Source organism: Perognathus longimembris, chromosome 1 (assembly GCF_023159225.1).
Source record: "Perognathus longimembris pacificus isolate PPM17 chromosome 1, ASM2315922v1, whole genome shotgun sequence".
NCBI lineage: Eukaryota > Metazoa > Chordata > Mammalia > Rodentia > Heteromyidae > Perognathus > Perognathus longimembris.
The window spans coordinates 123,121,591-123,193,679 of NC_063161.1; positions in this window are offsets into that span (position 1 = coordinate 123,121,591).

A 72,089-nucleotide genomic window follows, 5' to 3' on the forward strand; every position below is an offset into this window, starting at 1 on the left:
CAGGAGGTGTGTGTGTGTGTGTGTGTGTGTGTGTGTGTGTGTGTGTGTGTGTACAAGTGCATGTATTTAAGTATTTAAAATTCCTTTCACATTTCCTCCTGTTTATTTCTCTAGATTTTTTGTGGTTGCCATGGAATTATATTTAACATCCTGGATTTATAGTTCTCTGATTTGTATTTATATCAGTTCAACTTCAATAATTTACAAAAACAATGTTCTTTTGTAGCTCTTTCCCCACCCTCTCAGATCCTGTTGCCAACAAAAATTCACCTTTACACATAGTGTGACCCAAACATGGGATAGTAATTCTCCTATAAATGCATCAGTCTTTTAAATAATAAATACAGAATGTGAGCTAACAAACTTCCCTTGCCAAAAATTCCCATAGCTTTGAGTAATAAATATTTTTGGAGAGTATTAGCCTTCTCAATAATGTAGAAAATGGAGATTCAATCCTTGTTACCACAATAGCTTTCATAATTTCCAAAGAATTTGCTTTACTGAGATTTTAATTTCTTTATATGATTTTATTTTACTGACTATTATGCTTAATTTTTCCCTGAATGATTCTCTAAGAGATTTTTCATTTTGCTGGGAAGGTTTAGTGCTAACATACTAATCCAGCTTTTGTCCAGTTAAGGAGTATTAATTTCTCCCTTACATTGGATTAACATGTTTTATTTCTTTGAGTAATTTGGAAATATGTGCTCATTTCTGGGGAGAAATATACTAATAATCTTATAATACTCCCTTTTATATGATGAAGCATTTGTCTCTTGTGCTCTCAGAATTCAGTCTTTGTCAAGTTTGAGATAATGTATAACAAGTTTATACTGTATCCTGATATTAATATTTTTGAACTCATTCGTACTTGGAGTTCATTCCAGTTTTTATATTTTTTGGATGTTGATATTCATATCTTTGGTTAGCTTTGGTAAGTTCTTTGCCATTATCCACTCCTATATTCTCTCTATCCCTTTTCCCTCTTCTTTGGGCTCTAACAGCAGCTATGTTCACCTATTTGGTGCTCTTCCACAGTTATCTTAGATTTTGCTTACCTTTGTTCAATCTTTTCTTTTTCTGTTGCTCAGACATAAAAATTTTCTTTGTACTGTCTTTAGGGATACTGATTATTTCTTGAGTTTCCTAATCTCTGCCTGTGTATCTCTCAAGTAAAGTTTTCATTCCTGTTATTGTGTTTTTCAGCTTTAAGAATTATTTTTTTTCACTTGAATCAACATAATTTCCTGTTTCTTTAAAAAATTTTTATTATTAAGTAGCTGGATAATAGTTTCCATTCAACAAAGCAGATTATGAATACCACACATCTTGATCGTCAAACCTTTCAACATTCTCACCCATTCCTGCCAACCTACCCCTTCCCTCACTTCTTTTAATTTTGGAGTACATGCATTGCATTTTGACTGTAATCTCTACTCCTCCCTTTTTATTTTTATATTTCCTTTAAAAAACACTGGGCATTTGAATGGTAATGTGATAAATTTGGAAAGAAGATATTCTTTCTGCCTATTTGCAGCCTTTTATTATGATTGTGATAGATTATCTTGGTGACAAGGATGAACCTCAGTTATAAGGTCTTCTGATATTTTTTCTGTGTCTTTGCCTGGCCTGTAAAGTCACATTCTAATTATATTCACAAATACAGTTTTTAAATGTCTTCTTAGTTTTCCCAAAAGGAAAAAGAATGAGGAAGAGAGAGAGAGAGAGAGAGAGAGAGAGAGAGAGAGAGAGAGAGAGAGAGAGAGGAAGGGAGAGATAGAAAGAACAAGGGAGAGAGAGGGAGAAAGAGAGAGAGAGGGAGAGATAGGAAGACCAAAGTACAAAGAGGGAGAAGGAAGGAGAGGTCAGGAGAGGGAGAAAGAGACTGAGAAAGACAGAGAACAGTACTTTATATTCCTAGTTAGGCATTTGGGATAGAGACACAACAGTAGAGTAACAGCAACAATGGACACACACAGTTCTGTCCCTATGTGTTCAGAACAGTGGATCTGCAACCTGAGTTCTGTATCTTGACATTTTGGGGACACCTTTGCACCACAAACAAATTTCATGCTACTCAAGGAACATGCTGTATTGTGAGCTAGCATATCTAAGTAGCACAATACACAGAACACCACAGTTCTTGTTTGATTTCATACTTTTCAAGTTGTTACAACTTGAAGTGCATCATATCTGTGTGTCCATTCATTGGTTTTATCCTTGCTACTTTTCAGTTACCTAAGACTCTCTGGACATGGCTGCAGTAGTGTATACCTATAATTCCAGCAATTGAGTAGCTGAGGAAGGAGGATCATGAGCTTGAGGATACTTTGACTTTAAAGGATATTCAAGGCCAGGATAGTGAAACCTTTTACAAAGCAAAGCAAACAAACAAACTGAAAGCACATTCAGTTTCAGTGAGCAACAATCTTTGTTTTAACCCACAAGCAGTCCAGAAATGGGGTTTGCAGAAATTCACTCTTTATGAATGGCAATTTACATTGACAAATAGAATTCATGTCAATGAATATTTTACATATTTTTTCCTCATAGAAAATATGTGTATCTGACTTTGTAATTGAGACATTATGGCCCCAACAACAAAAGATGTTTATTTCTTCCACAATGGCAAATGGAAGTTTCTCCCTTCAATGATATAGCCCATTATCCTTTTAAATATCATTTTTAAAGTGTCTGCCAAAAGCTCAGTTTAGGATGCATTCTAAAGATCTTGCCAGATATTTAATGTGCCTGAAACATGTTTAAAACATGGATCTCAAATTGGTAGATTTTTAAAAAATAATGATTACTTTCTTATTTTCAAAGTGATGTACAGAGGGGTTACAGTTTCACATGTAAGGCAGTGGGTACATTTCTTATAATATTTGTTACCTCCTCCTTCATTCACCCCTCCCCCTCCCCCTTTCCCTCTCCCTCCATGAGGTGGTCAGTTGGTTTACACTAAATGCTTTTGCAAGTACTGCTTTTGGAGTCACTTGTCTTTTTATCCTTTGTCTCTTGATTTTGATATTCCCTTTCACTTCCCTAGTTCTAATACCAGTATATACAGTATCCAGGTACTAAGATGAGATGCAGTGATAGCACAGGTACAACCACAGGAAGGGGATACAAGAGGATCATCAAGAAAAGAAGCTACTGTTTCACATGGCATGTTGAAAGTAATTACAACAGTGATGTAATAGTCATTTCCATAACATGGAGTTCATTTCTCTTAGCATCATCTGTGTTTATACGGGCACAGCTATTGGGCTCTTGTGATCCACTGCTGCGACTAGCCTAAACCTGTGCTAATTATTCCCTATGAGGGAGACCATAGAGTCCATGTTTCTTTGGGTCTGGCTCACTTCACTTAGTATAATTTTTTCCAAGTTCTTCCATTCCCTTACAAATGGGACAATGTAATTCTTTCTGATAGATACATAAAATTCCATTGTGTGTATGTACCACATTTTCCTAATCCATTCATCTACTGAGGGGCATCTGGGTTGGTTCCATATTTTAGCTATGACAAACATGGCTGCGATGAACATTGTTGTGCTGGTGGCTTTAGTGTGTTCTTGTTTGTAGTCATTTGGATAGATGCCCAAAAGTGGGGCTGCTGGGTTATAGGGGAGCTCTATGTTTAGCCTTCTGACGAATCTCTGCTCTTTCTTCTCCTCTTCAACATAGTACTAGAATTCCTAGCCAGAGCAATTAGGCAAGAAGAAAACATAAAGGGGATCAAAATAGGAAAACATGAAGTTGAACTTTCTCTCTTCACAGATGACATGATCCTATGACTAAAGAACCCCATAGACTCTACTCCCAAGCAACTAGAGCTGATCCAAAACTTTGGCAAAGTAGCAGGATATAAAATAAATCCTCAAAAATCAATGGCTTTTCTATATGCCAATGACCCGAAGACTGAGGCTGAAATCAGGAAAGCAATTCCTTTTGCAATAGCCTCCAAAAACATAAAATACCTAGGAATAACCTTAACCAAAGAAGTGAAAGACCTCTATGATGAGAACTTTAAAAACATGAAAAATGAAATTAAGTCAGAATTAAGGAAATGGAAAAACCTCCCATGCTCCTGGATTGGGAGGATTAATATAGGCAAAATGGCAATATTGCCAAAGGCTAGCTGCAAATTCAATGCATTAATATCCCAACACCTGTTCTTAATGAAATAGAGGAAGCAATCCAGAAATTTATGTGGAACAATAAAAGACCCAGAATAGCAAAAACAATCATAAGCAGAAAGAACAGTGCTGGAGGAACTACAATATCAAACATCAAGCTGTATTACAAAGCTCTAGTAATAAAAAAAGCTTGGTATTGGCTCAGGAACAGATCTGAAGACCAAATTAGTAGATTTTAAGAGGTGCTAAGAGATGCAGAGTTTTGTTATATGGGAAGATACAGCATACTTGTACCTAGATCAAATGTGCAAACCTAGGAATCATATATCTTTTCACGAAAAATGCTAATCTATGATATTTCAAATTCTACAAATGGACAAGTATAGCATATTTTACTATTTGTTCAAGTAACTACATTTACATTCTAAATTGTATTGTTATGCCTCTCGATTGTCATCTCTCCTAAAGTGTGTTCTGTTAATTTATTAAAAATTGGCATCTGGTGTGAGATGAATTTGTCTTGAAATTTCCAATAACTTTATTTAGAAAATTGACTTCATTTGGCTTCCAGCATATCTTCAGAACAATTAACTGTACCCATAAATCTTTATCATGTGACTTTATTAAAAATATATTGCCTAGAGGCTGAGAATGTGGCTTAGTGTTAGACTGTTTGCCTAGCATGCATGAAACTCTGGTTTGATCCCTGAGTACCACATACACAGAAAAAGCCAAAAGTGGGCATTGTGGCTCAAGTGGTAGAGTGCTAGCCTTGAGCAAAAAGAAGCCAAGGTCAGTGCGCAGGCCGAATCCAAGCCCCAGGACTGGAAAATTATATATGACATAATGAGAATCCATTTTGTTAAAAGTGTCAAGTTAGAGTAAAGAGAGGAAAATAAAGTGGGGGGAGAAGGGAAAAATGCTACCATAATCACTGATGGGCCAGTGAAGAAAAAAAAAATGAAAAATACAAACAGGAATTTGTAAACATTATTTAAAATTATATACTAGTATTTAGAGTTGATAAGTAAAAGTTTCCAATCATGAAGCAGCATGCATGCACCTGCTTCAAACTTCCACCTTTTATTTATTTTTATTGTCAAGGTGATGTACAGAAGGGTTAGAGTTACATATGTAAGGTAGTAAGTACATTTCTTTTCAAATTCCTCCCTCATTTTCTCCCTTTTAATGTTCATTCATTCACTTATTCATTCATTGATTACTTCATTTATCTACCAGATGAAAATACTAAAGAAAAAAATCATTTAAATTTAATTAAATTTAAATTTTAAAAATTATTATAAAATTAAAATCAATCAATCAATTAACTACCATCTTTTTATTATAGTAAAATTTGTGTATATGGAGAGTAATCATAATGAATCACACTATTGTAGGAAAGATCTAATGCCTCACATAAAATATCTTTATAACCCAATTTATTTGATAGATATCTGATACAAATTAAGTTGTGTTGGTAAAATTAGAACATACATAAGAGTTCAAAGTTAAAAAACAATTATAAAAAAGAATAACTTAAAGTAGATTATTTTATATACTTAACTAGCATTTATTTTGTATGTATTTAAATTAGAAATATGATTAAAACAAATATAAAACCAATGAATCTGAATACAGGTCCATGTAAACATAAATATATATATATAACATATATGTATACATACTTACATAAATGTATGTATACATATATATGTATATATGCATATGTAGATATAGATATGTGTTTGTGCTTGTGTAGTACATTGCATAGGTTCCATTTCCAGTTACCGCAAAAGTGAAAGTCCTAATAACACAAAATAGGGAAAATAATGTCTTTAATAAATAGAGTTAGAGAAAAATGAATACCTACATACACAAATAATGAAATTGTACCTTTCTTAGACCATACACAAAAGACAATTCCAAGTGGATAAAAGACTTGGATATTGTAGCTGAAATTATAAACCCCCAGGTTAAAACATAGGGGAACATTTCCAGACATTGGCTTTGACAATGATTTCTTTGGAATGATACCAAAAGCATAGATAATGAATATAATAATCGGCAAGCAAGATGATACCAAAGTAAAAAGTTTCCATGAATCAAAGAAAATTTATCAAAATAAAAAAAATTAATGTATACAATAGGAGGAAATATTTGCGAACTGTGAATCTTATAGAGTTTAATATTCATAATACATTAGAAACTTTTTAAATGTCACTTTCGGAAACAAATAATAATTCTCCTAAAAATTGAAGCTAAAGACATTTCTCCAAGAAGAAATACAGAGGACTAAAACATACAAAAAGATGCTCAACTTAGTAATCATCAAGGAAATGAAATTTAAGATTTTCATTTGTGTGATACTACTTACACATTGATGATCAAAGAGTCCAACTCACAAAAGCAGCCAGTTCAGTGGTTGCTTTAAGGAATGGGAGAAAGAGAACACCTGTAGTTATAAATTGGAGGAAAAAAGAGTTTGATTCGCTTTAGATGATAAGTATTAGAAATCTGCAAAATGCCATGTCTATAGTAAAGAACTTTGCATTGTGGAGCTAAAAGGTTTTTAGAAGGGCAGGTACATCTTATATTTACTTTCATTACTAATCATCCTAAAAAACATAATTTCATCATAAATATAAAACAGCAAGAGGATAATCTGGATATGATGGATGGATTTATGGCTTTGATTGAAGTAATGGTTTCGTAGCTGTAAACTTATTTCCAAAAACATCCAGCCATATATATTAATTATATGAACTTTTTATATATCAGAAGAAAATGAAGCTGGGTGCTGATGGCTCCTGCCTGTAATCCTAACTACTAGAGGCAGAGATCTGAGGATTGTCATTTGAAGGCAGCTCAGGCAGGAAAGTCTATGATACTACAATTAACTACCAAAAGAGTTGGAATAGATGGAATTAAACTAAATATTTATAACATGGATATTTTATATTTATTTGTAATATAAATGTAATCCAAAGTCTGACCTAGAATCTTATTTCTTATAGATTTTGTCAGCCATTTTAAGTTATCTTTCCTGATAATTTAATTGACCTAATGGATATTTTCTTTCATATTCACTACATCTCTCTTTCCTTGTGTCATGCTTCTGACATATCTCAAGTGTCTGAGAATTCCTCCATTTATGTTTGGTACTGAGGATCTATTGAATAGCGGTGATTCTACAGTTGGATTTCTGCTCCTAGTGCTAGCTTACTAATAGTTTTACATTCATTTCATCCACAGGTTGTGCAATATCTTCCTCAAAAAGTCCCTCTTACTCCACCTGTGTTGAATGTTGATACTTACCTAAATTTTGTAGACATTCAGAATGCACAATATTTAAAAATGAAAACTAATCTCAGTGTTCAGAAAATAATCCCAAACAAACAAAACCTCCAACCAAGTAGCTTTAACATGGAACAAATATTCAAATAAATACTGTAGGGATTTGTTAGTATCATTCAGGAACTCTTATTATGTTTGAAATGAAGTAGTATCCTGCACTACTAACATGAAAAAAGCTGACATTTGGATAAAGAGGATTTAGTGAATATAAATTTAAATATTAAAGGATAATGAGGTTATAAATATATGAAAAATTGTTTTATCACATGCCCAGTAAGAATATTCATTGACTTGAAATTATGCAACTTTTATTCACTGTGACTTTGAAATATTACAGTAGTTTATCTGACATTTGTATAATTTGGCAGAAAAACTGGACATTCAATTTACTTTTCTATATATTGAAATCTTTACTTATTATTTAAAATGTCTTTCATACATTAATACAAAAACCTGGTATAAAATCCTAATCATATTGCTAATTCAAAAAATATAAGCTACTACTGGGAATATGGCCTAGTAGTAGAGTGCTTGCCTCACATACAGGAAGCCCTGGGTTCAATTCCCCAGCACTACATATATAGAAAAAGCCAGATGTGGCACTGTGGCTCAAGTGGTAGAGTGCTAGCCTTGAGCAACAAAAGAAGCCAGGGACAGGCCCTGATTTCAAACCCCAGGACAGGCAAATACATATGTGTGTGTGTGTGTGTGTGTGTGTGTGTGTGTGTGTGTGTGAATTATTAGTAAACATGAATTTGTGAGGGTCTATGAAATGCTCAGAAATATTAAGATGTTACCCTTTACTTATGTATTTTTGATTGAAACAGATTAATGGATTGCAAAGGACAACGTGATCTATCTATACAAGGAAGTAGTAATTCAACCATTAACAAGGATGAAGCTATGTTATTTGTAGGAATGTGGGTGAAAATGGAGATTTTAATTTTAAGTGAAAGAAGGCAGATTCAGAAGGACAAACATCATAGCCTTCATCTCATACATGGTTATTAAAAAATAAACCATGAAAGCAGAATAGGAACTATCAGGGAATATAAAGGGGGCCAGTAAGAGAGGGAATGGGGTTAATATAGATAATGGAGGAATACAATCCAAGTACCTTGTATACATGTATGAAAATGTCATTGTTTTGTGCAATCCATATGCACTAATACAAAATGAAACACTTAAAAGATCCCACTTTTTAAAAATAATAATTATTTATTTATTGTCAAAGTGATGTACAGAGGGGTTACAGTTTCACACATTAGGCCATGGGTACATTTCTTGTACTATTTGTTACCTCCTCCCTCATTCCCCCCTCCCCCTTCCCCATTTCCCTCTCCCTCCATGAGTTGTTCAGTTGGTTTACACCGAATGGTTTTGCAAGTATTGCTTTTGGAGTCGTTTGTCTTTTTATCCTTTGTCTCTTGATTTTGATATTCCCTTTCACTTCCCTAGTTGTAATACCAGTATATACAGTATCCAGGGTACTCAGATGAGGTGCAGTGATAGCGTAAGTACAACCACAGGAAGGGGATACAAGAGGAAAAAAGATCCCACTTTTAAATCACTTACATTTAGACTATACATTAGATGTGCCATATAGTCCATGCAATAGATTATAATGTATGCTATGGCATTATTGTCATAATTTTTATTTCTATGTCATATAGTTATGAAATTTTAAAAATTAAAGTTTTTATAAAAAATGTTTAAATTCAAATTTAGTCTAAAGACTTGGTTATGTATGTTTATACTGAAAAACAAGTATTTATAGTATGGTCTTTTTTTCCTATGATAGTAGTTTATTAGAACTAAGTTTGGGAATAGGTATATTTACATTTCCCCTATCTTTTATTTTGAAAAAAAAATAGAAATGTTAAGTATCTGTTATATACAAGGTATCTTTCCTATTGCTTATTAGAAACACTGAATTTCTTGGTTTTGTTGCGGGTATGTAAGAAAATGTTCTTGGTTTGGAGAGTGATGTAAAACAAGGTCAAGAGCTTGTTCTTTTACTTGTTTTGGAAGAAAATAACTTTTAACTCTATCATATCATTTGCTGGAAAATGGAGAACTGAAAATAATTATGTTGAGAGAGTTATACCAAGCTCATAAAACTAAATATCCAGCCAGCCATTGGTGGCTCACACCTATAATTTTAGCTACTCAAGAGGCTAATAGATGAGGATTTTGGTTCAAAGTCAGCCCTAGCAGGAAAACCTGTGAGACTCTTATCTCCAATTAACCACCAGAAAACTAGTAGGGCTGTGGCTTAAAAGTGGTAGAGCGCAAGCCTTGAGCAAAATTGCTCAGGGACAACACCCAGGCCCTGAGTTCCAGCCCCATGACAACAACAGCAACACCGCCACCACCCCCAATCCAAAATATCCTATGTTTTCACTCATTTGTGAAAGTTAGACATAAAGGACAGGAACATGTATATGAACCTGCACAAATGCTTGTACATATAATACACTTGTGCATGCACCTACACATATGCACATATTGTATGTGTACACACATATGTATATACACATATGTGCATATGCATACATATACATATGCAGATAGAGTTTTACACCAATTTTTATGAGACCATGCAAAGTAATTCTGTGTACACAATCATTTCTCTCTTTAGGTTTCACTGCTGTATTCAATGCTATGATTGACAGAATACTGGTCACTTTGTGCTTGGTTGAAAAATGCTATTTCTTTATAAAAAAAAAGGCCATTTCTACTTTGTCTACAAATCTGTTTAGAATAACAACTTACTTTGTGGTTTTGTTTAGGAGGCACATGGAATTAAGAAATTTAGCTGCCCAATTTTATTCAGCTATCCAACAAGTAAGAACAAATGACATTCTCACTAGTACAAACTTTGGAAGGTTAGGAGAGTATACATTATTTGTTACCTCTAGCCTCAAAATGCTGTTTATTTTTTCTTAAAGATTTTTCTAACGTTCCAGAATAGTGAAAGACCTCTTGTGAAATTTATGTGAAAACTCTGTTTACATTATGCATTTTTTCTTTTTTTAGTTTCAGACTACTGACAATTGGTTTGCTCTTTAGCAATTTGGCACAAAAGAAAACCCTTACTCAAATTATTTAGTCCAAGTGTTTCTGACCAAAGAAAATTGTTCAACAATATTTATACAGTAAGTTTTAAGAAATTGTTGACATTAACAACGTACATATTTTTCATGCCAAGTGTTTATAAAATAAGTCTTTGCATTATTACCTCTTAAGAATATCAGGTACCGCATACAGTCCCTCCCCCCACCCCCGTATTTGTGATAGCATCCCAATAGCATTTCAGATGAAAGTAGTCTTATATGCAAAAACAGTCCAATCTCTATTGTATTAGTGTATAATTTAAAGAAATCTTAAGTTTTTGAAAAACAATAGTCTGTTGATAATTTATAGAAAGTGTCACTTTGTGTTATTTAAATTATCTCCTTTTAAAATATGCCAGACACACAAATAGTCAGGTTAAAGGAGGATACTTTTGGTGGAGGGACCCAAATGTGTAATTCCTCTGAACACTAAAGATATTTATCAAAACAAACTCCAGAAGATAGAAACATGGATTTTTGTCTTGTTATTGTCATTGATGTTGTTGTTGTTGGTAGTGGTGGTGGTGATCACTTTTGGTTTCTTTTTTGGGGAGTGGGCAAAGGGGCAATGCAGAAAGGAAGGGAGGAACAGTGAACAAATGCAATTGTGCTATTCAGTGTACACTATATTGAAAATGACCTATGTAACTTGTGAGCAAGGACAGGAGGGCAAAGACTGAGAAAAAGCGAAAGAAGGGGTAACATTGTCCAAATAAAGAAACATCCTTGTAACCTGACTTATGAAATATCTTAAGAATACAATACCTTAAGAATAAAATAAAATTATATTTTAAAAGAATAAAATAAAACAAAATATACAAGAATGTGTAAAATTCTGCACAAAGAAAAATATTAAATTTTGGGATGATCAAAAAGTAAATAAGTGCAATGAAATGTCCTTGATTTTGGATATTGTATGACAGACCAAGATCTTGTTCTCTTCTTGGTTCAGGAAGAGATAGATTTTAATACTACATACTTGTAAATGGTTTAGAAAGCAGAAAAAAGTCTCCCACTTGGTAGTTCTGTGAATTTCAACAAATTTGATTCAACTTTTTGGGCAGTTTCTCCAATGTAAACTGGAGGCACTAATACTTTTAGATTTAAAGATTAAAACTTGGAGCCAATTATAGGCTCGTGGTTTCTTTATTCATTTCATGAGTTACAATCTGTCATTATTTTTGCAGCATAAAATGGTCTCATTTGCTGGTGGAAGCCCCCTCCAATTACAAGTCCTGAGTATCTTCACAATGCTATTTAAATCTTGTGTTGTAAGTATCTTTCCATTTTGTTAGTATATTACATTGCAGGAATGTAAAGTTCAGGTAAGAATTTATTCAGGCCTCCCAGGATTAAAAATTCCAACAGTGGTTGGCAGTGACACACTATTACAAACTCCTGAAAAACCTCCTTGTTGCAGAGGAAGTGGCACCTGTGGGAGGTGTCAGTGACAGCAGGCGCTGGAGCAGTAACCTAAAGTGTTGTTTTCTCTATTCCTAGGGAGACAGGGGTAACCCTTTTTATTTAAATAAAGAAATACATGAAGTTTCCTTACTTGTTTCCAAAATTTTTTAATCTCACCAAAAGGAAAGAGCACGGGTCAGAAAACAGAATTCCCAAGTTTTTAATTCAGATACTTGGGAACTTTAAGAAATGCCATTATCAGAAGGAGAGAAGGGAGGGATATTGCTCCTTGCTTTCCTTTTTCACATTTAGACAAAAGCAGACAAATCCCAAGTATTCCAGAAACATGATGTTAAGTCTGGGTTTAAAGACTTTTAGAAGTTCCAAAATTCATAGCCTGTTCAATAATCCATTTCAATATCTAATAATTCTTCCCATCTGATATTTTGTCTCTAACTTGATTGCAATGTGCTGCTGCTGTAAGATTAAGTCCTCTATTATTGTTTTGTACTGAAGCAATATGAATATTCTAGTCATATTTCCTTCAAAGTGTCTGTGATAGAGTAGTTTTCAAATATGTAGTTACCATGTTCATGTCCAGTTTCCAAGGGGAAGGGATTTATATTTTCTGTATTTCTACTCTCTGGCAAAGGTGTAATTTCACTAACTTATTATGAGCCAACAACTCCAATAGGTACTTTATATGTTTGAAAGTGAACCTTGTTGGGTTGCTATAACTACCATCTGTGTTTGTCTTCTAATAAGTCTATAGAATCTAGGTTACTTCTCTGAAATTGCAGAGGTTGTTGTGCTCCAAATAGTCTATGCCATAGGGTGCCCAGATAAATGGGTGTGACTAGAATGATATTTCGAGATGAGATTGATATTTCAGTGGGTAGACTTTGCAAAGGACATTAACTTCCTTACATAGCTGGGATTAATCTAATTTATAGAAATCAAGAATTGAGTAAGAGTTTGAACAAGGGAGAAGGTGTCCTCTCTGGCTGACTTTGCTGGGACTTGGATCTTATCTTCAGACTGCAATTTATACCATCAGTTCTCCTACATCTAGACATCTGTTTCCAGAATTTTGTGATTGTATATACCAAGTTCTTAAAATTTCCCCTTCCTTACTCTGTTTATCTCTTTCACACACACACTCTTACTGTGTGTGTGCACACACTACAGATATAATACATGTGTTTTTCTTTTATTTCTCTGAAGAACCTAACACCATTGGGAAGAGATAGAGCTTCGAGTCTTGGTAATCTGATAGTGTTTTTACTCTAATCAAGAAGCTCTGCTTCCTCTGAGCTGACAAACATTATATAATCTCCACTACTTGGCACATCTTCCATGTTACAGATGAGGACCATTAAGGAAAGGATCACACCTATTAGAGTGACTGGAGAAGAGCGCCATTTGTCAGGTGTATCATACTATAACTGCTCAAACTAGATCTTAAGAAAGGCTGTAATTTTTTTTTTTTTTTTGGCTTGGACTCAGGGCCTGAGCACTGTCCCTGGCTTCTTTTTGCTCAAGGCTAGCACTCTGCCACTTGAGCCACAGCGCCACTTCTGGCCATTTTCTGTATATGTGGTGCTGGGGAATCGAACCCAGGGCCTCATGTATATGAGGCAGGCACTCTTGCCACTAGGCCATATCCCCAGCCCCGTAAATTTTTTTTTAAAGAAATACAGAAGTGTCTATGTTTCTTTAGGTCTGGTTTACTTCCCTTAATGTAATTTTTCCAAGTCTTTCCATTTTCTTATGAATGGGGCATGCTATTCTTTTTGATGGAAGAATAGAATTCCATGGATCCATTCCTCCAATGGGGGGCTACTGGGCTCATCCCATATCTTGGATATGGTAAAAAAAAAAAAAAAAAAGGCTACAATGAATATGGTCATGCTGGTGGCTTTAGTGTAGCCTGGTTAGTGGTCAATTGGATAGGTGCCCAGGAGAAGGATAGCTGGGTCATAGGGAAGCTGTAGGTTTCCCTCATTTGTAGTAATTCAATGTGCCTATAAATCTACAAGTGAACTCAATGGATAATAAAAGACAGACAATTATACATGGGCATGATTAATTAAACAGCAGTCTAATTATTAATACAGTGAGAACAAAGAAGCATATTCATAAGAGAGAATTGAAAAGGCTCAATGGCTATGTGCATAGGATCATATAAAATAATATTTATCAAAATGAGCTCCAAGGAATAGAAGAAAGAGGATTTTTTTGTAAATTGTACTGTTTGTGATTCTTTTTTTGTTTATTCCTTTCTGTTGATGTTTTTTATTTCTATATTTTTTGTTTCATATATAATTTTATCTGATTTGGGGAGGGGAAGGGGAAGCACAGAAATGGGAAAAATGGTGAACCAATTCACCAATGAAGCCCATTAGACACTTTGTTGGAAATGAATTATATAACCTGATGGGGAGTGAAGTTGGGTGAGGAAGAACAGGGAATGAGGGAGGGTGTAGCATTTTCCAAAAGGAAATGAACTCATTACTATATTTATATGAACATAGCCTATCTTTACATCATCTTTACAATTCATTAAAATGTTTACTATGTATTGAACACCATTTGTAACTATAATATTTTTTAATCTTCAACATAAAACTTTAAGGTAGTTTGTTTCCTTAGGTTGTGTTTCCAAGAAACAGACCCAAAGATTCAAATTCAAGTGTTTTGTATGAAAATATTTTCAGGAGAAATTGGTAAGAGTGAGAAAAGGAAAAGAAGAAGTCATTCAGTGATAAGAATTGGGTCAGGGACTCAAGAAAAGTTCTTAGAGGCTGATGCACCTCAGGGATCTTCAACAGCATAGGAGGTTAATCACATGAAATATTTACCATGGATGCGGAAGCTGGGATTTTACAACACTATTTTACAACAGTGATAAGGGCTGTTCCAGAATCCGGGAAGAGGGGATACATTCTTATGAATTTAGAAGACTGTGCTGAGGGCGAGATGCTCCAGAAGCCTGTGGGAAGCCACAGGAATAAGATTCGAGTGCATTGAAAAGTTATAGAGAAAATGTCAACATCAGATCTAAAAAAAATGGAAATAGAAATAGTACAGAAATCTGAGTAGAGAGAAGTGTCATGATGCCATGTGGGCAGACATAAGATAGAGATCCCTCTGCCACCAACATTTATCTACTCTATTTACTTCCCCACTTAGCTTCATCTTTTTACTCTTGAAATAGTCTGTCTTACTATAATATGAGCCACAGATGTAAGGACATCTTGGGCAATGATAGACTCAGTGGAAGCAGTTAATTTTCTACAAGGTTCAGTGGCATGTGAAGTCTGTAACCCCAGATTTAGGGGTTTAGGAAAATAATTATCTATTTATCTATCTATCTATCTATTAATTATAGAATATATTATATACATATTATATAATAAAATATAAAATATATCTGATTAAAAACACATATTATATTTTATATAGCTATATAGTATATAGAGAGAAGGATAGAAATACATATATGTGTATTTATATATGTATTTATTTACACACATATTTATCTCTAAAATATAATGGAAAACAGAGCCTCTTACAAAGTACTCAGAGAAACACATCTATGTGTTGCTTTTTCTGGTATTCACTGCAAAGAATCTAATCTACATTACTTGGGCTCCTGATAGTATCTCCTAGAAAAGTAAGCAACCTATAGCCATAGAGATAGAATACTGTACAGATTTTTGACAGGTGAATTCACAAGGCATCATAGGTGGGGGCTTTGTATTATTTTTTCCTGAAAATTTTCCTTAAGGTTTTTTTTTTTGTGACAAATGAGATTTTTTTACTTCTTTAAACTTAAATTATGTAAAACTGTATGGTCTTGTGTAGACTGCAACATGACAAACAGAGATAAAAGCACCAAGCAAAGGTGTGAAGAAGAATTTTAAGTTTTTATAGCATTTTTCACAACCATTGTATCCTGAAGCACTTCTCAGGAAGTCACAGCAGCTTTTCCTATAGATTCTGTTGGGGTGTGAATTCTGAAACCCAATTGTGATCTTATGAAGTTTTTTATTTTTTTGAGGGTGTGAGAGATGAAAAAAGGCATATTTCAGACTTTTTCTTTTCTTTTAGACATGTCTGAATTTCTTTGATGTCTTTCTACATCTCTCTAAATAAATATACAAATATTCATTTGGTATGTAGTGATGGCAAAAGAGTTATATCCAGAGTATAGAGAACTCTGAGAATGACTAATGAGAAAAAGAAAATTTAACCAAGTAAAGGGTCAACTACACAAATAGGTATAGAAAAAATTCATCTCTCATAGAAAAAAAATTCATCTTCTTTTTCTTTTTGTCAATTGTGGGCTTGAACTCATCTGGGTCCTCTCCCTGAGCTTTTCCGCTGAAGACGATCAATCTACCACTTTGAGGCACAGCTCCACTTCTGGTTTTCTGGTAGATAAGAGTCTCACAAACTATCCTATACAGGCTGGCTTCAAACTGTGATCCTCAGATCGCATACCCATGAGTATCTAGGATTACAGGCATGAGCCACTGACATCAAGTTACTTTTTAAAATTAATAAAATATGCTTGGTTTTTAAAAATGTAATATGATAATGCCATTTAAAATAACAAGTTATCATTTGATACTCAGTAGACTGGCAAAAACCAAACCACCTGAAAATAAGGCACTGGTGAGACAATGGGAGTGATTTATACAATTCCTGGAATGTCAAATGGAACAAATTACTTACGAAAGCTATTTGGTAAAATATTGTAAAGCTGAAGAGGTGTACACCTCCCTGTAATATTATCCCTATGTATTTAACCTAGGAAAAACTCTTAGCTATGTTTACTAAAACAGATACATGAAATATTTAGAGCAGATTACAAAAGAGAGAAATCTAACAGAACAACCAAATCTGGAAATGTCCCAAAATATCCACTGATATAAGAATGATGTAATGATTTACAATGTATTTATGTATCTATGATCTATCTCTGTCCCTATATATGAACAAAGACACTGAATGATCTTTTTAATATATTTTTCTGTTAATCAGAAGTCTGTAATAGAGGAAGGAAAGAGAAGGACTGAAAAGGGGCCTTTCTGATACAATAATCTTAAGTAACAAACATGGAGTGATACTTAATACACAAAGGGAGAAGACAGTTTATATGGATAGTTTATAAAACACATAAAAGAAGAATAGGTGAGTGTGCTTGTAATGTACTGGTGTATGTTTATGGAATTTCTTTCAATTGACTGAGTTTCTTCAATGAAGTAGAAAGCATATTTTACAACTAAGGGAAGAAGTAGAATTGAGTATTGAAATTTTGATAACTGATGCATGAGATATATCTATTATTTGAACAGTGGTGTTAAGTTTTTCAGGAATTACTACACACCTTCTTACAAGACCCAAGATCACTGTCCTCAATTCGCTCATCAAAAGACACAGAAGAGCAACTTGGATTAAAGGCATGACCTGACCATCTAGTGTCCTTAAGAATTACAGCATACCAATGAAAACAATTTTTTTTTTTTTTTTTTGGCCAGTCCTGGGCCTTGGACTCAGGGCCCGAGCACCGTCCCTGGCTTCTTCCCGCTCAAGGCTAGCACTCTGCCACTTGAGCCACAGCGCCGCTTCTGGCCGTTTTCTGTATATGTGGTGCTGGGGAATCGAACCTAGGGCCTCGTGTATCCGAGGCAGGCACTCTTGCCACTAGGCTATATCCCCAGCCCTGAAAACAATTTTTGATTTATGATAAGAAGTTAGAAATAGATCTTCTAAGCAAATAGATTCTTAAAATGTAGAAATGGCTATGTTAACATCTGATAGGGTAGATTTCAAATGAGAATTATCCAGAAGAGGCAAATGACATCACTTCATATTAATAAAGGATATTCACCAAGACTACATGACAATTAAGATTTATACATCAAAGTTTAGTGTATCCAACATTGTTAAACAGGCTCTGTTAAACTTGAAAGCACACATACCTCCAAACACAATGGTAGGTAAGATTTCAATATCACACTTTTAGCAATAGATAGGTCATTCAGAGAAAAATAATCAATAAAAATATCTGAAATTTAATGATAACATAGATTTAACAATTCTGACAGAGTTTTCATCCAGCAACTGTATATTTAATATTATTCTCAGAAGCCTATGAAGTTTTCTCCAAAATAGATTATATTTTAGGACATAAAGCAAATCTTAGTAAAAACAAAACAACAGCAAAGTAATTCACTATATTCTATCTGATCATAATAGAATAAAACTGGAGTTGGAGTGAAGTAGGGATGCTGAATCTAACTGGTACCATCTTGGCCACATAGTGGATGATTGCGTATTGGGTTTAACTGGTGCTCTCTTTTCTTCATGGTGGAGGTGGGGAGGGGGCCAACCTCCCAGATGATGGGTGTGCCTGAATTTCTAGAGGGTCAGGATGGGAGTTGGACAATAGGCTACGACCTGCCAGTCTTGGATCATGAACACTCAAGCTCCCTATGACTCTACCCTATTTAGGCCTAGACGAGCTCAGAAGCCATTATGCCATGCCTGAGTCTTGTCTCTGTGTCTCCTGGTGATCTTCTCCAGTCACCATGGCATCTCACTTCAGCTCTCCATTGGATCTGATCTGGTTTGTTTTTATTGGTTTTCTGCTTTTTCTTTCCACTCCAGCTCTCATAGAGCAGTTTTCTGGCAGTGTTAAGTGTATTCATGGGCTGCAGATCTCTGGGATAGGAGTCCATCTGTAGGCTCTCTGTGCTGTAATAAAGACTCCAATTGAACCTCTTTAAATGTGGCTTCTCTGTTTTCTCACTGTACAACAGGGTCAGACACCAGTGGCTAATTTCTATAATCCTAGTTACTCAGGAAGCTGAGATCTGAGGATCTTGTTTCAGAGCCAATCACAGCAGACATATCTATGAAATGCTTATCTACAGTTAACCAGTAAAAAAACAGAACTTTATGTGTGGATTAGGTGATAGAGCACCAGGTATGAGTATAAATACTGAACAAGTGTACAAAGCCCCTATACCAGCACACCAGACAAAGAAACAAAAAACCTGGAACTCAACAACAAAGGAAGCTATAGAAAATATTCAAACACATAGAGGCTGAACTATAACACATAGTTGAATGATGAGTAGTAAAGTAGATCATTGGAGAAAGAAGGGAAATTCAAAAATTCCTAGAAGCCAGGAAAAATGAAAACAGAACCTAACAGGAACTTTGAAATGTAGCAAATGCATTCATAAAAGTAAGTTTATTGTGATGAGCATCTACAATAAAAACAGATACCCTAATGATACACTTCAAAACCAAAACTAGCTTAAAAATAATAGACTACAGGAGAAATCAATGAACTAGAAACTCAAAGCATTTAAGAAGGGTGATAAGTAAATAAAATTGAAGATCCCATAGTGAATCTGACTAAAAGGAGGAGGGAAATGACCAAAATAAAAATAAAACTGGGAATATAGAAAAATACAAAAGATCATGAAGGAATACTTTGTGAAGTCTATACTCTAATAAATTGGAATCTCTAGTAGGAATGAGTGAATTTATAGATTAAAAACACACACACCAAAATTAAAACAAGAGGATAGAAACCACTTAATTAGATCTATACAGTATGAGATAGGAGAACATTAAAGAAAGAAAAGAAAAAACAAATCCAAGGCCTCAACTATTTCACTACCGAATTCTATAAGACCTTTAAAGAAGATCTAAAATCAATACTCCTCAAAATTTTTTCAAGAAATAGAAAGGGACCCAACACTATCACACTTATTCTAAAAGCCAATATTAAACTCATTTGAAATTGGACAGGGACATAATAGAAAAAATGATTAATTTCTGATGAACATGGATGCAAAATTCTCAACAAGAATTAAAAATTCTCAACAAGTTTAAAGGAATTCAACCACAATTCAAAAATATTATACATCATGATTAAGTTGGTTCATCATGTATAAATCAATAAACATAATCCACAATCCTAAACAGGATCAAAGACAAAAATTATATAACAAACTCAATTAATACAGAAAAAGCACTTGAAAAAGTAAATGCACTTTTATGATAAAAGCACTGAAGAACTTAGGGATAGAAAGAATTTACCTTAACATAATAAGGCTACATATGAAAATCATATAAGCAACATCATATTCATGGGAGTAAAACTGAAATCATTTCTTCTAAAGTTATGAATAGCGCAAGAGCATTTCTTTCTCTTTTCAAATATAATACCTGAATTCCTACCCAGGGCAACAAGGCAAAACAAAGAAGCAAAATGTATTCACTGAGGAGAGGAAGAAATAAAATTACCCTATTTACAGATAATAGGATCCTAAATGACCAAGTGACCCAAATTACCAAATGACCAAAACGTTTCTCCCTCTACCCCAAACTCCTAGATCTGATAAACATCTCTGACAATTAGCAGGATAAAAAGGTTAATCAACATATAAAAATTAGTAGCTTTACTAAACTCCAAGAATGAATAGGAGGAGAGGAAATTATGAGAACAATTCTATTCATAAAATTACCTGGGAATAAACAGAGCCAAGGAAGCAAAAGATGTCTACAATGAAACTATGAAACATTAAAGACATCAGAAGCTGGAAATATCTTCCATGGATTTGTAAAATTAGTATTGTGAAAATACCCATATTTCTTCCCCAAATAACAAATTCAATGCAATAGTCTTCAAAATCCCAATGTTATCCATCACAGAAATAGAAAATTCAATCCTAAAATGTATATGGAAGCGTGAAAATCTCTGAATAGCCAAAGTAATCTTGAGCAAAAGTATACAGATTCATAGTAACAAAAGCAGCAGGGTACTTGCTGGGGTGGGAGAAAGCAGACACAGAAATCAATAGAACACATAAGGCCTAGAAATCAATTTAACAAAAGATCGCAAAATGTACATTGGCAAAAGATAGTCTCTTCCAAAATATTGCTGAATATTTGTATGTAGAAGACTGAAACTAGGTTCTAATCTCTTACTCAGTACTAATACCAATTCAAAATAGGTCATGAAATTTAGGATGTGAAATTTTGAAGTTACTACAGGAAAGACTAAGGGAAAAACCTAGCACTTACTGGAAAAGGGTATAAGTTCTTTCATAGAACTCTCGGAATTCTGCAACTAACAAGAAGGCTTAGCTATTAAATTGTACCAACTTACAATATTTCTGCACAGCAAAGGAAATAATCATTAGACTGAAAAGACAGTCTACAGAATGCCAACTATATATCTGGACAAGAATAACTACCAGAATGTACAGGAAGATAATAAAAATGTTTCCAAAAAATCAAGAACACAATTAATAAATGGGGAAATGAACCAATCATCTACTTCTCACCACAGGAAATATAAATAGCCAGTAAATACATGAACACATTTGGCTGTAAAGGAAATACAAATAGCATTTCATCTGACTCCAGTTAATAATAATCAAGACCATAATCAAGAACAAAAACAACAAACAAGCCAGGAACTGGTGGCTCATGACTGTAAGCCAAGATACACAGGAGGCTGAGATCCAAGAATTGTGGTCCAAAGCAAGCCTGGGCAGGAATGCCCATGAGACTTCATAAAACCAGGAGTAGAGCTGTGACTCAAAGTGGTAGAGTGTTTGCCTTGAGCAAAAGAACTCAGGGATGGTACCCAGGGCCCTGAGTTCAAGCCCCAGGACTGAAAAGCAACAACAACCAACCAAACGAAAAAACAAGAACAAACGCTGGTGAGTTTGTAGCGACAAAGGAAGCCTATATATTGTTGATGGAAATATAAATTTGCGCAGGCACTATGAAAATCAGTATGGAGTTTCCACTAAAAAACTTAAAGTAGAACTACCAGATGTTCAAATGATATCACTCTTGGATATTTATTCAAGATATAATAAGGCAACCTGAATACCCCTGATTATTATAGCACTATTCACAATAGCCATGCTATGGAAAGAGTCCAGATCTCCCTACAATGGATGAATGAAGAAAATGTAATGTACATAATATATACATATATGTGCATATATACACACATACTTACAAAAGAGTATTGATTAAACATAAAAATAATGGACATAGCATTTACGGTGAAGTAGAAATCCAGTGACCATCTTATTAAATTAAGTAAGCCACTTTCAGGACAATGTTTACACGTTTCTCATAGTTGTAGATAGCAGACCAAAAAGATACCCATACACATATGATTGATATATTTAAAGTACAGTATATGTATATGTGAAATACTATAGTATGAATCCCCTTTGAAAAATTAACAGGCACTTTGATAAAAAATGAATGTTAGGAAGTGTAACATCCTGTCTGGGTTATTCATATTAGTAGGGGGTGGGAGAGGGCAAACATGAAGAAGGGTGAATAATGTCAGAATACCTCATACTTGTGTGAAAATACAACAACGAAACTTGTTGGGATTAATTTGAGAGGAAAGGGAGGAGAAAAAGTGAGGGTAGGGATGAGTCTCATCAAGGTGCATTGAATACATAAATGGATATATGGAAATGAAACACCATTATAGAACTATGTAACTGAAGCTAATAAAAACTTGAAAAGGCACATAAGTTTATGGACAAAATAAGCATGCTATCTGATACAATCCCTGATGAAATATATTTCTGTACAACTCTTTTATGGTAACTTTAATTTAAATTTTTACATAGTTTTTAGTCCAATTCTTCATCAATGCAACATTTTAACAAGTAGTTATTAATAACTGGGAAACTTAGAGTTCACCCTTGGTGCAAAGTAGATATTAAACAATAATGATTAGAAAGATAAACAGACATTGAAAAACAATAACAGTTCTTGTGAATACTTTTCAGAGTGACCTGGGTCTGAAACTTGAAATATTTTCTTCTTTTTTTTTTCTGTCCTGTGATTTTTTAATTTTTTTCTAAAGTGAAGAAATGGTTTAACATTAATCTACGGGCAAACTTTACCCTTGTAATCCTGGAGGGTTATCGAGTCCTTAGTTTATCTATCACATAACTTTCATTTTCCTATGGGTAGTTTCATCTTCAGTATAAACCCATGTTTCTAGTGTTCCTTCAAGCTAGATTATAACCTATTTTTTTATTGATCTCTAGCCTCAGGGCATGTACTTATCTCTAGAACAAGAGACTGGCAAGGGAATGACACAGTATTTGTGTTGAAGATCATAATTCAGTTTTGACATCTAAAACAGTAAGACTTCATCTTTTTGGATACTAAGGTACTGGAAGCCTAGGGTGCTGAGTCAGAACTAGGTAGTAATAATTTGGAGTAGGAAAATATTGGAGGAGGAAAAAAGCCACCCACAGGAATTGCCAGTAATAGAGTTGGTAGCTTTTTCTGTTCCCTTCTACTCTTGCCTTTCTTTCAGCTTTCTTTGTCTATAATATTAAGTTTTAAAATAGGACCATAAAGAACTGTTTGCTATAATTTTAGGAGTTTTGCTCAATCAGGTGAATCTTTTAATCCAAAATAAACTTTCTGACTCTTATTAATTTCTGGCAGCATCATTCTTAAACCACGCATGACATCTCATTGTTGAAATTCACTTGCTTAATTTGAAAATATTTTCTATATGCAGGTTTTATTTCAATGATGCATTCTATGATTTCTTAAACCATGTTTCCTCTGTATGTGAGTGTGTGTGCATGTGTATGTGTGTGTGTGTGTGAGAGAGAGATAGAGAGAAGCAAATTGTAATGATGCAGCAGATGTACTCTCCAGAAAGTCAGTGACAATAGCATCTTAGAGGATTTTTTGGTAGTATTGATGTTTTAAATTATTATGCATATTTATTATTTATGAAAAAATTTAAATCTTGCCAAAACACATTTCAGCAGAATTAGAAATGATATCAGAAGAAAAATTGCCTAGTGTGGATCAACAGGCTTTGTGGACTGTTTTATAAATATGCTGTTTTTGTTGTTTACTTTATAAATCATGCATACAGAAGAGGGGAAAAAAGTAAATGATTTATTAAATGTTTATGAGAAATTCTAGTATGCCCTGTTTTTAAAGTGCAAGGAACAGACAATTAGCTCAGGGATTTGTCATTCAGGTTATTGATCACGATAAATGGATAGAACACAGGAATTTCTCCTCTAGTTAACGGCTTCTGTTGAGATGAAATCTTAATTTTGAATTCCTTTTTCTTCTCCAAATTTTGTTACCACCAGCCCATAGCACTAAGACCTTTAGTCTCTGACCAAGAGAGAGAAATACTGGAGCGTGTTTATATTCATCCTCCTTTATCAGTTTCTTTGAATAAAACAGGACCTTTTTTTGTCTCTCTTCTTGCTTAGGGAAAGAAGGGTGTACCACTACAGATCTTATTTGCTGTGAAGGAAGAATATAACTCCATCAGTTTGATTGAAGGTGTCAGAAATGTTTGGGGGAAAAACAGAAGCAGAATCTTAGGTAGGAAATGTTTGACATATAGCAACTGTGATGCCTGCTTTGTGTTTTGATTTAATATACCAACTGGATTTTTAAGCAGATTATGCCAGAAGATTTTCAAAGCTGAATAGAGTATGTTTTGTGGACATTTGTTTTTGTTCAAATAAATAAATATATATAACTTTTGGATTCATATGAAGGGTTTAATTGAGATTTCTTGTCCTCTGATTAAGATCACAGGCATTTTACATGTTCTCAATTGGAAAAAAGAAGGAGATGAGGTGTTTCTAGAATCATTGTTTTAATGAAAGCTGCCCTTTACCCATTGAAGTTCTGGGTTACATGCATGGCTGCTGTTGGAAGTTTTTATGATTTCGTGGAAATAAACAGCTCAAAATCAGTCCTCACACTCAATAAATTGAATCATACTACAATTATTCTTCTGTTCTTAATTTTTTTCATTTGTTTACTTTTGTGCATTTTGATGAGGCACTTCACATCCTGGTGTGCTAGTTTTCATATTCACATAGTGGGGTCCATAATATGCTTTTATATCCCTGCTGAGAGGATCAATGAGGTCCGTGTACATGAAGGGGTTTAATAAATAGTATGTGATTTGAGCTTTCTGGATGAAAAGTGCTACGTGAGTACAAAGTAGAGCAGCCTCCCACAGGTAATGCCTTTGCCTGGATAGCTCTGATTATAGGCTTTCTTTATCTCTTCAAAGCAGAGATTTTCCTCCCTGATTCTTTCCTGGATCTTAGTTGCAGAAGCTAAGGTGTCGGTTTACTCAGGACTCTTTTTAGTTTGAGCAAGCACACACCAATCAAGAAACACACTCACAGGCAATTTGTTTACTTAAGTGCACACATGGTCAGCCCCATAAAATACAAATAGGAAAAAGGAACTGTATGAACAGAATGTTCAGTGCACACCCAGCCTTCTTCCCCACCCTCTAGCAGATGGCTTTCAGAACCTCTGCCATCTCAGGTGAAACCCACGTTTTCAAAACGTATATTTTCAAGTGAAGTGATTGTACTCCAGGAAGAGTGAATAAAGTATTTGTTAGAAGGATGTTAATTTGACTTCACTCTAGTTCCCTTTTCTGTACGGAATAGGATAAAGTGATTGCAAGAGATAATTGCACATAGCACTTAAAAATATTCATGAATTTTCACATGTATTGTTTAATTTGTTCCTCACAAAAAGTCTTATGAGGGAGGACAGACCTGTGTGTTTGGAAAGGTTGTAAATCTTGTCCAAAAAAAGGCCCAATTTTCAGTAGCAGATTAGAACAAATGTTCAGTTTCTTCTCATATTCCATCACATATCCATTTCTGAAAAGGGATGGCAATTACATGTTGTATCCAGCGTTTGATGGGAGCAGTGCAGGAATTGATTAGTGATGTATGCTTTGTGTTGTAGATGGTGACTGTCAGGAGGAGTAATGCATCTACAGTTCACAAATGTGCCATGATCTCCACATTCTTACAATGTATGTTTTTGAGTAATACATTCCTCTGTGTATTTTTAAATAAAATAATTATTTCAGAACATCTTGAACTGGAGGTGGAGGTCTGCATATACTTAGACATAGGACCTAAGACATTATTACTTGATTTGGAAGACAATAGGACTATGATTTAACCTTCATTTCTGATTTTGAAATATGCCAGATGATTATGATCTGTATACATATTCCATGGTCCCTTCTCTTAATCTTATTTGTGTATATATTTGTTATTGATTACAAAACTCCTATTCATCTTTTAGAAATATACTCAGTGCTTACATTCAGTGAAATCTAATTAGGAAAGTTGAAGTATGAGTAAGAAGTCAAAATGTAAGGGCAATAAGTAACAATATTCTTTACTCAGATGAAGGAAAAAGGGGAGATATTTTGAAATAGAAGCAATAAAGCTTGGAATCTTATTAGGTATCAGGTGGATAAAAGTCTGCAGTTAGTATCGATAAAGATAACATTGCTTACTGAGTAAGTTATTTGAGGACAGCATTAATATGCTAAAAATCATAGTGCTATCAGCCACAGGAAGTGCCTTCCCTTAAAAGACCCATCAGCAGACAGTTATTTTGGCCTTTAAAAATTATATAAGAATGATGCAGTTGAAATTATTTCTGAAGCTGACTATACTTGAGTGAATGACCACACCGATTTTTTTTCTCATCAGTTTACAGATTGGCCCACTTTGATGATGAGTCATTCAGTCCCACTTTCAAGCTTGGCAATGAAAAATATATAGACATATCTAGTGTATATAAAAAATTTCCATATCCATGCTTTACAATTTGATTTAGAAATATAGGTCTTGTTTTTGTTACTTTCATAAGAAGTGTTTTGCAATATTTTTATAAAAATTGCTCTAATACATTTTCATAGATGGGAAAGATCCATTTAAAGTATGAATAAGAATCTATGACTAGATGCTTGGTTTTCAAAGGGACATTGGTAGCCCAAGCACCTCTTTTGACTTTCAGAAAACGTATCTCAATATTTATGGAATGGAATAAGCAAGATAAACAAATGTTATCTCTGATAGTTACCTCTTAGGTCCTCCTGTAACCAAATGTCATCGTTTCATGGGTTTAGTTCTTTAATCCTGCAGTCTATTTCACTCTGGCTTCATTGCCTCAAAACTTGTAGGCCTAGCTGCTAATATCTCCTGTATCCTTTTTTGGGGTTGGGGGGGCAGTGTGTTGACCTCAGAGTACCCCATAGGCTGACATTTTACTACTGCATCATGTCAACAGTTCTTAATGGACTTTTAATGGTGTCTTAACATTTATTTTTACATTTATCCTTGCTTTTCTCTTACTAATTCTCCAGAATGAGCTTTTGAAATGAGTCAGGTTTAGAGTCTTTGAGACCTACAGTGTAAAATCACTTTTATTTTTACTAGCAGATTGGTTTGGCTCGAGGATACAGCTATTTAGATATTGGGACATTGAGAGTACATTGGATTTACATCAGGAAAGCCAGAGTCAGACTGAGTACAGATACAAAATTTATAAGGTGTCATTGAGTAAGTTACTTAACTCTCAAAGCCTTCTTTTTCTTCATGCTTATAGAGATAGCAGGAGTCTTTAAGTTATTGGCATTCCTAAGTATCATATGAGATTATTCCCAATCAAGTTTTTAGGGCGGTGAAGGACATGATATGGTGAATTGACTTCTCAAGTGTCTTTGTGCCACCTCCACTGTCTGTCTTCAAGCTCCATAGGCTGGTTTTGTGTGTGTGTGTGTGTGTGTGTGTGTGTGTGTGTGTGTGTGTGTGTGTGTTTGTGTGTGCCTGGTCAACCCCACAGGAATGCCCACAGGATCTCTGGTCATGATTCCTATTATCTGCTTTCTAGGCCTTCTATACTGAACAGTCTGCACCTAAAACTCTACTACCCTGATTCCTTCTAATAGCCTAGGACATGTTCTTCGCATTGAACCAGGCTGCATCTATCTCCTCATGACTGCCTCCTCCTCTTTCTTTCTGGAACAAGCCAGTTGTGTACCACATAACCCATCTACTGTTTTAAAGGAAGGATAACTGGGAACATGGAGGAGAGTGGAGGATCGGCAATGAAGTAGAGGTTAAAGTAATGATTAAGACTTTTGAATAAAATTCCCTGACCTCTTTTTCCTTATGCAAGGAAGAGGAAAAAAGAAAGATAAGGGTTTGCTTGTTTTTGTTTCCATTATTCTTAATATTTCAATTTTTATCCTACATTCAATGTAATTGTATTTATCTTGATTTCATTTTCTTTATGGCTGAGTTCTGTCCAGGTGCAGAGCTGTGTCTACACTCCTCCTTTCCTCTCTGTTTAAGTTTTCCTAGTCTTTCCCATCTTAGGTCTGAAAGGCTACACATAGAAGCCTTTCCTGAGAACTTGCACAGAGGATGGCGAATCCACCTGTGTTCTTTTTATGTTTCTCTTCATTTCGTCACCCATTGCAGTAGTGATCTTTCCACCAGACTGAAGGCTCAAGGCTAGGGACCCCTTCTCCAAGAACAGAAACTTTTGGGGGCCCGTGGGCCCAGCTCCCGAGCCTGGGTTGCGGCCCTGGCCGGTCAGTATACTTTTTGCTTCCCTAATAAATCTATCTTTTTACTTGAAAAGAAGAGAAGCTATTGGGTATGGGATAAATTAGTAAAAATTCTTGGGTAGACAAGAAAGGCAATTTTTTTATTAGGACAGAATCTGTACTACAGATTATTAAATTTTTATTTTTACTTTTCAGCTTCTTAAATATACAAACAGAAAATATGCAGTGATCTATTCTTACTTATGTTGTAGCTAAAGAACAATTTCCTGTTTGGATTTTCCTGTTGTCATCACTGACCAAGCAAAGGAATTAGTCATTACTATGTTCCATTGTCTGCTTTGTTTATTGAAAACTACTGGTATTTACAATTAATCTTTTAATTATAAGGTTACATACTGATTTATAAGCATATGCACACAATGGTAGATGAGAGCTACATTATTGAGGGGGTGATGTTAATTGTGAATGCTCCAAATATTTCCATTTCTACACTGGTAAGAAGTAGCAGAATATCCATCTGTAGTGACTCTGAGCTGCAAGTAAGATACATGCAATATTAAAATGTTCTCTTTAAACACAGGAGCCTTCAATTGTGATTTTAAATTTTGTATTATTATTTTAAGGGATTAATTTTATTTGGCAGTCATTCTAAGATTCTGCTCCTGAAGTTACATTGGGAATTAACACATGCATTTGTTTTCCAAATCTACTCAACCTCTCACCTTAAGCTCTGAAGTGCTCTGAATTTGCTTCTCAGCTCTTGCCACCCCAGTTAACTCAGAAGAAATAAATCCCAGTAGATTATGAAGATGTCTGTTCAGAATACATTCCTTCTCCCATTTAAGGGAGAACAATTACATTTGACAAATTTTCCATGAATCTTATCAGTTAATAATTAATAAAATAACAACCAAAGGAAAAGCAATTTTCAGAAAGTGGGAAACGAGTTTGCACCTCTGCTGATAAGGACTCTACTTATGGTAGAAAACAGGTCTGTTGATTTTGTGGTTAACCTGATTTTGTTGACTTTGTTCATTGGAGATAGCAATCCACCTAGCTAAATCTGTTGTTCTTTCTTCAGTAGATAATAAGGAAGTAGCAATAACTATGATGAAATGATATGGCAGATAATTAGCATTCTCCTTAGACTATTAAATATTAAGAAGATTCATTAGACCTTTTATAGGTTGCCAAACAGTAATATCAAGGACATGATGATGCTATTTCTATCTTTAAATTCTGGTTGTTGTCTTAAGTGCAGAAGTACTAAAATGACATGAACAAATGCCAGAGACAGTGGAAAAATTAAAATTTCCAGCATAACACCTATTATAACAGCTATAGTCATGTGGATCTTAGTCTTTATTCATATGTATTTTAAAGAATTAGTGATCAAATTTTGTCAATTAAATTTCCCTTGATGCTGCTTCAGAAATATATCAGTATTACATGATACCACTGACAGCTTTTTTTTGAATTATCAGCATAGTATTATTTAGTTAATGAATATGGAAATTTGCTTAAGCCTTTCCTATTATGGGTTATTTTAGTTGCTTGAAACTACTCAACATTTTAAATAACATTGTAATGAACTGTTTTATGCATAGATATTTTGCTTTATTTCCCTAAAATATATTCACAAACTGGTATTATTGTTTGACTTTTGAAGGGTTGAGATTAATAGCATTCTTCTACTTGAAGCACCTCATAGACTCAGAAGCAAAGAACTGTGTACCATCTTGAAAAGAACTTTATTCAATGGGTAATTTTAAATGGTCGTGAAGTTTTCTTTCCTATAACCAGATGAAACGACTTCATCTGTGGAGATACCAAACACAGAAGCAGAGCAATGGACTGAAAACTTATGTCAGAGTCCTTTATTTACACAGATCGTTAGTTACCTTACCTAATAGCTACCGGTCCCAGCTAAGTGCATATTGTTACAGCTATAGATTGGTGTTTAAAGGAACACTCAAGATGGTTAGAAAACTCACCTAAGGTCTCACCATGTAAATGGGAGAACTGGAATGCAAACTGTAGTCCAGTGATGATGTTCTTCATAACTACATTCTAAGGGCTTACTGAAACCAGGAATGTATTTTTTTTTTACATTCTTGGGAATGTAGCTTTACACTCTATTTTAAATGTCATTCCCACTGTGTGTTGCAGTTAACAAGTACTATTTAATCAGGTGAGTTAGAACTCTGCAGATGTAGTGATCACTCAGCAGAAGTGAGCTGCATTCTCATTCCTCACCCCTGTCAGGCCATATAAAGCCCATGAAATCATTTGGATGGAACAGATCTGATGGAACAGATACATATTCTTCTCATTTCACAGGTTTCCCAAGGCTGGCTGTTTCTATTGATAATTTTGTATGGCCCTTGAAGGATTTTATACACATCCAAAAGGAAAAAGAGATTCCCTACTCCTGAGCCTTAGAAAGATATATTGGATATATCTATATATTAGACCATAAATTTCTCAGTATATGGGTGGCTAGATTGAAAAATTTATGACCCCAAATCCCCCCATGCCTTTTGTAGCCTCTGCTACATTATTGGTTTCAGAAATATTACTTCTAAAGGGAGAACATTCCTTGTGCAGTTGAGAGGATACACAAGTTCAAATACAAAGCAATTATTTCTAAACAATTTAGGCACCTACAATATGTTTAATATACCCTGACTCATTGAACTTGTAAGTTATCTTACTTGGTAGCTATTTCTGATCTATGGATGCATGTTAGAAATACTTAGGTACTAGTCAGGCACAGCGGTTTTCTCCTGTAATCCTAGCTATACAAGTGTCTGGGATCCTGTGCGTCATGGCTCCCGTCCATTCCAGTCAAAGAGTTTCTGAGATTCCACCTTAATTAATAAAAGCTGAGTAGGAATCAGTATGAATCAGTCATCTCATATATGCAGGAAGCATAAGTGTATTAAAATGATTTTTTAAAGGGCTAGAGGCATGGCTATCATGGTAGACTAGAACCTGCCTAGCAAGTGCAAGGCCTTGTGTTCAGACTTAAATATCTGTGTGTGTGTGTGTGTGTGTGTGTGTGTGTGTGTGTGTGTGTGTACTCTTCAGAAAGAATTTAATAGAATGTTGACCACACTGGATCCTCTAAAGAAATGCTACAATTACCTCCTACATTAATATTTAATTAACTTTAATAGAAACATAAATGTCTTGCCTATTTAATAATACTACTGCTATGTTGTAGCTTTTGGTGATGTTTCATATTGTCCATTTTTAGTGAAGTTTCAGACTGATAAAAATTTTGTAAGTGAATATAAACCAAGTTGAGTTCTTGGTGTCATGAAAGCACAATAATCTCCTGATTGCTCATTGACCGGTGGTGCCAGTTTTGACATGTGGAGCTTTCTTTTTTGTTATGGGTTGATCCCTGCCCTTAGCTCAGGGAAAATGAGCTTTTCTGGGTTGATCCTGACTCCCTTATCAAGGCCCTTGCTGCTATGCTTTGGGTTGCTGTGGTTCAGTCTCCTCCATCATGGCTAGGCCTCCACGTGCCAGCTGTTTGTCTGGTTTGATCTGGGCTTATTGCCTCTGGCTGTTACAGTAATAAACTCTGCTCACCTGCAGGCTCTCCGTCTGTTTCTACTTGTGCAGATCTTGAATAGTTGAATCCGGTCTGCCTAAACTTTCTTCTCTACTCATCTTATTTTCCTTTAATTTGCTGCTAGGCTTTCCCTAGCAATCTCTCATGTGTTCCTTTTTGCCCAGGTGGAACAGCTTAACCTGGTCTTCAGATTAGCCCTGAGTGTTGCTGCCCCCGCCCCCCAAAAAACACTCTTGTCCTGTATCAAAAGAGAATGACACATCACTGAACTATATAAGAAGCAGAAAGTTGTATGTCCTATTGAAGTTATACTAGAATTGATTTCTTTTATCTTGCATTATTTTAAGGTAGACTATAAAAGAGTATTTCCTGAAGCCCCATCAAAGCATTTTCATGTGCATTCTATATAGAAATCTTTGGTTTTAAGATAGTGTAGTCGAAATGAAAATGAATTATTACCTATTTGGGAAAGAAGTATGATGCTTAATTAACAAAACATAGAATTTATAATTGTGAGAGAATTTTAGAGATTGAAACATGGTAATATTTTAATCCAAACTTATTTGTTTGAAATCTTGGCTTCAACATTAATCAATTTGTTTCAGTGATTTCCTCCTTACCCTAAATGGCTACACTTGAGTATGATATTAAGCTTGTTTTCTCTCTCCTAAAGACAAAACAAAACCAAAACCAAGTGTTTCCTCTCTTGTTCAATTTACAGTGAAGGTAATGTGCTTTCCTTACTTTGGAATTGGAAAATCCTGTCTTTTCAGCCATCCTGTAAACATGGTCTGTGGAGCTCACTGGGAACCAGAATGCAGAGTAGGAATGTGTAGACATGGATCTCTTATTGGAGTCATGCAACTGATTGAAGTTAAGTCTTAGTGTGTGTTTTTTCAATGTATTTTTAAGTTGACACAAGCTTGTATCAGGAACATAGGAGAAGATGATATCTGGTTGTCTAGATTATTTTTTAATGAAAATGCTCTCTTAGCTTGTTTCTTTGGTATTGTTAGTTCTTGGTCTTGAATTGTTGGCAGATTGAACGATCAGCTGGTATGTTTGTAGAATTTTCATTGTTCTTATTTGGTATTTATATCATGTGACAAAAAGTCACTACCTTTTCCTCTTGTGAGTTCATCTCCTCCTTGCCTGTGTTTCTGAGGAGAAACTGCTCAGTTTTTACAGTGTGAAATGTATGGTTGTTCTTTGTGCAGAATACTTATATTCTAGTAGGATGTTACCAGACGTGCAGTTTGTAGCTTTGATTATCTATATTTTGTTTTGTTTGGCACTGAGATGGACATGGTATCAAATAAGAAGTAGAGAAATATGCCTTTTAAGCAGAATTGACTAAAACTATGGTTGCCCTTACATCTTTTGTCCAAATACTCAACATGGGTGTTCAAACGTGAATAACTGAGCCAGAAATACTTTAGATTTAACAGAAGTTGTATCCTTCTATAATTATGGTTATTTGATTGATGATCCTGACATTTTTTGCATTTTCAGTATTGTGAGAGAGAAAATCCAGTTTTAAAGTTTGCCCTTTAAGAAATTAGAAAATTAAAAATTAATCAGATTGAATATTGCCTGTCTGCCAAAAAAGAGAGAGAATTCCAAGTAATAGAGGATGGTTGTTCCTTCCCCAAATTCTTACAGTCGCTCAGCCTTAATATTCTGATAACACATTAACAATACATTGGAAATAAAAAGTCAAAATTCTTGTCAACTCCATCCAATATGGTGGAAAAGCAACTAATTTTGGGGTGGGCATTGCCAATGAAAACAATTCCCTAAAGTGCCCTCGGCATCATCAAAGTATCATTGGAAAGATGTTAGAGAGTGAATTCTCATGCTTTAAAACAACATTTAAACTATAACTTTTTCATATAGAACATTATATATTTTACATATATAAGTGGTAATTTGTACTCAGGCTCAATTTAGAGGAAAAGAAAATGGCTCTTATCAGAAATGTAGATGTGGAAAATGTAATAATGTTAACCCAGTGAATTTCTTTCATAACATTATTATGAAATTAGAAGATAGGACATTTTAAAGCAAATGATAAGTATTATTTCACTCTATTTCTCTAACACTACAATAAGAGAAATATTGTTTTTTACATCTATCAGTTTAGCATTTTATTTTCCCGCTTTATAAGTTGAGTATTATTTTCTTTTCTAAAAGGACAAAGGGATTATTCGAGTTACTTATTCAGTGTGTGCTTGTCATAATGCCAGGGACCAGGTGGGATTTGAACTCTCAGTTCCATGGATGAGAAGGATTGGTGAGATGTGTCTTTGCTGAGGCAGCAGAATTCACATCTGTTACAGAACCCATAGGCCCTATTCCCTATGATTTAAGCAGTAATCTTATTGCAAAGGAACTTTTCTTTCTGCTTTGGATGCCCACCCCAATGAAATAATTTAGACAATTCCTGAAATCAGGCTTAAGGATCCCGGTTTTAATTAGTTCCCAGAGCCTCATATCTATATTTTTTCTGTTATTTAGTGCTGTGATTTTTTTTTTGCCCCTCAAAGCAAATGATGGACCTTCAAGATCTATGGGGTGATGGCAGTACTATTTGGTATTTAAATGCTAGTAACAAAGATGCTGTATACTTGATACAGAATTCTGGTGGAGACACCAGGGTACTTAGTATGGGATTCTAAGTTGACTATTAAAGAAGGTGAAAGCAATAACCATATAGCTATGAGGAAGTGTGACAGAATGTAATGACTCTAATGAATCATACCAGGATTTTTAAGTACTTTATTCTCATGAAACAGTTCTAAGATATTAGGAAGCAAAAGGAAATGTAATATCATTTGCCATTCTAAGGTTAAAATCTTATGTTCAGAGTACTGTTCAGTACTCATTCAGAGAACAAGTACCTAACTGCCAGGATACTTTGTTTCTTTTCAGTTTGTGCTATATACAAAAATAAACTTCTAAGGAAGAGGTGAGAGATAGGAAATTGACTAAACATTAGAGGTCTTATTTACTGTAGGTACATACCTCCGCGCTTATCATACATACATTTCCCTTTTTCTATCTCTGGTTTGCATATTTATCACAGCTGTAGGCATAGTGATTTGTGATTTTCACACTCAGTCTTTTTTCTTCAGTCTGTAGGTGTTTTTGTTAGAGTGAGGGTAGTTCCATAGTGATAGACTGAGAACTTGGTGATATTGCATGAGCAGGTTTAAAAAAGCAAAAAGCACGTGTGTGTGTGTGTGTGTGTGTGTGTGTGTGTGTGTGTGTACATGTACAAACATACCAGTACTGGGGCTTGAACACTGTTCAGTAACTGGCCAGGATATTGTCTATTATTATTATTATTTTTATTATTATTATTACTATTATTATTAGAGTCTGGCACTCTACTTGAATTAAAGCTCCACTTATGTTTTTTTTGGTAGTTAATTGGAGATTAGAATCTCACAGATTTTCCTATCTAGGCTGGCTTTGAGCTGTGACTTTCACATTTTAGCCTATTGAATAGCTAAAAATACAGGTGTGAGAAAAAGCTGCTATCTGCAGATAAGGTAGGCCTCCACACTACTGGATCATGATATGCTCCATTGCATAGTTACATTTGGAATTGAAGTCTCTTCACATCCCTCTGCTGTTACAAATGTAATCTCCATCTTCCTTCTTTTCTTCAGTCTTCCTTTATTAACCTTTACTGTTTGCTAAACCTCCTTAAGGATTCTCATCAGAAAAATCAGAAGTTCTCATTAGCATATTTTGGGAAAAGAAACATTTTCTGAACATTATCTACTTCTGCAAAATATAAGTAACATAAGATGTAGCTCCAACTTTGGGTTTCCAAAGTGGATTTGAGGGAGAGAAACAAGGCTCTCTCCTGTATGTATACTCAGTATTTCTTGACGGGTATGCTTCATTTTATGGAATGCATTAGTGAAGTGATTTTATACAGCTCCTGTAAAACCATTAACAATGATGGGTTAAGAATAATGAAACACTAATCTAGCATATAATATTTAGGTACATGAAAAATATATTTTAGTCATAGTAGACAAAAAGCATGCTGTTAACGTGACTATGCATGTGAGTGTGTGTGTGCTGGTCCTGGGGCTTGAACTAAGGATTTGGGTACTGTCTCTGACCTTTTTTGCTCAAAGCTAGCATTCTTCCACTTGAGCCACAGCTCCAATTCTGGCTTTTTTGCTAGTTAATTAGAGATAAGAGTCTCACTGTCTTTCTTGTCTTCAAACCACTTTCCTTAGATCTCAGACTTCTGGAATTTGGTTAATAGACTCTAGTGCTTCAAATGAAAGAAATAATTGGACTGTTTTAAAAATTATTTTTATTTCAGTGGTAGAATGACAAACAGATTGCTATGAGATATCTGCTATTACCTTTTATGTTCCTGATTCTTTGATTTCCTGAAAAAATCAAGCTTATTAATAGTTATGAAAGTCACAGCATCAATGCATTTTTCTCCACACTCCTTTGTTGGTTACATGCAGTACTTGCCAAAAGGCCATAGAGGAAGCTATCCAAATATCCACTGGACTGTAGACTTAAATATCCACCTTCCCCAGGGAAACTCCTTTTCTTTAGTCACCAGCTAGTCCTAACTGGAGAAAATACTAAGTAGACATCAAAGTAGAAAATAGTCAGGCATTGATGGCTCATACCAATAATCCTAGCTACTTAGGAAGCTGAGACCTGAGGATTACAGTTCAAAGCCATCCTGGCCAGGAAAGTTCATGAGACACTTATCTCCAATTAATCATCAGGAAAAGGAAACCTGGAAGTGACACTGTGGCTCAACTTGGAAGAGCACTAACCTTAAACAAAAGAGCTCACGGACAGTTCCTAGGCCCTGAGTTCAAGCCTCACAATTGACAAAAAAAAAAAAGAAAGAAGGAAGGAAAGAAAGAAAGAGAGAAAGAAAGAAAGAAGGAAGGAAAGAAAGAAAGAAAGAAAGAAGGAAGGAAGGAAGGAAGGAAAGAAAGAAAGAAAGGAATAAAGAAAGAAAGAAAAGAAGAAGAAAGAGAGAAATAGGGGCATAAAATCCCAAGATGTCAATATACCAATTTTAATGATAAACCCAGTCTTTTATAAAGAAAGGATAAATATTGTTTTTGAATCTCCAAACAAAATGATAGTAGAAGAATAGGTTTAACATTACAAAAGTTTTTAAAGGGCCCTGTGCTAGATTTTCTGTCACTGAATATATATACCTGAAATGAAACTCAAGGGAGGAAATATTTGGCTTTCATAAATTTCAGTCCATCACAGTGGGAAAAGTGTAGTAGAGCAGAGTTGCTCATATCATGAAGGCCAGGAAAGAGGAGGAAATGCCTAACTCAAGAAAGTAGGCTTCTTCTTCTCCTCTTTTCTTCTGTCTGAGGGCCCAGCCATTCAGGTGTGCTGGACAGTCAGGGTTTGCCTCCTCGCTTTAATTCTCTCTGGAAAGAACCTCACAGACATTCCCAGAATTATAATCACTGCTAGCCACTTCTCAGCCCAGTAAATTGACAACAAGAATTAACCATCACAATCCCAAAATAGAAGAGAGGAAAACAAATTGTGGTTAGTGAGAAGAGATAATATTTATCAGGCAGGAATAACTAATTTTAGCAAAGTATATTTCTCAAGAAAGTGGGAGCTTAAAAGAACATGAAATTATTCTTAAATGCCCTTCGATGAATTACAGCTTTTGTCTTTAAGCATTCATGAAATATTATAAATAAAATAATTTTTGTAATGATAATATTAAAGATAAAGGTTGCTAATGGAACTCATTTAGTGCATATTGTACCTTAATTAATGCTAGTTGATAGTCCAGCTGTAGCAGAAAAAGAAATGCCTACAGGGTTAGCCGAAATCTCTTCAAAGGAATTACTTGTCCTATTGCAAATAAAAACAGGTTTAAAATTCTCTTTGTGTTCGAAAGTCAATTATTGCCAATTTCACAGGCTCCTCAAACATGAGATTTTTATTTAGCAGAGCCAACTTTACTCTATCTGCCAAAAGCCCATAAAATGGCTCCTTTCCATCTGGTAAATGTTCCACGATGAAATTAGAACTGTTGGAAAATAATGGCATCTATGTACATGTGTATACTGTGACTGAAATGTGAAAATATGTTAGTGATATCTTGTATAAATTACTTAATTTAAGGGCCTATATTAACTGTTTAAGGCCATAGAAACTTTGAGTTCCTTTTCTCCTGCTGCTTTTGATTAGTGAATATTAATTGAACATAGTAATGGGTGTTATTTTGATATTTTCATACATGCATATAATTTACTTTGCTCATGGACATCTCTTATCTTTCTCTTCCCATCTTCCTGATCCCTATCTTGAGATTTTTAATTTTTTTATTTCAATGGATGCAATTTCCAACCTCATGTAGAATTTAAACCACTCTTGAAAAATAGAACCCCTCACATCACCAAATAATGGGTTGTTAATATTTTTGCTGAGTATCATAAACCCCTTGGAAGATCGGTTGGTTACTGTGCATGAAGAATAAAAGATACTGTTAGAAATAACCTTAGCAGTTAAAAATTATACCCTTTTCCAAATAAGATTTTGGAAGAAAGATTCTACAAAGTCCCTTAAGAATATATTAGATAGTTCTCAAAAATGAAGCTCTTTCCTAAGACCAAAATGTAAATTTAAATAATTTCCCATAGGCTCATTTACACAGCTCTATCTTACTAGCTTTTTTCATCTTTGAAGATTAAATGAATTTCTCATATAATTTTTTCCTACTCTGTCAACTGGCCATGTAGGAGATGGTTCAAAACCAGTGAAAAATGGTTTTCTTTTTCCAATGCACTAGCAAATAAAAAAATATGAAATGAAATGTTCCTATGTGCTCATGTACACACCAAAGTATATTTCAGACAAAACATTGCCATAGGCATTATGTGTGAAAAACAATAATTTAAGAGAGGAAAGGATAGTGTTAAAGCAGAATTGTTCATTTGTGAAGTGCAATACATCGTATATGCATATTGTTTCTGGCTTCCTGTTGCCCACAATTCTTATCCTCTGAATCATGGAAAATTGTATGTTATCACAAGGTTTTAATTGAATGAGATATCTCTCCAAGAGCTCAATTTATTTGAACATTCAAGTGTTCAGATGGTTCCTGAGTTCAAGATATCATGTCTTATATATTTCTACATTCATTATTTTGTGTGCTGGGGGCACTCTCTACCACATGGTTTCTTCTTCTGGAAACACCTGTTTCACATGATAAGGCTAGGAGAAGTCTTTTCAGATCCAAGCTCAGATAAATGGACTGTATTGGCAGGTGTTCTACAGAAAGAACATATTTTGGCCGGAGACTTAAGTCCCTCACTTATTTTGCAGCCTGTGTAGAATATTGCTGTCCATTTTACCTCAAGGCCCACTGATTTTCAGACCTGCTCTTGGTTAGCCTTAACAGACAGAAAGATTTTGGAAGCCACTGGAATCTTATTTTAGAAAGGATTGCAATCTTATGTCTGTGAGTTCTTCAGTGTCCATTGAGCAAAGTCTCTGTGGCCAAAGGTTGACTTGTGCTGGTGAGTGAGGTGTCTATGGCAGACTTAGGAACCCTGGGGTCTTTGAGGGGTTCTTACTTAAGATCTGATAGAGGAACATGGAGAGGCAGTGGTTATATGGACAATGAACCTCTAAAAATTTCCTGGAAATAAGAATTTTCTTTAGATCTGTCATAGTTAATATAAAAATGAAATAATACAAATGAAGACTTAAATTGATGAAGCACATGTGTAAATTGATAAAGGAAGTTTGATGCACCATAACACTGAAATTTATCTAAATTCAATATTGTTAAACATTCTTAAAGATCAGATGAATTATACATGAAGTATATGGATTATTTGTCCCTGGCAAACAATGGTGACATTTCTGTCTGTCACTTAGTATGACAAGGTTAGCATGTTTTATTCAAAACTTTTAAACAGTAAAATGATTTGTATGCATTACTCTTTCTTTGGACTGTCAGGGAAAGCAGAAAGCAACACAGTTATTCCATGACATGGAGTCAGCATGCACAGAAGAAAGATGACAGAATAGGATTGCCTCAGAAAGCCAGAAAACTCATACTTTGGTTTTCTAATCATTCAGTAGAAAAATAACAAAACCCAAATGATAGAAATGTTTTCTGAATCTGAAAGGGAAGTGTACCATTGTATACTAAAATATAAATATAGTATTTATTGCATAATAAATATAGAATATTCATGAGTAATATGAAAATATGTGGAAATATGACATGTTCTGAGAAAATTTAATTACACAAAGCTTTTCTTCTAGTAAGTAGAAGAGTCTGAATTGTCTTGTTTTTCTTTTGATAGTAAGTATATGAGTTTAGAAAGAAGTTTAAGAGATGCTTAGATTTTATACTCTCAGTGTGTCTAGAATGAGCTTAAATAAAAATGGATCACAAGAATAAAAAATGCTGTTCAGGGGGCTGGGATTATGGCCTAGTGGTAGAGTGCTTGCCTCATATGCATGAAGCTCTGGGTTCCATTCCTCAGCATCACATACATAAAAAAGCCAGAAGTGGTGCTGTGGCTCAAGTGGTAGAGTGCTAGCCTTAAGCAAAAAGAAGCCAGAGACAGTGCCCAGGCTCTGAGTCCAAGCCCAAGGACTGGCCAAGAAAAAAAAAAAAAAAGGGTGCTGTCAGCAAGTTGGACCGACATCTTTAGCAATTTAGTTTCCTTTTAAGTCATTGCTTAAGGTCATTTTTATTATCTTTAAGTAGTAGTACATAGGAGTTATCATTCAATAAACCAGGTTATGGGTAGACAAGTCTTGATCAATGTCACTCCTTTCAACATTCCACCCATCTCTCCTAACCCATCCCTTCTTTCATGTTTCTTAAAATTTGTTAGGACATATATTGAACTTTAAACTAGGTTCCTCCCTTTTTCTCTTCATTGGTTTACCCCCCTCAAACCCCACTCTAACCCTTTTAAGTACCTATTTCCTGGTGCTTATTCTGTTGAACTCAGATTTTGCCTTTCTAAAGAATTATATTGTTTGACAGGCTGGGATGTAGCTCAGTGGCAAAGCGCTTGCCTAGCAAGTGCAACGTCCTGGGTTTGATCCCCAGTACCAAAAAAGAAAAAAGACCAAGAATTATATTGTTTGAGTCCTCCTCTAAATCTACAGTATTCCAATGATTTCTGTCCAACATGGGATAATGTCAATATAAAGTCCTGATAAAGGAAATGATGGGAAAATGGTCGAAGCTGTCAGCTTTAAGCTTGCTTCTTCCACTTTCCCTGCCTTTTCTGTCTTCTCCAGACCCCAAAAGAACATTGTGCTTCACAGTTATGTGTTGTTTCTCTTCTCCTGAGGTTCTGGAAAAAATGAATTTTGGGAAGATTATATTTTGTTCAAATAAGATAGAACAGAGAGATCTTGATGCAATAATAACAAAAAAATCCATATATTTTTTGAAACCCAGACTCACTGTGTAGCCCAAGCTGGCTTTGAACTTTCTCCTTTCCTGTTTTAGCATTCCCAGTACTAGGATTACAGGCATATTCTCCTATATCTGTCTAAATATACTTCTTTTCATCCTTTTTCATTCACATTGACTTGGAAGTACTTTCTCAAAATGCTATTCCATGACCAAGAAAGAACAGTGTGTTTCAGGTGCAAGGAAGTGGTGGAAGGTTGGATAGAGAAGGGGCGGGAGTGTCAGCAGACAAAACTCTACTGTTTCCTCTTTCTCCACTTCTTGAAATGTTATTCACAGAGGATACTTTGTCTTTTCACTTAGTGATATGTTTACTACAGCTTCAAACACATTACAATTCCACATGTCAGGAAATGTCAGGCATTTCCTTTCCTTTGCTTATGACTTGGTAAAAAGTAAGCTTGTTATTGCATGTATTTTTTAAATTTAAATTTTCTTGTAAAGGTGATGTAAAGAGGGTTTATAGTTATATAAGTAAGGTAATGAGTACATTTCTTTTTGAGCAGTGTTACCCTTTACTTTTTTAAGGTGTTGAGATTGAATAGTAGGACTCATGCTCATTAAATAGGCACTTCACGGCCTGAGCCAATCCCCCTGCCATATTAAATGCATTATCGTTTTTGTAATTGTTAGAACAATTAGTGATTGTAATCGATTGCAATTGGTGCAAGGCAAAAGAAGCTTTTTTCTCCATAAAATTACTTAATATTGAATAGTTAATGAAAAAAAAGTAACTGTGTACTCCCTGTTATGGAACTCTTTTGAATCTAGGACTCATGAGTGTTAACCTATGTTATACCACTAACATAATAGTAAAGGACAATTCTACTTATTAGGCCTGCCTGGGAAAAATGGCCTCTTCTCTTGTTTTCTCTCCATGGGAAACCCCAGAGAGACCCCTCGTTCTTTGTTCTCCATGCAAGACTGCATGTGACCCTCCCTAGAAGTCCCTGCCTAGCAACTTTAAACCAGGTAACTGGTGCACCTGGGGCCAGCGGATGGTCCACAGGCTCTAAGGTCACTTCTGCAACCTCTGTGACCACACCTCCTACTTGCCCTCCCCTATATAATCTCTCTCTCTCTACCATAAATTCGATTCTAGGCACACCCACATCTGGTTCAAGCCCACAGTTTGGTTCTTTTAATAAGCTCTTTTCTGCCTGAACCATGTGGCAGTCATCTTTCGGCAATCCTTACATTAGTCATCACTACTATTAATTAAATACCATTCAATCTTTCTAAACTCCACCATCAGTAACATTGGCATTAACAATAATGGTTAAAGAACTGCAGAGTATTCATAAACTTGTTTTGGTGTTGTTACAGCAACTTGAACTAGCAAAGATCAAGACCAGTTTTCAGAAAGGAGTTTGCAATACTCATAATACTACATAATACTACAACTTGGGGTGGGGGAGAGAGAGGGAAGGAAAGCAGGAGAAAACGAGGGAGGGGTAACAATGTTTGACAAGAATTGTACTCATTTTCTTACTTACGGAACTGTAACCCCTCTGTATATCATCTTTACAATAAATTTTTAAGGAAAAAAAAAGAGTGTTACCAGCAACCTGAACCAGGTTAGCGTCATAAAGGTTCAAATCTTCAGAGATTTTATACAAACTGGTTACATACAAAATAGGCATGAATCAGATATACAAAAGGTGGGGCAAGGGGAGCTAATGTCAACTTCTAGCTGGTTGGGCAATTCCTTTCTGACTGTGCAGAAATCATGAATCTTATTATTACTCCTTCTGTATTGTCATTTAAAAATGCCTGGTGGGCTTCCTGCTATCAATTCAGATAGCCCTATCTGGACTATTCGAACCCACATTCTAGCAGTAGCCCCACTGGGCCACATTCAGGCAACTGAAGCCTGGAACCTCCCTTTACATGGAGGGATAATTTTGCTTACTTCAGTGATAGAGTTTGAACTCAGGACTTCACCATTGGTAGGCTGGACAGATAACGCTGAGCCACACATTCAGTCCTGCTTTTCATTGGTCACTTTTAAGATAGGCTGTTTCTTCTCCCTTCCTTTCATGGATTCCACTTACTTTATGGTTTCCCTTCATTTCTAGGATCACAGTTGCGTCCTATCATGTTTAGTTTCTCATCTGTGGAGGTGGAGTTTCCAGGAATTCTCAGGATGGCCTGGTACCAGGATCATCCCAATCCCAGCGACGGTGGGACAAGAGACACTCATTACAACACTCAGCTATGGGATGAGCAGAAGTCTCATGAACTCCCCCCACCCCCACCCCACTGGCCTGGGGAACTTTGATGCCTCTCATTGTAGACTACAGCTAGGATTGTATTCATTAACAAGGAGCATATAGAAGCTTAATGTTCAAAAATTTACAGTATACTTACTAAACAAGTTTAAAAATCATTTATAAGTAAATTATAATGACCCATTGTTTTCCAAAAATTCATAGAAATCATCCCACTTTGACGATGCTAGGCAGTGTTGCTGGGCTGCAACTTAAAAAAAAAAGGCTGTCTCCCTAGAGGAAAATGTTTCTCGAAATACTTTGACCTTTCCATTTTTTAGCATGAAAGTGAAGGGATCTTAGAGCAAACATCTTCCAAGTAAATATGGGAAGCCTTTAGTTTGAAATATTCATCATGTTTCTGTTATGAATAGCCAAACCTCTGCTAAAATTCAGTTTGCTGGTCTTTTCAGCTTATTCATTTCATGCAAATCCCAATGAGCATGAAATGAACAAAAGACTTCCTTTCTATTGGTATGCATTGTTAGTTTTCTGTTCCATTTTTATTCCCTGACTCTCTTTTCTCTGCTTCAGTATTAGTGCTTTATTTATTCTTTCAACAAACACTTGTGGTGTCTGTCCCTAGACGTGAAGAGGGACCAAAGGAATGATACTCTCCCAGCCTGGCAGTTGGCATGGGCCACAGTTTTCATGATTTATTCTGTATTTTTAGATGCACTGTTTGAGTATAGTTGGAGATTTCTTAAAGAAAAGTCTATGCTGAAGGAAAAGAATGGTGTGTTCAATTGTGTGTGTAAGCCATGAACAATGCTTGAGGACTCATAGGCCTATCAGCTCGGAGCTGGGAGGAGTGTTGTCCCATGGGTTAGACAGATGTGGTTTCTGATTCTGGCTCTTCTCTGTGCAACCTCCAGCCTGGAATACCTTACTACTGATTCTGCCTTATAGCCTGGCTAAATGAGCTACTAGAGAGTGCCAGTACCTAATAGAACTTCCAGGAACAATTTTTCTCAGGAATTGTCCTAGCATTCTGTAACTCAATGCTTATACAAATAAATCATAACTTGAATGATACAGGAAAGTAGGTAAAAAATAAATCTGATGAATGTGGGATGAGCAATGTGTTCTGGAATTTCTTGGAGGGTTTGATAGATGGTACATTTTCTGATTCCCTTTATCTTCTAGTTTTTGTTGTAGATGTAATGGGGTCTTGTTATGAGAAATGTTTTAACTTATATAAATTCAGGTGCAAATACTTAGTGGCACACAGGGAGACGAGAGAGAGAATAAATTAATTCCACAAAGAATATAGTATGACTGATAACACATGACTTTCCAGTAAGGGAATACCTTGTCAAGACTTTTCTTGGCCTTATCTCAGGCTGAGCTTGCTACTGTTGTTTTAAAGACACAGATTGTTTTTTCTAATTCTATAGATTCTAATACAAACTTCCTCAAATAAACATTGATTTGTCCTGATGCTGTGGGAAAAATGTGTGACTTAAGACCTACTGAGAGATGGTGTATTTCCCTCTAACAAGGCTCCTTTTTCAATGATTAGTGAGGAGATTTTTCTTTATACATGATATTGACTTATTTACCATGTAACATTTAACTATACTACACTTATTTACTTTGATTCTTTATAATTATTTTCATTTTTCACTTCTCTTGAACTCAAGATTTAAATTCATTTATTTCTTGTATAAGCCGTGCAGATGTGTTATATTTATTTTCTTCATTATAAAATGGCTATTTTGTTATTTTATTTTCCCAAATGAGCACAGGATTGTGTCTTGAACTCAAGGGGCTTATGTAAGATCTCCAATGGGTCTTGGAGCTTAAGATCTTATTTCCTTGAGAATACCAGATACAATTTTCATGTTCTTAGAGTTATATTGACAACTTTGCAGTCTGAGTGTGCTTCATATAATAACAGTAACAAATAACAGCAACAACAATAATAATTTCTTTAGCACTGCATGCTCCTTTGCATAAGAGGTATGCCTCTCTTATAAAGTGTCCATTGAAGTGGTCTCTTATTTCTGAGATTATAATGGCTTTTTTTTAGTATGGGAAAAGAAAGAGGGGAAGAAAGACCCAGTTGTGACTTAAGACGATGATTCTGGTTTGAAGCAAAAGGTGTTTGCTGCCTCCACTTCAACCTGTCTTTATATGCCAATACAAAGAATCTTTAGGTTGGTAGCATAGGGCTCCACACTCTAATCCATAATAAAATGCAAAGATCGCAGGCAGGTAAGATCCCTTCATTACCCTCCCCAAAATGGTACTGTGTGTGTGTGTGTGTGTGTGTGTGTGTGTGTGTGTGTGTGTGTGTGTACAGCTTCTTTATGCCAGTCCTTTTCTGTGTGTTTTACTCTCATTCGTATCATTCTTTATTAATAATGACAATAGTGATTGAACACATAAGATGTGTAAATACCCTGAAAGAAAGTTTAAAAGCATGCTTATTTCTCAAAATCATCTTGTAGGAAAGAAATTTCTTTCTTGCTAAAAATGGGAAAGGAAAAAAAAAGAAACCAGAGGGAAAAAGTTACTTAAGCAGTTGAGAATCCAGATTTCTATTGCCTGTTCCTGCTCTAACTTGGTATGAGCCTTCTTTTACAAACTGTATGTGTTTATAATAGTGTAAGAGAGAAAAAGAGTTGGGGAAAGAGGTCAGAGTGAGAGAATGAATGAGAAGGTACATGCAAATATATTATGCATTTTATATTTCTTTTAAACTATGGCTGACTTGTGTTTTCTTAGGGATTGGAAACCAGTGTGGCCATGACAAGTTTCAACCTACACAATTGATGCAGTCTCCTCTGATTTAGTTGCTACATGGGCAATAAAATGTAAACCATTTTATATTTCAAGGAAAAGATTTTCAGCACTGACAATTGTTTAAATTTTCACTGACTGATATTTGAAAGTGATAGTACTATTCTTTATAACATTTTCTGCTCCTTCCTATGAAGAACATCCTTTTTATATTGTGACTTATTTTGAGATTTTAATGCTTTTTAGGATAGAAAAAAGAAGGGAAAAAGACCCAGTAGTGATTTAAGACAATAATTCTAGATTGAAGCATCTTGCTACTTAGAGAAACACCATATATCATAGTGTATTTGCAGAAATCTTCATGGTACAAACTCCTATTTCATGTCCTTGAGGGCTAACACAGTTTGTTACAGAGCCTATCTGATCAATAATCTTATGACTTTGTTGAGCTTCCATCTATCTTGTGGTATACTTTTACTGTGTGCTGTGCAGTGTCTTATAAATGTGTTTGTCATGTGTATGTATATGATTGCGTTTTTCTGCAAGAACAAATTAAGATATTGGTACATTCTTACATTTACTTATCAAAACATAGTTTCCTTGATTTTATTAGTTATATATATGTGTGTGCGTGTGTGTGTGTGTGTGTGTGTGAATTGCACTTAAAAACATTTAGAGTTACTGTAAATCCCTCTGAACTAGCCTTTGAATCTGCATAGAGGGCATCAAAAATGACAAACAATATTCTAGGACTGGTGGCAAAAATCAGTAATACATAGACATTGCCTTTTCACAAATCACAGGCTCTAGTCTATGAAGAAACTTGAACTATGCCTAAAAATCTAGACTTTTTTCACCAGTCTCCCTGAGTTGGAACCTTTTATTTACCATTTTACTAGTCAAAATAACTTTCTGTGTATCAGTGAGTTCATCTATAAGACAGAGATAATTGGCAAATGTTACTCATTGCTTGAATGGTTATGTAAGGGTTAGATCAATTAATAAATAAAAAGCATCTGTTATGGTACCAGATAAGTTCATCTCAGAAAATTTTGGATATTGTTATTATGACGGAGCCACAAAGAGCTACATATTAATCTAATCTAGAAGAATAGTCAAAATACTCAATGTATGTCCATGAAAATGAAACTAGGAAATGAGATGATGCGTGGGTAGGCTTTCAATTAATAGGATGGGAAAGAACAATGGGAGGATAACATTGCTCAAGATGCACTGTCCTCATAAATTGACATGTTGAATTGAAACTATGTAAAGGTAACTAAATGATTTATTTAAAGAAGAAATATGTTTAAGAGGATGGAGTTAAACTACTTCAGTTCTTGGAGACATGAAACTTGAATAAAATCTTAAGATCAGGCACAGTATGTTCATCAGATATATAAGGAAATTAATAACATCCAAGGCAGCAGAAATAGTACTTAAGGCCAGGAAGACTCCGGAAAGCATGCCTCAGTCAAAGAACTATGGCTAAGACACTGTCTGTAATTGAGAACAAAATGTGGAATAAATGATTCAAAAAGCTCTGAGTTATGCAATAAAAATTCAGGGCTTCATTAGGTTGGCAAAATAACCTTTAAAAAGATTTTGTAAAAATGTAATGGATAGACATCACTAGTAGCTCACACCTATAATCCTAGCTACTCAGGAGTCTGAGATTTAAGGATTGAGGTTTGAAGCAGGCTGGGGCAGGCAAAGGCTGTGAGACTCCTATTTCCAATTAACCACAAAATACCAGAAGTGATGCTGTGGTTCAAGTGCTAGCTTGAGCAAAAATTGCTCATGGACTGTGTCTAGCCCCACCTTCACTCCCCAGTACCAGAACAAAAACAAGAGAAAAAAGAAAGAAAAAGTAACAGATGTTCCAGGTTCCAGAGGTTGAAGTCTGTATTCCCAGCTAGAAATCAGTGGATTCCTACTTTGATTGATGTGTAATACAAAGGCATTTGTGAGAAGTGCGATCCAGTTCAGGGAAGGAGGATACTAGGGAGCATGTACTGGAAGGATTCACCTTGTCCTTCATCCCTCACAACTCTGTGTGTCATATGGCTGCTTAAGGTGATTGAGTCTGCTCCATTACACTGTCCCCAATGCCCTTCATACATGAAGTTATGTTTCACCCTATACCTGGAAGCAATGGAGACAGCTAATCCTGGATTGACCTCTGAAACCATGAGTCAAAAGTAATCCTGCTTTACCTTGATTTTTCTCAAGTATTAGTCACAGGGGTGAAAAGTCTGACTTAGACAAACTTTAAGTCACATATTTTTTTTTTCTGTGAAAGTAATGGTTTGCAAACTGTTTCAATGCTGCGATAGTTTGGAATAAGCTGTAGTTCTGAATCTCACAGAAATTCTCATTAAGTGTAAATAGCATTAGGCTTGAAACAGAGAGGCCAAGTTCTCTTAGCAATTCTTGAATCTGAATTTTGAGCAAAACATTTCTTCTCTGACTCCTCATTTTATTTAATTGTCAATGAGAGTAAGTCATTGGTAACGTTTATCATTTTGAGTAGATTTATTGGCATGCATTTTACATTCCATGGAGAGCACACTTTTATTTTGTAGAATATTTTTTCTTAAAGTTTATTGTAAAAATGATATACAGAGGGGTTATAGTTACATAAATCAAGTAATGAGTATGTTTCATTTTAAACAGTATTATTCCTTCCTTTGCTTATTTCCAAATTTTTCACTCTTTGTCCCTCCCACAAGTTGTAGAGTTCACAAGTTGTAGTGTTGTTACAGGGTCCTGTGGAGGGGATCCCATGTCCCTCCAGAGTCCACCACACAGAGACAGTCTTATGCAAGATCTTTATTGGGGATGGGTAAACTGTCGGGCTAGGGATGCAGCTTAGACTCTGGAGCTGTAACTGTGACCCTGATCAGTTTTTAGGCTGGGCTTATAAAGGAAAAAACCCACAATGCATACCACAGTGTTCAAGCACACCACACAATCTTAGTACAGTAAAGAGTTTGGGATAGTTTTTACATTTCTCAGAATCAGAAGTGCTTATGAAAACTGGCTGTTTTCCAACAGGGATGTGGTTCCTGGAGATAATATTTGAGGAACAACCTAGTCAATTATTTCCAATTCTCCAGGGCAGGTGAATTCTCAGTGAATTTAAGATGGAGTCAGTCTTACTCTCCTCTACACTAACCCCAAACAGTGTCTAGTGAATACTACTGTTGCATTTTTGAACCATTTGTCCCACCATTTCTGTGCCCTCTCACCCTCCTAAAGACAGATAAACTTACAAACAAGACAAAGGTATAGAAAGCAAAATCACTTAATATGATTATTTCAATTTCCTTAGGAATGGGGTGATGTCATTCTTTCTGGTGGAAGCACAGAATTCCACCAGACCCAAAGAAATGTGGATTCCATGGTTTCCCTTGTTTGTATTAATTAGTATATGTCTAGGATCGTCCTAGAAGAAGGTCACTATAGCTCGATGATGCTAGGCAAAATGAACTCCATGATATGGAAACAAGAGACTTTTCTTTGTTGTTGTTTTTATGAGACTGACATGATGCCTACTATGCTAAAGAAGCAACTTATTGTTGTTATTAATGTACTCATGAGGTTATTTATTTTGTTTTTATCCCCCTCTGGTTTATCCTTTGTTGTCACTGTATTTGGTTTTGGTACCTTGTGTGTTGTATATATGTTTACCTGAATTGAGGAAGGGAAAGGAAGGGGAACAACAAAATGGTAAGGAAAAGGACAAAGGGGGAACCAATGTAACAGTGATACTCCCAAGATAGTATGTTGGAAATAAACTATACACCTTGGGTAAGGGGGGAGCGGGCGTTGGAGGATAGAGAAAGTGGGAGAAAAATGAGGGAGGGGGTAACAAGTTTGACAAGATATGTACTTACTATCTTACATATGTATCTGTAATCTCTCTATACCAACTTGTCAATAAAGTTAAATTAAAAAAAGAAAATTAGCAAGAAAGGAAAAACAAAACCTCGTTTCCATTTCTTGAAATTAAGGCATGGTTGTTCAAGGATTGCTGTAATGTAATTTAAGACATTCTCCATACTTCCTATCCAAAGGCTATGTCGTATAGATGACATAATTTTGTTCTCTAGATTGAATGTTTTGAGAAACTGCAAACCCATAATACAAAATGAACTCAGTGCTTAAAATTTCCCCCAATCAGATTTATATGAGGATGGAAAGATTGAATTAGTAATCAGAGAAATAAGCAAATGCTAAAGCACACTCTTGGATAGTTTTATTATCCTATTTTGTCTAACTCTTCCCTGAGAGAGACTGGCAAGGAAATATTTAGCATCTATCAAGAATACAGAAAAATAAAATGCCACAAAGCAACTCCTCTAAGACATCTTATGGAGATATTTTTAGGTGATTCCTAGACTTAATGCAAAGGTTATGGACACGTGTTGCTAATAAGGCTCTAATGAACTCAAGAACAAATGTGAATCTGCTATATTCAAGTTGGCTTTTCAGTTTCCTATTTGTGTTCAGATGAAATTCTAAACCCAGGAGAGCCATCCTTGAGTTCTATGCCAATGATCTGATAGATAGGTGGAAGAGGCAGCAATTGTACTCTGTTTGACTCCTCAAAATAAGCAATAAAATCAGGTGTTAAGGTTTCCTTAGTGATGTGGGCTATGGTGATTCTGCCTCTTTGGTAGTAGTATATAAATTGCCAAGAACTGAGGAATTTTGAGAATTCCATGAGAATATGACTTAGAGATGGGACTAATCTCTGTTGTTGCAATTTCACATGAGACTCTGTTCTTTAGTGGCGAGAGTAACTTTCTGATTATCGGTTTGCTTGGTACATATCCTTGGAATTAAACAATCAAAATAAGAATTGCCACATTTTCTAGAAGCTTATATTTTCATTTGGCTAGAAGACAAGGAATTATTATTTATTAAGCATTTATGTTTTTCCAGAATATTTCTCATTCAATAACCAGACTATGAGAAGTGCAATGCTTTTATTATTCATTGCTTTTACAGATGGATAAAAGAGACTGAACATTTTGCATAGGTAGTACTTCAGATAGGTAGTTATTTGTTACAATTATTAAATGAAATAACTAAGCAAAAGTATACCATCACTTTAATAACAAAGGTGATTCTAATTTAATTCTTTATCTAATAGGGGCCTATTCTTTGTGACAAATTATTCTACTTTTGTTTGGTTGTTTGTTTTGCCAGTCCTGGGGCTTAACTCTGGGCCTGAGCTGGGTCCCTGACTTTCTTTTTGCTCAAGGCTAGCTCTCTACCACTTGAGCCACAGAGCCACTTCTGGCTTTTTCTGTATTTGTGGTGCTGAGGAATTGAACCCAGGGTTTATGCATGCTAGGCAAGCACTCTACCACTAGGCTACATTCCCAGCCCAAATTATGCTACATTTGAAGAGTTAAATATTTATTTAGAAGAATGATAAAATATTTTCACAGCCTATTAAAGTAAAGAAATTGTGAGGTTGTATATGAACACAGTTTTCTTTAAAAAGCATTTTAATTGTAAGTACACAGCAAAATTACATAGCAATTCTATTTCCCCATACACATAATCGAAGACCTTACTCATTGAATTAGGGTTGTCAATGGTTGTTCTAGATTTGTATAGCTTAATACATCAATCAACAAGATAAAAACTTAGGTCGTTTGTGTACATACATCTGGTTTAATATTTCTCCTTCTAGTTGTAATATACATATCCCTTTATAGAGTTCCTGAATTCAACCAACACTTATTTTTATCAGTATAAATTTCCCTGTTTTCTTCTGGAGTGACAGTAAGAAAAAATAGATTTTAATAATAGATATAGGATATATGAGTGTAAATGTTTCTAGTGAAGTATGAGACTTTAAAAAAGTTAAAAGGATTGGAGTGGGGCTTAGTGAATTATAATAAGAACATCATATGGTATCTCTTGAAGTTCCATTCAGAATTAACAAGAAATTGATAGGTCTAGGAAAAAGTTCCATCATATTTGAGCATTTCTCTGTTTCCTTATGCATTATCATACAACATAAAAGTGCTGTGGGGAATCCAGAAAATGAGCACCAACCTGATCCAAGTAAATTGAGTTAGAGGAAGAAATTACACTTACAATACGCTGATGAGAAAACAAGAAAAGAAAGAGAATTCCATTAGAATGGTAAAATGGCCAAAACTGAGCCAGACAAAAAATAAATCATGATCTAGAAAATTCAGCTACATAATCAAAAGTTTAGTAAAACTTATTTACAAAGTCAATTAATAAAAGAAGCAGAACAAATCCTAGTGTTCATATAAAGGCCAATATTAATTCCTAACGTGGCATTTTTGTTACTTTGTCTATAGTAAAGAATGTAGTGGTTTGGACAAATAAAGAGACAGTTTAGTTATTTTAGTTATTTGTCTATTTTTTACTTATGTATGTGTTGCTATGATGTAGATGTAGCTTGTCTCCCAAGGATTTAATATATTGGAAGCTTTCAGAAATAGGAGCTAATAGGAAGTCATTAGAGTTGTGCTTTCACAAAGATTTAGGGTATGTCGAGTGAGTCATTCTGATAATCAAGACTTTTGGTGATTTGGCCTTTCACACAAACCTATATGCCCACTACAATGCCACCCATTGTTAGGTGCTCAGTAAGGGCTGCCTGGATATTACACATTTAGCCAACATTGTTAGCTAAATAAATGCCTTTAAAAATAAAGTTACTTATATTTATGTATCTTGTCATAGATACAGTAGTGGGAAACTAAACAATATAGTTGATTCTTCTGTTTTGGTTCTTTTTATTTCTACTTTGGCAGTAACCTAACAATAGTGAGTATCAACTAGTCAGAGACTTGTGTCCTGGTCCCATACATTCTCTTCATGGAGTTCTTTTTTTTAAATTTTTATTTTATTGTCAAATTGATGTACAGAGAGATTACAGTTTTATACATTAGGCTTTGGGTACATTTCTTATACTGTTTGTGAGGCACCAGTATCAGTAATGCTATGCCCCTTTATAAGATTATCTGAGTTCTAGCTCAAAGGCTAATTCTAGTCCCCTCCATTAACATCTACATGTTTCAGAATTCCATCAAGTCTTAGGATGGTGTCTGTTGTTATGTTTGTGATACCATGAGTTTTATTTTTCTTCTTTGTCTGTTACCTTTTCTAATACCTGAGTAACAATTCTATGCAGATTTTTACTGCTAACATGATCTAGGTAATTTCTGTAATTTGACTGGAGCCTAATGGTCACTCCCATAAATGAATAGATTTTATGTCTTAGTTTGAGGCTGAGACAAAAGTATAGTTCTATAAAGTTGAACAATATTAATAGTACAGCATTCATGGCTCATGAATTCTTGCCATGGAGTTCCTCAGTCATTTGACCTATGACTCACTCTACCCACAGTAAAAGCATTTCCATAATGAAGAGTAGGTTTGCTCTGAGAAATTAACCATATTCGGTATCTATACATGGATGTATCTTTAGATCAGAGCTTGCCACATTTGTCATTCTTACCCTTCAATTATATTGGAGATAGTAATTTAAAAATAAAATATTTTTAAAAGACATATTCCTGGGGGCTGGGAATCTGGCCTAGTGGCAAGAGTGCTTGCCTCGTAAACATGAAGCTCTGGGTTCAATTCCCCAGCACCACATACATAGAAAACTGCCAGAAGTGGTGCTGTGGCTCAAGTGGCAGAGTGCTAGCCTTGAGTAAAAAGAAGCTAGGGGCAGTGCTCACTGAGTCCAAACCCCTGGACTGGCAAAAACAAAAACAAAAGGAAAAGACATATTCCTATCATTTGAACATTGAAGCAAACAACTGATTACTATCAAGTATTTTTTTTATTAGTGAGATTTATTTGATGAAAGCTATTCATCTTAGAATTCAAGACATGTACATCCTTTGGGTTCTACTCTAGATCCACTGAATAAAAGCATCTAAGAATGGATTCAAGTAATTTACATTACAAACAGCAGAAATAATGAGAACAATTCTTTACTCCAGGTGATGCTGGAGCAAATCTGAAAAATGCAGGAAAGGACATGTGGGAACCATTTTGGGTATCAGTTGCTGAATGACAAACTAACTTAACAATGAATGTCTCGCAATTTTAATTTTATCTCATGAGTTTATGGATTCAAGCATGACTCTGCTTTGTGATTCCATGTCGCCTGACACTCATGAGGGTCACTTGGCGGAATTTAATTGGAGGCAGATTAAATGTGTATATGTCATATTTAACCATATATGTCACATATATAATCATATATATGACATATAAAATCATGTAATAAAAATCACACACACATATGCTTACATATATAATCATATATATACATATATGATTGCATATATATTCACATACATATATAAATGATGGCTTCACTCATATCCTGGCTTTTTGGTGGGATTCAAAAATCCCCTTTCTCTCCACAGTGTCTCATGACCTCTCTTTATAACCAGGATGTTGAATGAAGTTGATCATTATATGAGTGGTTCAATTGTTTATGGTGGCTTGGGCTCCCACACACTGTCAATCTTCTTTGAAAGGATACACTCAAATTGGGCATATGCCACGTCTATACTTCTGTATTTATTAAATTAAACACAGACTAGTTGAAATTTGAGAGGAAAGAAAAGAAGACACAGCTTTTAATGGGAGAAGAATTTAAAAATATGATTTTTCTTAAATTCATGACAATGATCTCTTAATTATTTTAAATTATCCCTTTATATCGTGAGTGAATGGCATATGAGAAGGACTAGCCAGATGCTGCATGGCTCATGCCTGTAATCCTGGCTACTCAGAAGGCTGAGATCTCACGACTTAAGTTCAAAGCCAGCCCAGCAGGAAAGTCTGTGAGACTTTTATCTCCAGTTAGCCACTAGAACTGGAATTAGAGCTGTGGCCTTGACCAAAGAGCTCAGAGACAATGCTCAGGCCCTGAGAAAGCTCCAAGATGGACAAAAAATAGAATAATTATAATATTTGGGAGCTGCATGTGAAGCAGGACAGAGCATTTTAGGCAAAGGGTAGGCTTGCTCTCCCTTAGAGAAAGAAGCATGCAAGTTTGAAAGAAAGAGGCACCAGAGATAATTTTGTTGGAGGCAAAGTGTTATTTAAGACTGTTTCTAATTTGAGCAGCCCACCAGAATCAAACAGTGAAGAATCTAAATTGATATGCTGATTATTTGTGGATTTCTTACCAAAATATACCAGTAAGTTCTATCAACCAGTATTAATGATAATGACAATCATATTCATAAATTGTATTAGTCATTATTTCCAGTTAATATATATCCTTGCTGTTGACATAATGTTTTTTAGTTGAGACTGAAAAGTATTTAGATTTTCTTTAGCTTTTAAAAAAAAACCATAAGATATAATAAAAAGGATCACATAATTGTTTATTGAATGCTGAAGTGATGCAATCCTTCCCATTACAACTTAAGTCTAATGAATTTCCTTTCAAAAAGTTAGAGTAAGTTATTCTTTTGGAAATAATGAAATATGTGACTAAGTGTTTTTCTTTTTTCCTTGTTGTTAAATTAGCACATCCATGAGCTGTGAATTTGTTGTTGGCGTTACTCACACTTGAGAACATATTAAACATGTTTTTATTTATTTTAACTATGAAACAGGCATTTGTGATTACTATTGGTTTATATTTTCTCTCTTTTTTATTTTCCCTCTTGGTAGGTGTTGGATATTTCCATTCTCCAAGTTGCAGAGCTGCTAAGATATGAAATTGATACAGACTCCCCAATATTAAATATTTGACTTGAATTGGCCACATAAACAAGACTTTCAGTGAAACTGCAATGTCATTCAATAATTACATGTGTAACAAATTTAGGTCAACAAAATTCCTTGACATTTTGTTTTGTTGAGTTAAAGATTAGAGAATTAATCTATCTACTGGTGATTTGGGAGATGGAGTCTTATGGATTTTTTTCTGCCCTGGTTAGCTTAGAACCATGGTCCTCTGGATCTTAGCTTTCAGAGTAGCTACAAGTATAGGTATCAGCCACTGGCACCCAACTTGTAATATTCTTTTAATATTCATGTATCCTTTGTACTAAGATTATATTAGTTTCAAAATTATTTTTAATTAGACTATAGGGATAGCTCAGTGATAGTGAAATAGCCTAGTATGCGTAACACCCTAAATTTAATCAACAGGACTGAGAAAGTTTTTTTTTGTTTTTTTTTTTTTTTTTTGGCCAGTCCTGGGCCTTGGACTCAGGGCCTGAGCACTGTCCCTGGCTTCTTCCCGCTCAAGGCTAGCACTCTGCCTCTTGAGCCATAGCGCCGCTTCTGGCCGTTTTCTGTATATGTGGTGCTGGGGAATCGAACCTAGGGCCTCGTGTATCCGAGGCAGGCACTCTTGCCACTAGGCTATATCCCCAGCCCCATGGACTGAGAAAGTTTTAAGAAGAGGTATTATTTATAATTTATCAGTGAACTAATTTACATAAAATTGAGAGTATTATTTTGCAAAAGTTTGTACATGTATATTTTATAAATGCTAGTGACATACTTTTCCTTTTTTCTTTATCATTTTTAGCTGTAGTGTAGTTTGAACTCAGGGACTCAGGCTTGATAGGCAGGTGTTCTGCCACTTAATACACAGGCCATAGCCTTTTTGCTTCAGTTATTTCTGAGATACCATCTTCTACTTTTGCACAGATGAGACCAAGTGTCTAATAGTTAAGCTTCCCATGTAGCTGAGATGTCAGGCACAAACCTCCAGGCCAGCTTTGTTGACTGAGATAGGGTCTTACTTTTTTGTTCAGGTTGGTCTCAAGTCTAAATTCTACTGATCATGGGCTTCTAAGTAACAGGGATTATAGATGTGAGCTACTGTATTGGGCCAAGGGACTTTACAAGGACTTCCAGAGAGGATCTGATTTGTTTCTTTTTCTTGAATTACATTTAAGTTTCTGAAAAAATAATATTTAACATTATTTTGATGTTTCATATTTTAGCTAGAAACTACTTTTCCTTGATTTTTTTCAATCCTATTAGTACATAGTTATGTAAAATTACTTATGGTAGGTTTTATTTTTCATTCTATTCTAATTTTCCTGTCCCTTTCTTGATTTATCCAGTCAGAGGATTGTCAGAGATTGTTTTCACAGATCTACATTTTGTTCACTAATTAATCCTTTTTTCTTCTATGTTTACTTGATTTGTTGGATTTTTATATCTTTTTAAATTTTTCATCTTTAATTTTTATTGTATTGACTTATCTGTCTAATTTGTTGCACTAGCTCTTTTTCCTCCTTCTTCTTGAGTTAGGTTATCTATTTTCTTAGGGATAGTATTTTGCTCATTGTGTTTAGTCTGTTTATTCCCCCTGAGGAAAATATTTAAAACAAAATACATCCTGTTATCTTATTGTTTTGTTTGCTTCTCACATATTTTGAAATGTTATGTTTTCATTGTCAACCAACACTTAGATTTATATCTTATCCATTAATAGTATATGTGCTCTGGAAATTTCTAAATATTTGACAGTTTTCATGCAATCTTTTTGCAGTTTATCTGTTTCTCCATTGTATTAAAAACATAATTGTGAGGCATGCCTGGATGCCTTGCGTCAGAAAGAGGAAGTGAGTCCCAGCTGGCCCCGCCTGTTTCCCAGCTCTGGGGTCACATGTGGCTATTATGCGGAACCCAGAAAGGTGGTTCTAGCTGGCCCTGCCTCCCAGCCTTGGGACCATGTGTGGCCAAGATGGCGCCTGGTGGTGAACCTGGAGGCAGTCCTGTGGGCTGTGACATAGAATTAGGCCACCTCTTAGGATTGGTCCCTCGGCTCTCCACCCTTGACGGACAGCTCAGGCCTCCCTTCACAGTCCCTAGATAGGTGCGTGTACACCCCTCCCCTTCCTGCCACTCTCTGACCTATTTAAGAGCGGAGCTTATTTCAATAAAGCAAGATGTGCGCAGACATTCTCCCAGACACGTCTGACTGTCCTCCAGTGAAGGGGTCTGGGTGCGGGCTGTCTGTTGACCCTTCTCCTTTCTTGGCCTGCCCTGGTTGGGTGAGCTTCCCCATCTCTCCTGCAGGTCAGGAGAGCTCTGGGAGCTAAAGACCCCGACAACTGGCACCCAACATGGGGCATGAGGAAGCGTTGGTTTAAAAGTGAAGCTATCGGCAAGCCAAGTCAAGCGAGTTCCAAGAGGTAAGGGTATCCCCGGAAAAGATGGGACAATCTCAAACTCAGCATGATGATCCGGCACTTAGGGTGCTGAGGTTCAGGCTTCAAAGCATAGCTTTAGATATCTCAGACTCCCAGGCCAAAAGGGTCTGGGAGACCTGGACGCGCACCGTGCCTTGGCTGGCGGCCACCAGTCTTTTCAACTGGGCTAATTGGGACCGCGTAGAACAAGTGGTGAGGAAGAGGGAAATTAACTTGGGAGAGACCCCCCTCTTGGGGTTTACCCGACACTATCCCCCCTCAAGGCCTGTTTCTCCCCAGGCCCCCCAACACCTGCCGACAGTAAAGGCCCTTTTAAGACTTTCACTCCTCCCACTTCTGAGGTGACCTTAAAGAGCAACTCGGCCTGGGAAGCATTTGCTGAGGAATGTCTTGGATGGAAGGGAGACAGCCCTCTCGCTGCCCAGGAGGAGAAGGGCTTATTTGCTTAACATCTGCCTTGAAAGACACACACACACACACACACACACACACACACACACATACACACGCAAAGGGGCTTTATGTTCTTGTTATTGATGTTTGCTAAGTTTGGAGGTTTGGTTGGTTGAATTCTGATTGTTGTTGGCTAAATCCTAAGTTTTCTCTAGCATTGACCTCATAGTGGACAATAGAATGGGTTTTAGCAAGCGTCTCCCACCCATGCCCCAGGTAATAGGCGTGCCGAATTCCTGGAGGCTGGGCAGGGATGTGGAGACTCCAGCTTCCCGTAACCCTGCCCCCCACCCTAAAGCCTGCAACTGTGGCCTTACAACTTAATGTATCTTGCAATTCAAATGTGCCTTGCAATTCAAAGGCTGGAAGGCAAAGATGTCTTGCTCTGAGCCTGCTGAGGCTATGACCAGCTCCGCCACCATTGTGCCTGTGTTCTGTTTGTGTCTTGTCTTCCATCTCTTGGACCTTCTCTGGTCATAGCATCCCACTTCAGCCCCCCATTGGAGCTGAACTGGTTTCTCAAAATGTGGCTTCTTCATTTGCCAGATAATCTGTGAAAATTTTTGTTTCCTGGGAAAATTTTTTGTTTTCTAACTGACCACATGGTTCTAAAATATGGGCAAAATAATATCATTTTGCCACTGGAATTCCAGAAAATTTACATGGCCAATTCAAAAAAAACTTTCTAAGCGCGCCCCAAAACTTGTGCACAACTGTCTGTCTGTCTGTCTGTTGGTAAAACATGTAAAAACTAGCATCATGGTTTAAAAATTACTTGCCTCTTTACTATTTTAACTTACTTTAAGTCTTATGTTAAACTGATCTTTGCAGCCTGTGGGTGAGGTCACAGTAAACAGCCTGGAGGCAATCCTGACTCTTATCACCAGACTCCAAGCCAAAAAACAAAAAAACAAAAACAAAAACAAAAACAAAAACCAATTCTTTGGTATAGACTAAGATTTTACTTCTTCATTTTTTTTCTTTTCCTGTGCTCTCATAAACTCTTTAAGATCAAGGGACCAGAATCATTTTGGAATGAGTGTGCAAATGTGGCTGTTAACCAAGATTTTTCTGACCCAGGATTAATATTTTGCTTTATAGGATCCAGGTCAACATGTGTGTTAGCTGTGTGGACTGTGGCATTCTGTGGCTATAGGAAGCTGCCTCCACAGTCTGCTCCCAAACTAATATCATTAACCAGTCTGTATGGAAATTTGCAGGCAACCCAGCAGGAGGTGTCCAATCCATCTCTCCTGCCTGCCTCCATCACACATGACTAACGAGGCCTGCTGATTCAGGATGGAAGACACAGCCACTTCTGATCCGCTGAAGCTGAGACTTTTTTAATATTGTCATGACCCTTTGACCTCTTGATTGTTATTCATTTGTGCTCTCTAACACCTGCTGGTAAGGTTAAATAATATGATATGATTTGATTTGATGGCACCTATACTTTGGTGGCGCTACAAACTATTAGGTGAGATTAACTGGTTAAAGCCTCGGCTTCACCTGCCTACAGAAGATCTGCTTCTGCTTTTTGACTCTTTAAAGGATAAAGCCCCCACTGATGTTATTACAATAACTCCATCACATCAAGTAATATTTCAAAATTTCAGATGGCCTTGAATATGGCACAATTGGCTCATTGTAGGGCCTAATGCCCCCTTGTCTTTAAATCGTTCCCAGCTCATGTTGGGATCCCTTTCACCCTCGCGTGTATCCTGCACCGTCCCGCCGGGCAGAAAAGCTGGAGTGCTGCCCAATGTGCAAACCATGGGGGTGCATAGTCACGAGATGCCCCTCCTCCCCTCGGTCCCTTAAGGAACGACACAGGACACAAGTGCAGGCATCTCGGGGTGAGTTTCTGGAACTCCCAACGGATTTACTCAGGGGAGGGGTTTATATAACAGTAATGTTTGGCCATCTTGGGGATACCCCTACAGGTAAATACAGACAATGGGCCTTGCTTTATAAGCAAACCATTGCTTTTTCCAAATATGGAATATTAAACACATCACTGGAATACCATACAATCCAAGGGGTCAAGCCATAATTGAGAGGCACAATAAGACCCTAAAGGTCCAATTGATAAAACAAAAAGGGGGAAGCAACCCTCATGACCAGTTAAGGACAGCCATGCTTACATTAAATATTTAAAATTTTTCTTTTTTTTTTTTTTTTGGCCAGTCCTGGGCTTTGGACTCCGGGCCTGAGCACTGTCCCTGGCTTCTTCCCGCTCAAGGCTAGCACTCCGCCACTTGAGCCACAGCGCCGCTTCTGGCCGTTTTCTGTATATGTGGTGCTGGGGAATCGAACCTAGGGCCTCGTGTATCCGAGGCAGGCACTCTTGCCACTAGGCTATATCCCCAGCCCAATATTTTAAATTTTTCTAAAGACCAACCTCTGACAGCTTTTCAGAGACATTGGTCAAATCAGACACCTTATTTAAAGGTAGAAGTCCAATGGAAGGACCCCCTTACTGGATCATGGCGAGGTCCTGACCCGCTTATTAGTGTGGAAAGGGGCTTTGGTTGCGTTTTCCCGATTGGGGAACCAAGCCCAATTTGGATACCTGCTAGAGACCTAAAATACTGTTCACCACAATAACTACCCAAGAGCACCCCCTCTTGAGGTATGCTTCCTTGCTTGTTCTCTCCAGGAATGAGAAAGACCGTGGTGGATTTCTTCATGCTCCTTCCTGGAAATACAGGAAACCTGCCTGCGTGTATCAGCAATTGTGGACAACAATGGAGGCAGCCAGCCTCCCTTCCTTCCAGTTGCCCGGCCCTATTTACCTTGTTGGACTCTACCTTGATGTCTTTTATGGCGCAATGTTTCTCTGTGGAGATACCACCTACAGCTTTGCCAAAGAACTGGAATGGAGTTTGCACTGTTGTTTCCCTTTTGCCTTCCCCTGTTGCTGAGCTTAGGGGTTCCCGTTGGGGTGGGAATAGGTGTTGATGGTCTTGGCACTTTGCTTCATGTTTATGATAAACTGTCTACTAATGATATGCATTAAGATGCTAGCACCTTGACTGCCGTGGACCTCCAGAATCACCTAGGCCTAGACCTGCTCACCGCCAGAAAAGGGGGACTCTGCCTGCTTCCTATCACTGCCAGAGAAGGGGGACTCTGCCTGCTTTATCCTGAGTGGTGCTGAAATGGACTGAACTCCAATTTTCCCTAGACTGGGCTAAATGGGTGGCTCTCTTACCTTCTCCCCCTTGTGAGAGAGATCCCCCATGATCCTTGTGTTTACATTGGCCTCTGTGTTTACATTTGCCTCTGTGTTTACACTTGACCCTTGCATGGTTAATAGGCTTCCCCTATTTCTTAAGCAATGAGCCAGAGCTCTCCAGTTAATGGTGGTCTGACAGCAATATGCTGCCTTTAGCCAATTGGGATCCCTATGAGGTTGGCCATGGCCCCTACCAGAATGTGCAGGCTACCAGGGTGTACAGGCGTGAGGCAAAAATAACAGGGCCTCCTCTTAAATGTCAATTCCTCCCCCTGAGTCTTTCTACTGGGCTGGCAGGCCCTGTGGGTAGGATTGCCTGAAGAGCTAGAGTGGTAATCAATGATGGGTAAGATCCTCAGAGGGAGGCAACCTAAAACAGGCACACTCTAAAGTAGGGCAGCCACCTGCTAATAAAACAAAAAGGGGGAGATGTGGGGCATACCCGGATGCCTTGCGTCAGAAAGAGGAAGGAAGTCCCAGCCTGCCCAGCCTGTTTCCCTGGTCTGGGGTCACATGTGGCTGTTACACTGAACCCAGAAAGGCAGTTCTAGCTGGCCCCGCCTCCCAGCCTTGGGACCATGTGTAGCCAAGATGGCGCCTGGTGGTGAACCTGGAGGCAGTCCTGTGGGCTGTGACATAGAATTAGGCCACATCTTAGGATTGGTCCCTCGGCCCTCCACCCTTGATGGACAGCTCAGGCCTCCCTTCACAGTCCCTAGATAGGTGCGTGTACACTCCTCCCCTTCTTACTGCTCTCTGACCTATTTAAGAGCGGAGCTTATTTCAATAAAGCTAGACATGCGCAGACATTCTTCCGGACGCGTCTGACTGTCCTCCTGTGAGGGGGTCTGGGTGCGGGCGGTCCGTTGACCCTTCTTCTTTCTTGGCCTTCCCCGGTCGGGTGAGCTTCCCTATCTCTCCCGCAGGTCAGGAGAGCTCTGGGGGCTAAAGATCCTGACACATAATGTGTGTGATATGCATTCAACATATCCTGGTACATTATTTATAGCATAGTAGATGATAGCTTTTTGCTATGTGCCTTGTACATATGAGAAGGAAATATACTCAGTTTTCATTGGTCTGGTTTCTTTTTCTGTTTCTGACTTTTCTCTTTCTCTCTGCCTCTCTCTTTGTCTCTCAAACACACAGAGTCTTGAACACAAATCTGCAGCAGTAAACTTACTTATACTATTCAGATCTCTTCTGTTTTTTGAAAAATCTTCTTTTGAACAATGTGAGTAGGATGTTAAAATTTTAATGACACTTTTTTATTTCTTTTATTTATGAGTATGTCTATTATTACTTTATGCATTTTTGGGACTTATATGTAACTAGAAAAAAACCCCAAACATTACCATATATATATTAGTCTCCCCTTAAATTGATGACCACACCAGTGGCAAGAGTGCTTGCCTCGGATACATGAAGCCCCACATATATAGAAAAGGCCAGAAGTGGCACTGTGGCTTAAGTGGCAGAGTGCTAGCCTTGAGCAAAAAGAAGCTAGCACAGTGCTCAGGCCCTGAGTCCATGCCCCAGGACTGGCCAAAAAAAAAAAAAAAAATGATGACCATTACCCTCACAGTAGACACTTAGGTTCATTTTAGCAAATCTCATTTCATTTTTCCTGTTCTGTTAAATAAACCAGGTAACATTTCCACATTTGTCCCCTTCTACATATTTCTAGTCCTTTCATTCCCTTACTACTTTCATGTAGTGACTTTAATTCTATTGTGGGAGGGAACAAACAGAAGGGTCTCTTCCAATGCTCCCATGACCATACCCAGTGTTTTAGCTGTCCATCTCTGATAATGCTCCTGTTCAAGGCCAACAACTCTAATTGTGCATGAATTAGTATCTTTCATGCTCCCAAGTGCTCTGCCTTAGCAATGTTCCATTACTTCCTCCTTGCTGGAGACAAGTTTTCATTAATCTCATATCCCTAAATCTAGCCGTCAGTTCTTACTTTGCATATTACTTGGTCTGTTAGCAACATTAGACAAACTATTCCTTTATCTCTGTATTTTACTTTCCCTCCTATTCTACTTCTATTTCCTTGAATGTCTCCTTAGCCATTTCCTTGAGTTACAAACGATATTATTACTATTATTTTAATAGAGAGCTCAGTCTTTGAGCATGTTTGCTTCTTAGTCTATTATTACTCATTTGGTGGTGTTATCTAGGATGGGCATTTTAAGAATCATGTTTAACCTGATAATTTCAAAATTTATATTTCCATTGACTTCCTTCCCCCTTACATTCAACTAATACATCCTCTTTTAGTTTGAGAAGTACTCAAGGTTTACGTGTACCAAAGTGAGTTTTTGTTTACTACCCTGACTCTGAAAAAAGATGCTTCCTATTATTGTCTTACACTACAAAATATTTTGAAATGTTCCTTGACTTGTGGCATCCTCTCCCACCCTTCCATTATTCAATCACTCAATACTCTGTGGTTGACATACAAAATCGAAATGTTTTTTGTTCCTTTTTAGGGGTCAGGATCAGAACTTGCATTCAGGACCTGACACTTTTGCTCATTGGCTGGCGCTCTACCAACTGCGCTAAGACTCTAACCCCTAAATGTCATCTTACTATCTCCATTATTATCTATCTGGTGCAAACCATCATCATCTCTTCTTTGGTTGACAGATAGCCTCCTAACATCCCCACAGAAACTTTGCCATAGTTACTTTCAATACATGTATTTTCACCTGCTTCCTATATCTTTCATTTCTGTCACAGGTAAAACCCAAATACTTAGGATGACCCAAAGATTCATTCTGACTGTTGTAATCTCCTTTGCCCATCTGTATTTGCCAACTACATTTCAGACATCACAGCCTGATGTATGCTTGTAAATAAAAAAGTCACAATCCATCTCCGGGCTTGTAAATACTATTTCCTCTGCAATTTTCTTCTCTTGCAATGTCTCATGTTTATTTATCTTTTCTCCTCTATTCCTGCTCCAATGTTAATTCCATGTGTCCTGAATTACTTAAAAAAATTACTCATTACCACATGAGTACTATGTAATGAGTAATGTGTGTTTCTCTGCAATCTGAATCCTCTTAGAATATAAAAGCCACAAGGGCAAGGAAGCTTCTGATTTTATTCCTTGCTCCAATCCTACAATTTAAAGTAGTAAGTGACAAATGGATTTTTAGCTGAATACAGAAATGGTTTTGTTTTTCTTTTAAGAGGTAATTTCAGTGATACTAAATTTAATGTGCAGGTCCTTTTGTTCACATTTTCCGATATATGTTCTTTTCAATTTTTCTTCTCGTACAGTATTTCTGTGGCCTCATTCCTTTTTAAAGGTCACTTATGACAAACATATTGTATATGATTTTAAGCCTCAAATGGAAAGGTTTTTTTTAACTGTTATTGAAAGGGTTTAGCTGTTTGTTTGTTTTTTTAATTGTTGTTGGTCATGAGGCTTGAACTCTGGGCCTGGGTGTTGTCCCTGAGCTTTTCAGTTCAAGGCTAGCTCTCTACCACTTTGAGCCACAGTGCCCCTTCTAGTTTTCTGGTGGTTAATTGGAGATAAGAGTTTCATAGACTTTCCTGCCTGGGCTGGCTTTGAGCCATGATCCTCAGATCTCAGCCTCCTGGGTAGCTAGGATAACAGTTATGAGCCACTGGTGTCTGACTTAGCCATTTTAATTTGCTATGAGTTCAGCTTTACTAAGACTCATTTTTGTAATTAAGAAAAATATTCTCTATATTTGTGCCATTTGTTTCTATATTATGATCATTACATAAAGCAAAATTTTATCTGGTCTGTGGATTGTTTTGAACTCACACTTGCATAATTTTCTTTATCAGAACTAATATTGTTCTAGGCAAAAGAGATCAACAGATTATTCTCTGCTTTTCCTTACTATTGATCAAATCTTAGGTTCTCCTAATACCTTGCCTTGTATTGGTACTGTAAGGAGTTTAGGACAGTATTTACATTCATTAGCTAATTACAGTGTAAAATCATTGTTGATTTTTATTTGCTGCATAAATTTTCCATTTCATTTATTTCCTATGGGGGAAGTACTGAAGTTTGAACTGTGGGATGGCTTCCTCATTCATCTGGTGCTTGACCAGTTGAAACAAGCCTCCTGCCTAAGTTTTTGTTTTTTGAAGGCAGTCTCACTGCCCAGGCTGCCGTTGCACCAGAACCCTTTGGATCTCATTCCCCTGTATGGATGGGATTAAGGGCATAAGCCACCAGCTCCTAGTCAACATTTCTGTTTGTCCATTTTTCCTAAAAAAAAGTACATTATAAGCATTTCATAAAAATCATACATTTACAATATTTCTCAGAATTTTCATGCTGAAAACTTTATTTAATTAAACTAATTGTATGTATACCTATGTGTATATATTAGTCCAGGTAAATATTAATTTTTACTTTTGTTATTCTTCATCTTTGGTATACCTTGGTCAATCAAAGATGTGATTGTAAAATGATGTTTATTTCTTTATGCATGATACAGGTTTGGCATATTTTTTAGGAGGTATATCTAAGTCTAACTATTCTTTCTGAACTGTCTCTCACAAAATACTCTGAGCTTTGTGAGTCAGACTAAGCTAGCTGTCATCTAAGGAAAGAAAGAAGAAAATAAGAATGGAAGACAGGAGGGAAGAAAAGAAAGGAAGGGGGGGAACATGGAAGAAAGACTAAAAGAAGGTCCCTAAAACTAGACTTTTACAATTAACTTTTCCATTACAACTACTCGTACCATTATGAAATTAGATGATTGACAGTTACTTGTCCACATGGTCACCTAGGTACCCAGGCTTCCATGATGCAGAATTAAGCATCATTCTCCCTATATGCAAGGAAAAGTGACAGTCCAAGAAATGTCTCCAATGCCTAACGTATGAAAGTGTAACCTCCCTGTAACTCAGTGTGACAATAAAAATTTAACAAAAAAAAATTTAAAAAAATGTAATGTTCCTATATGCCCAGGGGTCAGGGAAACAATTTGGTGTAGATAATTTTTTGTCTTATCCTCTGTCTCTTTCCCATCTCTATCTCTGTTCCATTTCAGTTTGAGGCCTAACAGAAAACCTTTAGTTTTGGAAAGACGCTTGGTTATAGTTTTTTTTTCAACTATTTTATCCCCTCTTCCCTTTTTTATTATCTCTTTTGGTTTTCCAACTGAATAGACTTTGACACTTCTATTTCATTTTTTTCCAACAGTCTAAGCTTCTTTTTTTTTCTTCTCTCAATTCCCTCAATTTCTATGATTTTTCACATGCCTCCTGGAGAGTTCTCTGAGCAAGTCTTCCATTTAAGTAATATAACTGATGTATTCATTTTGCTATTTCACTGCATCTTTTAATTTAAAAAGCATCATATCCATTTTATAAAAACTCTGTGAAAGTATTTTTATATCCTTAAAATTAAAGGAGGACAGGGCTGGGAATGTGGCTTAGTGGTAGAGTGCTTGCCTTGCTTTCATGAAGCCTGGGTTTCGTTCCTCAGTACCACATAAACAGAAAAAGCCAGAAGTGGCGCTGTGTCTCAAGTAGGAGACTTAGCTTTGGGCAAAAAGAAGCCAGAGACAGTGCTCAGGCCCTGAGTTAAAGCCCAAGGACTGGCAGGTAAAAAAAAAATGAAATGAAAGGAGATCAGGTGGTCTTTATTCACTGATTAAAAAAAATACATTGTTTTAGATCTATTAAATACCAACACTATCATGCAGGTATAAAAACAAAAGAAAGTAATAAATAAAAGATATAGAAAATAACAAGTGTTTTTTTTTTTTGCTTTTGGCAATCAGGGAAATTATACAACTATATTACATTAAAATATTTACTTTTATGCAGTAAAAGTACCTTTTGGTTAAGCTACTAGGGAAAAATGGACTAGTATAGTATTGAAATAATAAGTATCCTTGCTTTAATGATGCATTGCTTTTTAAACATAGTTGCTTCAACACTGAAATTTCAGTCAGAATGTTAGGAATAGGAAGATGTCAGAATAAATGCATTGATTATTGATGTTTTTCTTTTGTTCTTTTAGTGCTGGCTAATAGATACAAGTGCAGAAAGAAAAGCAGGTTGAATTCAGAAAACTTGTGTGAGTGAATTGGCCTGAGAATTTGTGTGTGTGTGTGTGTGTGTGTGTGTGTGTGTGTATGTGTGTGCGCGCGCACATAAGCATAAGCATATGCTAATAGTAAGGCTTGAACTCGGGACTGCATGTTTTCTCCCGTCCTTTTTGATTAAGGCTAGCACTCTACCTCTTGAGACACCAGTCTACTGCTGACTTTTTGCTGGTAAATTAGAGATAAGCGTCTCATTGAGTTTTTAGCCTCGTCTGCCTTCCATCCACAATTTTCAGATTTCTGCCTTCTTGAGTAGGTAGGATTACAAGGTTGAGCCACCAGCTCTTGGCTAGCCTGAGGACTTTAAAAGGTGAGTAATTGTCTTTTCTAGTAATGGATTCCAATCTTCCAAGGGATATTCAACAACTTTGATGGGTAAGCTGACCCTCTGCGGAAAACTATCATGACTAATGCATCAGCCGTGTGCTGTTACCAGAGTAAATACACAATGGTCATTCAACACTTTATTCACTGACTTATGATTGAAACCAGAAACTACTGCCTATGAAGTTCCTAAGAGGGTACTATCCCAGAAGGCATAGCTTGAGAGTATAGTTCTACAACCTTCACTGTTGTCAAAGAAAAGCAGACAGTCTACAAAGGCATGTGTATTATTTAATTTCAGAAATTTTGCCAAAGAAGATGATTTGCCTTGAATTTGGACACTATTAGCTCCAGCAAATGACAGTCACAGCTGTTTCCTTAGCAGTGCTTACCCTAACATTCTAGGACACAACATTGCCCTTAGAAATGGCTCAAATTTTCTTCTTTTAAATTTTGTAATTTGACAACCAGAATGACTAAAAATGAAATCCTCTCTTAAAGAATGATTTCATGGTGTTTACAGAACTTCTGTTATGTTAATTGGAAAAGAATTTGTTAGCAAGGTAATTCTGGTTTTACTGCATCAATCCTTACCATTGCTAGTTATGACCCCTTGTGTTTGCTCTGGTGCTCTGGGTGGCTTAGTGGGTGGGCTTCAAATGCAACAGTGTTTATCTCTTCAGACCTTGCAGATTCCTGATTTGGGAAAATTTCCAAAATGTGTTGGCTAAGCTTTATTCATTCTTATCACTCAGAGAAACAGATTGCTGTGTAAAGTAAATCTTGGTAAGATTGCTGGGGGATGAAGTCAGTTGAATGGAAAAAATATACAAATACACAAAACAGTTGTTAGAATGCAAAACTTGTTATCGTGTTATCTATGCCTTTCTGATTATATACTTGTCTATAAGTGAGAATGAAGTAACAGTGGTACCATTTTTAATCTATTCAATGGTGAGACAGATGAAGTCTGTATCATGGAATTATGCCCGCTGTATACAAATTTTTGCGGTTTTTGAAAATTTTCACATGTAACATCCTTGTTTTCATTAATAACACGCAAATTATTTCTGGTGTTCATTTAACCATGTGAGGAAATTTTTAATCAAATCTCCACTTATGATGGTTTAGAAGAAGTTTGCTCTTTGTTTTCCTTTTCTTTTTACTTGAGCTGGTTTTGGACCAGGGTCCTCCTACCTTAGCCTAACAGCCTTCTGAGATTACAGGTGTGCACCTAGTTGATTTCAAGATAGGATTTTGCTAATGTTTGCCTGGGCTGGCCTGAATCTGCAATCCTCTTATTTTTGCCTTTCATTATGTGGGATTACACTTATGTACCATGACACTCTAACCCCTCAAAATTTGCTTTTGACAGTGACATAAATATTCTAAGATGAATATTCCACTGGTGTCAATTATTTTTCTGGATTAATCTCTTACCCGTTGTTATGGTTCTCCGGTTAGGAGTCTGAATTATATTGACTAATTTTACCAAATGTTATTTTTTTCTGTGGTGGTATCAATTGTAAACTGGAAAGTTTACAATTGCTTTATTTTTGATTATTCTTCTTAATACATAATACCTTTTGGATTAGGGTCTCCATAATTAGCTTTAATAATAATTGGTATTCAGAATATTTTACCATGAGGATGTAAGATTATCTGCTATCTTAGTTTGTCCTAACTAGCATACTTTGCTTTTCTCCTTTTAGTATAAGCTCCTGTTTTGTTTTTTTCTTTTTCCTTTAAGCCCAACATCTTTATTGTGAAATGGTTCTGTGATAGCAAGTTGTCAAAAGTTATGTTCCCCTCAGTATGGTAAATTTCAAGAAGTATATATGTGGCATTATCCACTTGAACAGAGACACAAAGGTCAATATTGATAGTTCTTCAAAAAGGTAACACCTAGAGAGAAGCTGTTGTCATTCACATGTTCCAATCACCCAAACCATGCTTGGTCCTTTCTTTGTGTGGCTCCTTCTATGTGGATCTTTGGTTCTTCCTTTGTTCCTGTTAGTTGGGTCATATTCTTCAAACATCTCTTCAGTATTTTTGTTATTGTTTGAATTCAGTTTGATCAAGATTGTTTTCTGTTGTTGACTAACTTGCAATTAAAATCTTTTAAGAAGTACAGAGCTGAAAGATAGACACAGCTATCTAACCACAGATGTGGTTTCAGAGTTTTATTGAATCAAGACTGTCAAAACAAACAAGCTCATCTGACCCAAGATTCTACTGAAAGAGGTTGTGTTTGGGCTTTTTGGTTCAGGAATTTTGCTCTAGCTGTGATACTACAGAAAACTTTTTTTTTTTCTGGGATAAAATAGAATATTAAACTTGAAAGCCTCTGAGCCAGTTCAAAGTATTTACATACATGAGGCACCCTACCAGGTCTATATCAATGATTAAAATACTTTCTTGTGCTATCTTGTTAGATCAACACAGCACAGAGGAAATGTGTTTGAGGAAATAGCTGGAAACACAGTGAGAGTGCGGATGCTTCAGATTAAACGAACAAGACAGCTAACTTTTCTCTCTCCAGGGGAAAAGAAACATCAGGAAACATTATTGACAGTTGCAAATAAAACTTCTGTACTTCTCAGGGCTTTTTTCCCCCCCGCTAGCTTCTTCCTTATGATTTAAAGGAAGAATGAAGGAAATTATTCATTAGGTCTCAATTCACAGTGTCCACAGTTAGGAAACTATTACTGATGGATGTTGGTCCCAACTCCTTCTGGTACCACCAGGCTATTGATAAATATACCACTCACTGAGCCTACTATCAGTCTTGAGCCTGACATTTATGGATATCTATGATGAAAGAAGAAAATTGTTCCTTTTTAGGTTACTTGTAGTTTTCAAATGAGACTTATATTGATTCTTCTAATCTTTTATATCATAGCTTCACAAATAAGTGTGGAATGAAAAGGCAGGAATTCATGAAGCCTTTTATGAAAACATACTTACCACACATTCCAATGGTTCTTATAAGGGAAAGAGCTTTAAATCGTCGCTGGTATTTTGTTTAACTAATATATACATATATAATAAATACACACATATAGATATAAAGCTTGAACTAATATATATTATATACACATATATGTAAGTTTGTGTATATATATATGAGATGTCTTAGGAAATATGATTGGAAATATACACATA